The sequence below is a fragment of the Nematolebias whitei genome, chromosome 10, assembly GCF_014905685.2.
Source record: "Nematolebias whitei isolate Nwh7 chromosome 10, NemWhi1, whole genome shotgun sequence".
Taxonomy (NCBI): domain Eukaryota; kingdom Metazoa; phylum Chordata; class Actinopteri; order Cyprinodontiformes; family Rivulidae; genus Nematolebias; species Nematolebias whitei.
The window spans coordinates 12,502,867-12,553,811 of NC_056507.1; the positions used below are offsets into that span (position 1 = coordinate 12,502,867).

The following is a 50,945-nucleotide window of genomic DNA, read 5'->3' on the forward strand; positions in this document are numbered from 1 at the left end:
AGACTGGTGGCCTAATGATAACAGGAGACTGGTGGCCTAATGATAACTGGAGACAGGTGGCCTAATGATAACAGGAGACAGGTGGCCTAATGATAACAGGAGACTGGTGGCCTAATGATAACTGGAGACAAGTGGCCTAATGATAACTGGAGACTGGTGGCCTAATGATAACTGGAGACAAATGTAGATGGGTGTGGCTGAACTGAGGAACGAAAGGAAACACAAGAAGTCACTGGAAACAGACTGAGCACAAAAACATAACATAAACTTCAAAACAGAAAATAACACTGAAAAACAGTTTGTGACAGTTTTGCCTTTAAAAGGTGATAATTTAGGAAATGTACAGTATTGGTGAAATGTTTAAATCTTCTCACCTGCTGTTATAAAGGGGCCGGGCTACAGAAAAAGATAAATGTTCGTAAAACTGACAATTTAATCTTCTCGTAGAACAAGTTGTGATTCACCTATATGTTTAGAGGAACGTCTTTAAAACACAAAATGAAAAACCACTAGACTCATCTAAAGGGTATATACAACATTAAAGTGTCATCCCGCATACAAAAAACTACTTAAAATGTATTACCTGCAGAGGCAACACATTTACAGTAAACCAAAGCCGCAGCTGTGGTGCTGTTCCACAGCAACAGAGTGTGTGTTTTACATAACATGTTTGTGTTTCTCCACACAGCCGTGCACAAAAGATGAGGAGTGTTGCTCAGATCAGATGTGTGTTTGGGGCCAGTGTACCATGAACGCCACCAGAGGAGCCGAGGGGACGATCTGTCAGGGACAGAGCGACTGCAGGCCGGACCTCTGCTGCGCTTTCCAACGAGGTGAACATGGAAACATCATCGCAAACACATTTACTACATTAAAAAAATAAAAATAACGTTTGAATATAAATTCAGCTACTTTTTATTTTTAAAATAATCCAAAGATGTCTTGTTATAACACTGGAGTCACATCAGTCTTGACTTTTATTACCTTTTTTTCAATCTCGTAAACCTATATTTTATTCACAATAAAGCACAGTATACTATAAAATGTTGAAACAACGAACTTGTGCATTTTGGTGGAAATAACAAAGCATTTAAAAACCATGTTCCCTGAAGTATCTCCTTTTTATTTAACAGTCTGTAACATCCAGGACCTGAGGAGACCGGTTATTATAGTTTTTGGAGGAAATGTTGTCCCGTTCTGGTCTGATGGAGGATTCTAGCTGTTTAACAGTCCTGGGTCGTCTTTACTGGAACTTTTGTTTCATTATGTTTTCAACTGGTGAGAGCCCTGAACAGAAAGGAGACGAGTTCAGCTTCTGGACTCATCTATATGTAGCCATGTTGTTGTAAAGAACACATTATATCTTGCTGAAATATGCAAAACAGTCCCTGAAAAAGACGTCATCTGAAGGAGAGCAAATGTTCTAAAACATGTATATATTTTAAGCACTGAAGGTGCCCTTCCAAATGTGTAAACTCCCCATTTCAGAGTTACTAATGCACCCCCATACCATCAGTAAGGCAATGTTTTGAACTGTGTGCTGAAAACAGGCTGAATGGCCCTTCTCATTTTTAGTAGAAGATCTAGTGTCTGTGGTTTCCAAATATAATTCCAAGTTTCAATGAATCGGAGCACAGAACCATTTCCCCCATTGTCTCAGTCCATTTTAAATGAGTTTTGGTCAGGAGAAGATGGCAGAGTTTCAAGATGGCGTTCACTTACTGATATTTATTGCATGATAAAGTTTTCAGCAGCATATGTGGATGGTACGGTGAACTGCATTTACAGACAATGATCTGTGGAGGAAGGATTGTTAGCTCAATCATCCAGGTAGATAACAACAAAAATGGTTAAATTGTGTCACCTGGACCAGTTTATTTAAGTGAGAAACGTTTCATCCCCCATCCAGATGACTTCCTCAGTCTACGGCCTGCCAAACAGATCTGTCCCAAGCCTTCACTGCTGTTTCAAGCCAACCTCCAGTTGGAATGTCAGAAGAGCAAATGTTACCTTTGTTGTTGATCTGCGGAAGTGTTCCTGAGCCCATGCAGTGATGTCCAGAACAGAACAGTTTACAATGTAGAGGCCCCTGAGGGCCCGGAAATCACAACCATCCAAAATTCACTATCAGCCCTGTCCTTTGAGTTCAGAGACTTCTGCAGAGTTTTGAAAATCTAACAACTTAAAGTGACGAGACATTCAGTCTTCCCTATTTATTGTTAAAACGTTGTTTGTAAATTGTTTTACTGTTTATAGATTCTTTTTTTTTTTTGCAGACTGGTGAGCCTCTGCCCATTTTTACTTGAGAGAGATGCAGCCTTTATAAAACGCTGCTGTATCACTTACAGCTTTGTTTTGACCCTGTCCCAACTTTATTGAGTTTTGATTTTGACATAAAAATCAATATTAAGGATTTTTTTAACTAAAATTTCAACAATTTCTTAGTTTCTACATGTTTGTTTTATGTTTCAATATTAGTAAAAGTTCAGTTTATCAGTTTATCAAATTATTACATTCTGTTTTTATTGACATTTTACACAACGTCTCAACTTTTCTGTAATTTTTTCTATTTTACACTATCCAGTTGTTTTTAAATTATTATTATTTCTGTAAGTTATGTGTCTCCATCTCATCACAAAGCTGAATTTTGAAAGAAAAATACCAAATTTTAAAAGGCAACATACAATTTTGTGCAAAAGTCTTGAGTTCTTTTACATCCTATAAGCAAAATTTCCTTAAAGCCGTTTTAAGTTTTAATTGTTCTACAAGCTTTAAAGGATTTTACACGTTTATCTTTGAAATGTAGCTTTAACCACGATTGAAATCTGCTCCCAACAGAGTTTTTGTTTCCTGTCTGTAACCCCAAACCTGTGAAGGGGGAGCCCTGTCTGAACCACCCTAACTTACTGATGGACATGCTGGCCTGGGATCAGGAGGGTCCTCGGGATCACTGTCCGTGTGCCGACAACCTTCAGTGTCAACCTCATGGGTGGGAAAAACATCCAGCTTCACGTTCAAAACTTGAAAATAAGAAGCTGTGTTGTCTTTCTGATGTAAATCCTTTTCTCTCTCTTACAGTCGTGGATCTGTGTGTGGAGATTAGAACAGCAGAAGATGCACTGAACTGGTCCGGTGACTCGGCAAAGACTTTTAACATCAAGATCAGCTGGTTTTAAAGGTCCGATGTCACTTCAACTCAACGCTTGCACTCGTTGTATAATTTATGCCTTACTGAGAGAGTGTATTATGTAACGAAAATAAAATAAAACACTTGATTTTAGTTTTGGGAGAGAATGTTGTGACTTTATTTGTGGCTGAGACAGTGTCAATGCAGATGGCTTCCATTTTTACAACCCCTGACAAAAACTTTATAAATTAAATTATATAAGACAAAATGCTTTCTTTTAACAGCCAGCTGTTAAATGTACAAAATATTAAGCCCTTTTTTTAATTTCAGGAATATATATATATATATATATGATCTGTAAAGTAGCTGGCATGGGGCTTTTTTTCTGTCCTAATGTTTTATATATTTTTGGGTTTGCCTGAGGGCAGCACGGTGGCTCAGTTTGTAGCTGTTGCCTCTCAGCGAGAAGGTTGTCCATTCAAATCCCAGCCCGGGACCTTTCTGGGTGGAGTTTGCATGTTCTCCCCGTGCATGCATGGGTTTTCTCTGTACTCCGGTTTCCTTCCACAGACCAAAAACATGCATGTTAGGCTGATTGGTAACTCTAAATTGTTCCTAGGTGTGAGTGAGAGAGTGAATGGTTGTTTGTCTCGTTTGTCTCTATGTGTCCCTGTGATGGACTTGCGACCCATCCAGGATTTACCCCGTCCCTCACACAGTGATTGCTGGACATGGACACCAGTGACCCCCGTGACCCAAAATGGAAGAAGCGGGTAAAGATAATGGATGGATGGAATTCAAGTTCATTCATTGTCATTCGCATCACATGTGGTACATGAGGTGTAATGAAGAAACAGTGTATAAAGATCTAAGATAAACGCTACATGAATGCAAAACATTAAACGATTTAAGTTATAAGTAGATATAAAGATATAAAGATAAAGATAGATTTATAAAGATTTAAATAGGATGCGACCAGAGAGCAGGGAGCAGGTGAAGATGGGCGTGGCAGGCTGATTTGTGAAAACACTAAGAATCAGACATTTAATTGAGGAAAACATGAATCAGGGCATAGAAAAACACAGGGTAGATACAAGTAAATGCAATTAAACCACAACGCATTAAATTACCTCAATCAAAAAACATAAAGCGCTAGAAAATAAAAAAAACAACTCAAAAAAACACAAATCCTGACAGTTTAACCTGACTGCTATTATTGGAATCATGTTTCCTGTCATGATGTCAGATGAAAATGTTTTGTTTAAGGTCTGAAAAGCATTCCCTTAAATGTGCACCTGTGCAGGTAAAAATACACATGTAAATATCATTGTTTGTTTTTATCTTATCTGGAATTTAGCTTCATGTCCTACTAAATAAAACAAACAGGTGTTCTCCAAAAGAGCTAATTTATTTATTAATTTAAAAAAACAAAATAAAAATCAGGTAATTTAGCCAGTTGTTTTACTGCACATGAACATGAAAGCATTGAACACTAGAGGGCAACACACACACAGTACTCATGATCATAGCTGTAACTGTGGGAAACAAAAGATTGATTTGTATGTTGGGCCTTGCTGTGTTATATATAAATTACAAAATATAAATTCCAGATATACGATACAAAATCTAAAGTTAAATTTATGATTTCATGGTTGAACACAGCAAGACAGAGGTAGAGAAGGAGTCCACGAATGATGGACTGCACTCCAAATACAAACCCAGATAACATTTTATCTGGTCCCAGATCAGCTGTGAAATTTCTGTAGAGTTAAAGTATTATACCATACATTTAAACATACATTAATATTATTTATTTATTTATTTTTGTATTTTGTTTTATCTTTACTTGAGTGTGTTTTTTAAATTTTTATTGTAATTCAGTGTAGGTAGTGCAGCTTTCCCTCAAATTACTGTAATTCTGTTTAGGCAGGAAAATCTTTTCTACAATTCAGTAATTTATTTTTAATTAGTGCATCTTTTTTTAGGTGGCACGGTGGCTCATTCATTCCTTCAACCTTTATTTATACACGCTAGTCTCATTGAGCCATGAGGACTCATTTACAAAAGGGGCCTGTTCCAGACAAAACATATAAAGTACAGACAACAATAATAGTAGACAATGACAACAATAAACTTGGGTAAAAATGCAGTTAAAATAAGAGTAGTGCATAAAGCAATAAATCAGGGTGCTGTAAAACAGGGTGAAATACTAAAAACAAGAACATATTTGCTTTGATTTGTCTATTGACATTATCAAATGTTTGAAACCCCAAAAAGAAATCAAGGAGGACAACTTCAGATCCTGTTGCAAGGTGTTCCAGGTTGCAGGAGCTGAGTAGGAAAAGGCTTTTTTGCCAAGTTCAGTCCACATGAGGGAACGCTGCAGGTAATGATGGCCTGAGAGCGCATGTTGTAACTGCACTGACGTTGTGACATGTAGGAGGAAATAAAAGAAGGTAGCAGACCAAGGAGGGGATTTATAGATGAAAATGAACCAGTGTTCAGTTGGTAGAGCTGTTGCCTTTCAGTGAGAAGGTCGCTGGATCTAATCCCGGACTGGAACCGTTCTAAGTGGAGTTTTCATGTTCTCTCTGTGCATATGTGGGTTTTCTCCGGGTACTCCGGTTTCCTTCTAGACCAAAAACATGCGTTAGGCTGATTGGTAATTCTAAATTCTTCCTAGGTGTGAGTGAGAGAGTGAATGGTTGTTTGTCTCGTTTGTCTCTATGTGTCATGGGATGGACTGGAGACCTGTCCAGGGTGTCCCCCGCCTCTCGCACAGTGACTGCTGCTGGGTACCAGTGACACCCGCGACCCAAAAGGGAAGAAGCAGGTAAAGATAATGGATGGATAATGCAACTTTTCTCACATTTTTTTGGTAATTAATTTATGGCAGTGAGGTTCCTCCTCCATTTATAACAATCCTTTTATCATGGCACAGCTTTTCTACAATTTACAGTGATTCATTTTGGGAAGCATAACCTTTCCCAATAATTAATTGGAGGTGTTTTAGTTTAAATAATTTTATGTGGTGTAACTTTTCAAGCATTTATGGTAATTCCCTGCAATTTTTTTCCCTGTTTCTAGGTGCAAAAAAAAAAAAAAATCTTAAAAAATAGAGAAAAGTCTAATAAAGCTGTCATCAAGAGAATCTAAATATAAATTATCTGCACTTTTGCTAGATTTTTTTGAGGTAGACCTCACTGAATTTTATTTGAAGACCACTTTCATAGGACACTCCCAGATGCTAAAAATAATTTGTACAGTCAGATATCTGGTTTAGAAATTTTTACATTAAATGCCATTTTATTTTGCAGATTATAAAAGCTGTATGAGCTATTTTATATTTAACATATTTGAAATAATTATAATTAGTTTAATTCCCTTAGAATTACTTTTAATTGTAATATATTGTAACAAAATATATATTTTGTTAATATTTGAAGTAATTTTGTTTGTATTAGTTTGCTTGATTACGAAAGATTGGTCAAGAGTGTGGGAACCTACAGGATCAGCAGTGCTGTTTTTTTAATTAGAGCAGAGAAGGAGCCGGAAGCACAAATATTTGTTTTGTCGCTTAACGAAAATGATTAAAACAACAAACAAAGGCTGGATTTAAAGTGGTCTTTGATTATTGTAAATACTTTGAATTTGAAATAAATTACAAAAGAATTCCAGTAAAATGTTGCATTTAAATAAATGTAGGAAATGTCAACGCTGTGATTATAGAAAAAAAAAAAAATCAATAGTCGCTTGTTTGCGAAGATGCTTACCTTTCTGTACCGTTTGTTCAACCGGAGACCAACAATAATAAAGTGTGGTGGTAGTGAGTTCTCTTTCTATTACACATATCTTTGGAAGGGCCCGCTGTTTGATGACGTCACGGCGGTTTATTTATTCTGCTAGCTTCCGGCTGAGTCTCTCGACTCTTCGGATCGTATCGGTGAGTGCCTTTCCGCCCATCAGCCGACACTCCCAACTTCACCAGCCGAGTGCGCGGGGAAGAAGTCGATTTATTGTACTTTTCCGGTAAGTACACGCTTTCTATATAGCCTCCATAAACCTCATGTGCCTTCTGTTGTAACGGTATTTTCAGAGCTGGAAGCCCGCTGTAGACTGGGAGGAAAGGGTAGCTAAAACTCGGCGCCTATCGGGGAAATGACGCGGATATGAGGACGAAGTTGGACTTTTTTTTTTTTTGCCAGTTAAGGGACACTTTTTATTGAATATATCAATCACCGCTTCTTTTACAGTCACCACGAAGCAACAGGTTTAAGCTAAAAATCGTTGTTTTTAGTGATATCCCTCCACTTCTGGTGTAGCGGGTAAAATTAGGCGCACGAGGCTCTTTAATTGGTGGACGGCTCGGTTTAATGGTGGACCACCTTTAATTTACTTCATGTCCATTCGTAGTCACAGGCTGTCAGAACCGATTAGTAGTCGGTGAGGGGTTAAGGATCTCCCACTATGATTGCATAATGACGTTTTGGTTTCCTTCTGTTTGCATGTTGGAGTCGTTTTCGTTTATTATCGCCCGCCGCGGTGGGCGATAATGTTTTTGCCCGTGTCTCTATCTGTATTAGATTCTCTCTCTCTCGTGAACCAGTGGACGAGTTTGAATGAAACGCTCAGAAATTAACCACTGGATGTTTCTCTACAACTGCCCAACATCTGGAGTCACCTTTCAAGATGGCAGCCACAGCTAAGCAACCTTAGCAAACACAAAAATGGCTGCAGTTCAAACAATTTGACAGGCACGGAGCTACAGTTAGTAGCTTTGAGTTTTCCCCCATCATTTACTGAAAGCACTACACATCCGGCTGCATTTTTACATAATGCTTTGGCATTAACTATTAGCATCAGTCATATGTATCTGTTAGCAAAATATCCCATGAACCAATGGTCAGATTTTAATGAAACGTTCACAAAGTCATCACCGGGTAGACTAATACTGCTCATGGCCACCACAGCTAATCTACCTTATCCGACACTAAAAAAAAAGGCTATGACTCGGTTATTTTTCCAGATATTGAGCTAAAACACAGTTTGGTAGTAGCTGAGAGTTCTCCTCAACGTGTCGAGGGTAGATATGTAGCTGTTCCTTCTTGCTATTTCGCATGAGGTGCCATTCAATGTCATTTTCAAGGTTCGACCAAAACGGCTACAACTTTTCTCAACATCAGGTGGTTTTAGTTTAAAGGTCTTGTATGAAAGGCGGCGGGTGATAAGCGTTTGTCTTCAATCTACACTTTTCATGAATATTTTGGTGAGTTTCTGTTTGTTTAGGAGGTGAAAGTGGAGCTTTTCTCAGGATTTTGCTCTTGACCTTCACTTTTTTATTTATTTTTTTATTTACTAAGCTGCAGTATTTCTGGTATAAAGCACAGGTTTAGAGAAAGAATTGCTAAACTGCCAGCATCTATAAATATTCGTGATTGTGTAAACGTTCTGCTCTTGATACTTATCTTCTGGTGTTCCTCATCAGGGTGATTTGACCTGTTCAAGTCTCCTTCAGCCACCTGGAAAGATGTACTGTTGTCACATCAACCATGAACAGAAAGTTGACTTTGCTGTCTGAAATAACAAGAAAGCTGTTGCTCAGTGTTGCTGAAACACTGGGCTGTTTCTGTAGCCGGGCATTTTTATTTTTGAGTGATCATGAATCGTTTGCAATGATTGGGTGTGTATTTCACACAGATTGAGTCATTTCTACCTTTTTGTTTTGCAAAGCCAAGTACTTGTATTTGATTTCAAAGTGACAGTGGTGACACTGGCTGGGTCCTGGTCTAAGATTACAGATTGCGGGTGTTTTGTTTGTTATTAGACAGACAAGACGGGAGTTTGGAGATCACCTTTCAAGGACAGCCAGCCAAGCAGAAGCTGGTTGTTTAGGGAATACTTTAAGTTGACATTTGTTTAAAGTGTGCATTAAATGTGATGTGCACACATATGTCAGTTTTTTAAGGATGCATACAAAGAAATATAATGTAAAAATATAATCTATCTGTACTAAAGACATCACAGTCTCTTACAGCTTTTGTTAGAGGACGTTGTTCATTGGAGAGAACCTGCAGAATCTTCCCTGATACTACATATTGACACACACCAAATTAAACTAGGACTCATACGGTTTTAAGTTTTTAATACCTAACATAATTAGCATTATGAACTGGTTCAGATGGTTAGAAGACATTGTTGCAGATATTATTACTGGTGTAACTTCACAGCCAAGGAAGCAGGAAATGCTCGCGTGTAAGAAACTCTTTTGTTGCAAATCAGTTTCACAAACCCTGGTCTTCAGTTTTAAGTTGTAAGAATATGGACGATGAATGTTTTTTTTTTACCCTGAGAAAAATACATAATTTAGACTTTCACAGCCAGTATTTATTCATTCATTCATTCATTCATTCATTTCATCCATCCATTTATCCATCATCTTGAGCAGGGAGGCCCAGGCATCTATCCACAGCCACCTCTTCCAGCTCTTCTGAGAGGATTCCAAGGCGTTCCCAGGCCAAGTGAGAGACATAGTCTCTCCAGCGTGACCTGGGTCTTGAAAAATGAGGAAACTCGTTTCATCCGCCTGTATTCGCGATCTCGTTCTTTCGATCACTTCCCAAAGTTAGCCACCATAGGTGAGGGTAGGAACGTGGACTGACCAGTAAACCGAGAGCTTTGCCTTACAGCTCAGCTCCCTCTTCACCAGAATGGACCAGTACAGAGTCCGCAATACTGCAGATTCTGCACCAACCCATCTGTCAACCTCATGCTCCATTCTTCCTTCACTCGTAACAATCCCCCAAGATACTTGAACTTCTTCACTTGAGGCAGAACCTCACCCTCAACCCGAAGAGATCAATCCACCTTTTTCCGACTGAGGACCATGGCCTCGGATTTGGAGGTGCTGATTCTCATCTAGAGTTTCATTCGGGCCCAAAAAATCTGATCCAGCCCGCAGTCATAATTTCCTAACTCGACCCGACAAATTAACCGTAATTACAGGTCCGAACCCGGAAAAACTCCCGACATTTTTAATTGGTTATTAACGTCCGGGGTTGCACAGCTGAATAAAGTGCACAAGATTCAGTGCTGAGAGGTGTTTGTCTTGTCATGGCCATAAAAAAAGCATTTAAACCCCATTTCTGCCTGCATTCATCTGAATTCCACACAGACAACTGTGACACATGCGTCTGCTTTGGGATCTCACCTGTTTGGGATCTGCTCTGTTAGCGTCGTCGGCCGCGTGTGTCCGCTGAGTGCAGCGGCAGAATGAACGTCCATTTGGGCGATGGATCGCTGCCTGGCAGTATAGTCCCATCTGAAGCTTAACTTGACTTTTTACCTCTTTCAAGGCCATTCAGTTCGTGGTGAAATACTGCCTGTGGCTGGTGGATGTATGGCAGGCCATGTTGTCATATAATTGGATCGCGGCTGATTCTGACCTAATTAAAAGCCCGAGACTGGCCCGCCCCGCCCATTAATCACATTATAACGACCGAGCCTGGCCCTAATCTGGGTCGGTCCAGGCCGGGGTTCGGGTTAGAAATGACAGCTCTCCCAGCCGCTTCACACTCTGTTGTGAACCGCTCCAGTGAGAGCTGGAGATCACGGCACGATGACGCCAACAGGACCACATCATCTCAAAAAGCACATTCACGGCCAATATTGTTTTACTAAATGAAATCTTTTCAAACCTGTCGGGGCTCAAAACCAAATAAAATGGCTATATTTTAAAGGATTGTTGGTATGTAGTAACTTCAGATGTGGCCTCAAGCACTTCACAAAAGGACATGAGTTAAGACTTACACAGGAAATGTATGTGTAGCTGAACAATTGGCTCAAAATGTGTTCCCTGAAGTTACGGGCAAGTGTTACTGTCAGGCGTTTGAACAGTTGTTTCTGTGGCTTTTGCAGGACATGTTGATGCCTCTGAGCTCCTGATTTGCAGGAGAAGCAGCAGAAGGAAATGCTAATTTTGTTTTCCTCCTGCTATTGAATGCAGCATTTCCCAGCTGCTTTACAGAAATTCCTTTTTCGGTGCCAAAGATCTCATCACCTCCGTTGTAAAGAAGCCCAGATTCTTTTACACCCTTTCTGTTGCTTGTGTGATTTCTGGCATTGCAGAACTTATTTTTTTTACAAACTTTAATGCAACATTTTAAGTTCTCTTTAATGACCTAAACATAAAATAATACATGCAGGACAAAAGCCTTATTTGTTTCACTTTCATCTGTTGAGTTGATGAGGATTCTGCCCGAACATAATCCTGCAGCTTAAAGGAAGCTGAAAAGCATGTCCTTTCTGAAACAGTTGTTGTGACTAGACCTTTAGACCAATGCAAACACTCATTGTGGCAGTGTAAAAGTCTGCACACCCAGGAATTTTCTCTGAATTATTTGCATGAATGCACAAGTTGAGGCCTAATATGAATGGTGAAATACCGGAAAACTTGTTGAAAGCTTGCTTTTCTGGAACATTAGATCTGCTTTAGCTTCTAACCTGCAGATTTTATTTATTTATTTATTTATTTATTTATTTATTTGTTTGTTTGTTTGTTTGTTTGTTTGTTTGTATATTGTCAAACTGTTTCATCAATAGCAAAGGGCTAATTCATGCTACCACATGATGTTTGATGAGGGAATGTGTTTAAGTGGAAAAGGATGACGAATAGTTGGTGTTTCAAAGAGGCTGCTTAAAGGAAACAGTTTTATTTAAAGAAGGTTTATAAGTAAATGTTTGCTGATCAGTAAAGCATAGCCTGTCGTTTTCTTTTTACTTTCAGCTACTGCCTAAGCTGGTGACAAATTTCCAGTGTTTGTTTGTTTTTTAGATTAATAATTTGCAAGCAACTAAGATAATATAACTGAGTTGGATTTTTATGTGTACAAATACCTCTGTGCAGTAATCTGGAACTCTTATATTTTTAGTGATAATAAAAATGTGTGAAATTTGAGTTGTAATGTTTTACTAGAGGGATAACGAGACACTTGCAGTGTCTGTCAGACGAGATCCTGGGTTTATTAGAACGAGAAGAGCTTTTTAACAATACTTTGTTAAAAACTTAACTGACTGGAATATTATCTGTCTAATTTAAAAATTATCATATTTTCATAATTCCTATACCAAAAGTATTTATATAAATGTTAACTTTTCTTTTTCAATCAGAACAAAGTTTACTAGAAGACCTTTTTAAATAAGGCTTTTGTTAATTTGTGTTCCTTTTTAATCTTTTTTTTTTTTTCTGGTTTAATTCTAATTAAAAAACATTTTATCAGAGCCAATTAAATAGGTTAAAATCTTGATGAGCATTCAATTGGATACAAATATTTCACCCTAAATGTCCTATTGCATGCTCAATGGTGGTCCTCCTTTTACATGTGAACAGCTAGTTCTGGCTGTCAGCAGCAAAACTGGTTGATTCACTTTGAGGAGGTGCTGTTTATAAGACTGAGCTTGTTGGAGCACCTCAGACTGAAGAAGTCTTTTTGAGAAAAGCCGAAACATTTCAACAAGGAAAAAATCCATCCAGAGGACCTGACTCAACCTCGTTAGATTCATCTATCTGGATTATTGAGCTGATACGATACTATGTAGACTCCAAAGCATCACAAAAATCTCACTTTGAGCATGCACATTAGTAACTAATAAAAAGGTCAATAAAGAAGCCTCTTCCACAACACAACTCGTGCATCTGCATGTCTTAAGTCTGGCACATTTAAACTTCCACCACACAAACAATTTAAAGTGGTTAAGACTTCTTCTGTGTTTAATATCGATGAAACTGCAGCCCCCTGTACACTTCTGTCCATCTTTAGGACGGCTGTATGGAAAGTAATTTCATTGTACTCCACTAAGGATTGTAAAAGCATTCTGATTCTGATATGAAACTGTGTCCAGCTCTGTAAGGAATCTCATGTTTTAGTCTCGCAAGATCTCGTTACGTCCCCAGTTTCTACAAACACCCGATGAACCATTTTGCTCCATATGCTCTCGGGGCCTGGGTCTGACAGCTGCAAAATAAATCTCTGTCACTGCTTTGATCTTTGGCTTGTTCAACTGAAACATGAATGAAACGTATGGAAAAACTAACCTGTTGTAGCTGAGGCTGAACTCAGACCTTCCTCCTGGTCTGGAGCTACTGTAAACTGGACGCTGACCTAATCTAATTCATTATGAGGGTCTGCTGCAGAGCGCTGTTGGGCTTTACATTTTTGTCTGACAACCTAGCACGACTGTTTTAATTTTGCCCTGAAGGCTACGCTTTACTCTGATGCCACACTGAAATTACCAGCATCATCTCACCACTTCTGCATTTATTTTTATGTTTTACTTCCTTCATGCGTGTTCTTTTCTGAAAGGCAGTCTTGCAGCTCGTGTTCCTGCTGAACTCGGGGTACACAACAGCTTTCTGTATGCTTTTGTTGACGCATGTCAAGGCATCAAGTTGGAGTCTCTTCACTCAGACAGCAAGATGCCTAATCTGAGACAGACCAGGGAGAATCATAAATATTAGGGCATTAGCACGAATTAAGTTTAAAAAAAAAAAAAAAAAAAGAACCATTTTAAGTTATTTGCCTTTTGATTTAACTGTATGAAAATTACTTTTTTCAGGAAGTGAACGGGGTGTACTGATGTTGATTGCACCCTGTTATGTTTTGGAGTTAGTGTTGTCATTCAATTTGATTTGGGTGCCGTCAGCTTCAGATGTGGATACATTTGTTGGTGCCATTCTACAAGAATACAAAAAAAAATAAATGCACAACTAATGTGAACAACGTCAAGAAGCTCCAGTTTTTCTATTTAGTCCCAGAAACAAATTTGGGAGCTTTACAAAAGGCAGTTTGGTCAGTTTATTTTAACAATGGAGCCTTTTGGATCTTCCACAGAACCCATTCTATTCAAAATTCAACTTGTTGTGTGATCAAGCTGGAGTTCAAGTTATGCCTGTGGTTTTAGATTTTTTTTTATTTTCTTGTTCTCCATCTTCTACCACTTGTCGGGTCACAGAAATAAGTCCTGGAGAGAAACCCAGACATCCCTCTCTCCGGTGACCATTTCCAGCTTGTCCTGGTGGATCCCGAGGCGTTCCCAGGCCAGAGAAGACACACAATCCTTCCAGCATCTTCTGGGTCATCTCCAGGGCCTCCTACAGCTGGGACGTGCCTGGAAACCCTTTCATTGTCTTGGTCTTTTCTCTCTTTTATAGTATCCGTCTCATCAGCCTAGGGTTGCATTCATCTTGCAGCCACGCCCTGGGAGGTTGGCTACACTCCCATGAATCTTGTACTTTTTAATAATCTTGTCAGCTGTAATCAGAGGAACTTTTTTACCATGTGCATCTATAATCGGAGCTCTTTAGACAGCTCTTTACTTTCTCTGCTCCTTGTTCAGTGTGGCGCTCACAACACCAAACTACTCAGAGGCTGTTAGGCTGAATGTCTGATGAAAAGCTTGAAGCCACTCATGATACTAAGGTCAAAACCTTAGTTTGAAACACAACCATAATGCAATGATTATTAGTCTCTTTAAGGGTACCAATAAACATTTATGTACTATTTTAGCTTCTAGTACTAAATATATAATGCAGATGAGATGGCTGCTTTGAACAGAATCACGTTCCACTAGAAATTGCTTCAATGAACTGTGAGTGTACTTACCCAGCAACTAAATATTTTCTTGCTGCAACGTAGGTCATCTTCTTTTTCTGTTTCGTGTGCAGTCCTGTAAACAAATGTGAATGCATTAGCAAACCTATTGTCCATTTATCCAAACTATATTAAAGTGATCATGCAGACCCTGAAAAAGGTTATGCTTTTAGGGTTAAAATCAGGATTTTTTTTTTTGACTATTAAAAAAAATAATTCCTAAGTTGTACTTCTTGTGCCTGCAGGCATTTTAGTTTGTCACAGCAGAGCTCCGACAGGCGCTCAGCTGGACTTGGCCACTTGGCAAACGATTCATCTGCAGCTTTCCACTGAGCTGAGATCCACGATGCTTTCCTCGCTCCATTCCACAAGAGTCACAAAGCCCACGCAGTCGTAGTGGAGCTGTTGTCATGGCAACATAAAAGACCGTATTAATGCCCCATGATCTCTCTGTGATGTTTAATGATTTGGTTTTTTTTTTTTTTTTTTTTTTTTCTCTGCTTTGCAGGAACTGGAGTAATGATGGCAGAATTCACTGTCAGCATATTTTTTTGGTTAAGTTATTTATTTATTTTTAGTTTATTTTTTTTGCTTTAAACTGCTAATCCAGATTTGATCTTGGAAGTTGTTTACAAAATACATATTTGGTTTCACTGATATTTTGCAATAATAAGAATAATAAAGTCTAACTGTAATAAAAAATACAATAATTTTATTTTATCAGTTTTAAAACTGAAAATGTATTAACTCTTGATTGCATGAATGTTTGTAGAGTCTTACAGGACCTTTTGGGGATTTATTTCAAAGTGGTCCAAACAAAAGTTTAAGGTTTAAAAACTGTAAAATTCAAATAAAATACTACTTTAAAAAAAACAAAAAAACGTTTGTTAAATTATACTCTGTTAATTAAAATTACAATATTTCTAAAGGGCTCACGAGGCCACAGTCAGAGGAGACGGGTTTTCTGTTCAGCTGAATGAAGTCCTGGCTGTTTCGAGGTTTTACTTTGTGATTTGAAATTTTGAATTAATGATTAAAGAGGTTATCTCCTGAACAACCCATTATCACTCGGACAGTGTCATTCTTCTTTAAAACAAATATAATTTGACTGATAAGGTCCTGTGTGAACGTGTGGGTTTAATGTCACATTGTGCTTTAACCAGACTATCAGCGATTCATTATCCTTAAGGGCAATAAAATCTAGTCAAAATGTCCACATTCCCATGTTGTTTTAGGTTTTGGTTTATTTACTGAAAGCAATCTAGCTAGCAATCTAGATGGATAGACGGATGGATAGTAGGGCTGGACACTAATTCGATATATATCACGATATACTTTTATTCAATAATGATGATATAAATTTTAAGCACATTTTCAATATTTTGATAGGATTATAGCGTTTCACTGACATGTTTCTGTTTCTGTTCGGGTTGAAGTGGCCACTTCAGTTTCAACCCGATACAACTACGTAAGTGCGTGGTGACGCAGATGTTACGCAGAGCTCGAGTCCAGAAAGCATTGGCGGTAGCAGGCTAGGCTAATCTCAGACGCGCATTAAGTTTTCACTTCAAAATGAGTGCCCAATCTTCGCTTTCACAAGCGAAGAGAAAGCAGATGACATAATTGATAAGAAAGGAAAGATTAATTTGGCGGTGTGGAAGTGGTTCGGCTATCTAAGGTCTGATAAACGGCAGGTTTCAGTATGCTGCAAAATGTGCCGGAGAGTCTCTTCCTCTCAGCATGAGGGGACCTTCGTTAAAGTCTCCAACGTAAAAGGCAGAGGGTGTATATGCATTCTTTCGAGAAATGCTACACATTTTATTTTAGAAAATAAAGTGCATGCACTCATTGTGTCAACTACCAGTACATATGGGGGCCGAGATGGTGTAGAGGCAGGGCAGCCGGCTTGGGAGCCGAAAGTCCCAGGTTCGATCCCCAGTCACTGCACATCACGTGGCACCTCTGGGCAGCACGTCTCATCCCCAAAATGCCCCCTGGGCGCTTTCAATAGCTGCCCACTGCACCACTTGGTGGTGGATGGGTTAAATGCAGAGACTAATTTTGCCATTGTATGGAAACATACAGTGCTGACATTGTGATGATATTATTATTATTATATAATCTGTTTTTTTTTTTTTTTTTGGTTAACCTTTTTGTTTTCTTTAATTTCCAAACAAAAATGGAAAATCAAAGCTAAATTGGCCTCTTTGAGGAAAAATTTCCAACTTGAAGTATAAAAAACAATGAAAAAAATTACTTTAATCCCACTAAATGGTAATTGGTCTGTACTTATGTAGCGTCTTTTTATCTAATCAACATACTCAAAGTACTTTACAACACAATCTGTTCAATCACACAATTACCTCCACACACATTCATTCATGCAGCACTCTACTATATCTACAAAGCTAATTTGAATCTGTAGAGACTCATCAGTGATTTAGATCACATTCATACACTGATGGGACACGAATCAGAGGCATTCAGGGGTTCAGTGTCTTGCCCAGAGGCACTTCAACATGTGACTGCTGGTGGAATCGAACCCCCAACTCTCTCATTGGAGGCCGACCACTCTTAACCACTCAACCACAGCCGCCCCCAAAATGATTTCCAAATGGCACAACGTTCCACATTTTAAAACAAAGACTTTCTAAACACCCTCTCTTGTTTAAATTACACCAAGTAAACACAAAAGTCTGTCACATTTGAATAGATTTGATTATAACTGCCTGCTTCAGCTAATGCATGTGAACTAAACGGACACATTTTAGTGAAACTACTACACCACTGAGACACTCTTTAGATTTTGTTCCCTGTTCCCCATGTGGTGTGACTGGTAGATTTGGCCCTTTGCCCGTTACGTGTTCCTGATAGAGTACAGCAGGTTCATTGCAAAAATAACTTCACTCCACGCAAGACAGGTTTGACGAGCTTGAGTACCGTACTCTCTTGAAGCCTGAAGCAGCAGAGCTATTCTTTGTTTTAATATGGGCGGAGTGCTGTGATTGATTAAAAATAAAAAAATAACCAACGTGTTCTTTCTGTTTTTGTCTCTGCAGGTGGGAGTATTGTTGAACTTGCTGAGACAGATCTGCAGCCATCATGGTTAGCATCCCAGAATACTACGCAGGGAAAAAGGTGCTTCTGTCTGGAGCAACTGGCTTCATGGGAAAGGTACAGAAGTGGTTTAACTGGAAAGTTGCTCGCGCACATCATAACCCAGCTCGGGGATGCTGTTTAGGAATGTTTCAGGCGGATTCTAGCTGTTTCAACAGGAGGAATAAATAAAAAATGTGGCACGCTGCTGACATGGAGGCCTTTTTGGTAACCAAGTAGAAAGTCTGACACCTAAAATCATTTTAGTGTCCATTATCATTTTATGGTGGCATATTTTAAACTCGAAGCCTCAGTTCGCAGTTTAACAGCACACTCAATGTCTGAAATTTTTCACATGACCGCACCCTTGTGGTTCATAAAACAGGGCAGCTATTGTTCTGATTGACTTGGACTGAGTCGGTTCAGATGCTTCAGTTTCTAAAGAACGCATGGATTAAAAGTGAAAGTGACTTTTTATGCTCGTTTCTTATTAAAGGTGCTCCTGGAGAAGCTGCTGAGGTCCTGCCCGGAGGTCGGAGCCATCTATGTGATGGTCAGGTCGAAAGCGGGGCAGAGCCCTCAGGCCCGGGTCGCTGACATGACCAACTGCAAGGTGAGAGCTGGGCTCTGAGATGGCACTGAATGGGTTTTGGCAGGGAGCTGTGGAAGGCGAGGAGTTGCTGAAAAGCCTGTTGCACCTGCCGTGTGAACACAGTCTGGGATTTGTAGTGAATCATGACGTTTTGGCAGACGCACAAAACTTGAAACTGCCGAGTGCAGCATGAGTCTGCTGAAATTTGCTGAAGAAGCTGCAACTAAGTTGTTAAAACAATAAAAAGGCTAAACACCAGCTTAGGTGGAACAGAGCAAATTGACTAAAATAGAGCAAGTGTGCAGAATTTTAAAGAGTGGTTTTTGAAGGAATTGAAGAGCTTAATGTATTTCTATGCAGTTTTTTTTTTGTAAATGAAGTAAACTATTTTGAAAATTAAACTAAGAAACGTTTAATGAGTTGACTGTATAAATGAATGGCTAATGGCAGTAAGTATGTAGAAGTGGTTAGATTCCAATGGTTTAAAACAGGGTAATTATAATGTGAATGGAAAATCAGCATTTATAGAACTTATCAATTGGCAGCACAATGGATTAGTGGTTTGTACTATCGCCTCACTTCAAGAAGAGCCAGGGTTCAAGCCCTGGGTTGGACCTTGGGTCTTTCTGTGTGGAGTTTGCATGTTTTCTATGGGTACTCCGGTTTCCTCCCACAGTTCAAAAACATGCATGTTGGACTGCCTTCAGGCTGCAAAAGAGATCTGTGAGCTCAATGGGATTCCTCTGGTTCAATAAAGGTTAATTAATCATCACGTCAGTGTCATTTTCAAATTCTGCAATTCAAGAACTTTTTTTATCAACATAAATTTAATGAATTTATTTCAGTAACAGAAATGCTCTCAGTAACCAAAAAGGAACAATTTGAACCACAGAGATGAGAAGCACAAATATGAAGTAGAAATGTGAGGACGTGTGTCAAAAAGCGCTGGAGGGGTGTGATGGTGTGAGCATGTATGGCAGCTCGTAAAACTGGGCCACTGACATTTATTGATGGTTGGTGTGTAATGTAAAGAGCTTTACTTTCTATTTAGTCTAATGCTGCAAATTTTACTGGAAGCTACCTAAGAGTTAAAGTATTATGTCATTTATTAAGAACAAATAAAGTACTGAAACTTGTTAACATTTTAAGAGCCCGTGTTTAAGTTTGATCGGGTTTTCTTCAGCTGGTGCAAAAGTCTTCTGATGTGAACGAGCCGTAAAGTAAAACTCAGGAAGTCTCAACCTTTGCTTTTTTTGCTGTGAACATCAACTCATGCACCATTTGGATGCGATACATTTTTCTTTCAGCTGTTTGAAAAATTGCAAGCAGAGCAGCCAGACTTTGCAGAGAAGATCATAGCAGTGAACAGTGACCTCACTCTGCAAGAGCTGGACCTGAGCAAAGAGGATCAGAGCGTCCTGGTGGAAAACGTCAACATCGTCTTCCACTGCGCCGCCACCGTCCGCTTTAATGAGCCTCTCAAGTAAGTCTTTTTTTTTTTTATTCTTTATTCCTTTTTTACATTCCGCAGTGTTGCACAAGTAACGTTTCTACCTGTGATTCAAGTGATGATCAAGCAGGAAACTGATTTTCTGTGCTTTTTTTTTTTTTTTTTTTTTTTTTGTCTCCGTACTGGAAGCACCAGTGTTGACAGATTGTTCCCACTGTTTGCAGTATGCAGAAAAACACAACACCTGGCACGTTTTGCTTTTTCTGCTCAGCTGGAGCTTTTTTTTTTTTTTTTTTTTTTTTTTGTTACAACCTTTAAAAAGCGCTGTGTTCTGACACCCTGGTGTTGCAAGGTCTTCAGTCCATCACAGGGACACATAGAGACAAACGAAACAAACAACCATTCACTCTCTCACTCACACCTAGGGACACCTAGGGTATCAGCGCTGTTACTGTGCTAATAGTTCAGCAAGTATTCGGGTCTTTGGTAGCAAAACATAATGAAGCTTTGTATATATCAGGTATTTACAGGATATGTACCGGGTACGTACCCGAGTGCTGGTTGGGTGGTGCTACCCATTTCTTATAGAATAGAAATTCAATGGATCGCTGCAGTTCAAAAAGACAGATGGAATTCACCATCAGAAATGAGGTTTTACAGGAAAACCTCTTTCTTTTGTTATTTAACATAATTTTGGTGGAGTAAAAAGCATATCGGTACCTCTCGTGTAACTGCAGTGAAAAGAAAGAAAACTCCTGGGGAGGTGGGGGTTCCATCCATCCATTATCTTTTACCCGCTTCTTCCTTTTCGGGTTGCTGGGGTCACTGGTGCCCATGTCCAGCCATCACGGTGCGAGAGGCGGTGGCCACTCTGGACAGGTCAAAAGTCCATCAAAGGGATTATTTTAACATATCTTAACACAACTAGCAGTGGGCTTCATGTTGAATGTTTTATCTCTTGTGGGAACCTGTCTGAGTGGTGCCATGTAGAACAGTTTTATTTTACATGTTCGTTTCGCCTACTGACCACTTCTTTTTCTCTCTGCTGCCCCCCCCTTTTTCAGAGATTCAATGCAGCTGAATGTCCTGGCCACGCAAAAGATGTTGGCTCTGGCCCACAGGATGAAGCACCTGGAGGTTTTTCTTCACGTCTCCACAGCTTACGCCCACTGTGACAGAGACGTCATCGAGGAAGTCATCTACCCTCCCCCTGTAGACTACCGCAAACTCATTGATACTCTAGGGTAAGTTTCCAGCCGGCAGATTCACCACTGCTGTGGGGTTATTTAGGCACACAAAAATCCCCTGCATTATTATTCCTGCATGGGATTATGGACAAGGTGAATTAGGTTAAAAGCGATGAGGAAGAGATCAAGATTGTCTGATTCAGTTTTACTCTGGTTGTACAGTAAACTGCAGCTTAGTTGCACTGTTGCTGTTCTCTGCTCAGAGTAGAGATTCGTGTGACCGCTCGCTTTTCAGGAACCTTGAGTGAACAAAGACGCTGCATAGTAGATATTTAGACATGTTCAGTCTAGTTTTAGTTTTAAGTTTGTGTGTGTGCGTCTGCATGTTTTGCACAAACTTGAATAGGATTGAGCATACTCTGTTGATTGAACTAATTGTATTTTATTTTTTAATTAATTATTTTCCACTAAAAATTCAGTTTGTCAGCATTAGTCAACCAAGTTTTGTGCTGTACTATACCTGTGTATATATATTTTCATCTACCAGTAATCCCTAAACTCCAGTGTGTCAGGATGTGGTTACCCATGCAGGTTACAATGAAATCTCAAGACTATCGAGGCATTTTGCAGGAAAATGTGCTGCTTTGGGTCAGTTGGAAGTCATTCATTCAACCTTTATTTAAACGGGTTAGTCCCATTGAGCCACGAGGACTCATTTACAAGAGACACCTGGGTCATCCTGGGTTGTCCAACAGGTTAATGACGCAAAACACAGCTAAAAACACAAGATTGGCCAAACTAAACATTGGATTTATATGACGAGACCTTCTGAGCCCTGATCTAAATCTTATCAAACATCTGTAGGAGAAGAAAGAGCATCTATCTTTGAGATTCTCCCAGTGCTTAAAATTTAAAGAGCCTCAGAATCCATCATTGTTCAGTTTAAGAAAGTTGGATTTTTTTTTAAGTTCCTTGCAGAAAATTATAAGTTCTGAATGTGGATATGTAAAATCTAATTAAAGATGTGCATATTTGTTTTCTTTGTGGGTCTAGCTGGATGGATGATGATCTGGTGTCAACACTGACTCCTAAACTGATTGGAGAGCGTCCCAACACCTACACGTTCACCAAAGCTCTGGCTGAGTATCTGGTGCTGCAGGAGGCGGGAGACCTCAACATCGCCATCGTCAGACCCTCCATTGTTGGAGCTAGCTGGCAAGAGCCCTTCCCTGTGAGGAATTCACCTTTGCTCTTTTGTTTTTCATCGATTACTTGAAGTTATCCAGCTTTAAACAGAATGATTAGACACTGCTTTTTCAAAGACAATTTATTGATGATTTGCCTCCTATTCTTTGTGTCAGGGTTTTAAATTTGTCTGATTGGTTCATTCTTCCGAAGACAAAGGTCGGACTAAAAAAAGTTATGAGCTAAAACGAGTAGTTGGCAAAAATCATGCTTGTATTTGGGAAGCTCATGTGTTAATACCCTTGTACCTTGACTCTGACCTCTGCATAAAGGAAGCACGAGTGACTGTTTTGTCATGGTCACTTCTCAAGACTTTCCTGTCTCGAGCTTTAAAGCCTTTTTGGTGTTTTACGCACAGACTGTGCAGCTGCTGGCTGCAGCTGGAATGTCAGGAATGAGGAATGGAGAAGCACTGCTGAACTTTGCTTCATGTCAGTGAATGAAAAGCAGAACGTTTAAGATTTTCTGTGACTGTTTGTCTGACAAGATATTTTTCAGCATATAGACCAGATTTATCAATAGCTGTTACATCTCTAATTGTTTCATTTGATAAATATTTATTGTTTTTAGGGTTTTAATGCGATGGGAATGCATATTGTCTTATTTCTACTTGTACACCCTTTCACTTCTTAATTTTGTTGTTTCAGGGTTGGATTGACAACTTCAATGGGCCCAGTGGAATATTTATTGCAGTAAGTAATTAGAAGGGGGCGGGGGGAATTTACAACATATGTGTCCAATTTTAAAGTGCATTAATGTAATGCAGCCTTTTGTATCAGGAATTATGTTTAGTTGTAGGCATTGTTTGAGGGGAACTTGAATGCTTCATCTCTAGCAATTTGAAAATCTTGAAATATCAAGTTCTGTGTACTATGATGCATTTATAGATGACGTTACAAACGAGGTTATTGCACTAGACCGTCATTAAGGTCAACAATATTTGTAAATGGAGTAGCAAACGGTGCTTGTTAATTCAGATGAAATGGATCTCATGTTTTCTCTTTGCTCCAGGCTGGAAAGGGGATCCTGCGTACGATGAGAGCATCTAATGATGCCGTGGCAGACCTGGTACCAGTAGATGTGGTTATAAACACCACTCTGTCTGCAGCTTGGTTCTCTGGATCACAGAGGGTGAACAGGTGGGAAAACACTCATGTTTATATTCAAGTTCAAATAAACTTTGTCATTACCATCTCGTGATACATGAGGTGGAATGAAATTATGTACACAAGGTCCCAGTTACACTCAAAAATGGCAAAATATAAAGTATAAAAAGAAACCGTGGATAAGGATCTAAGATGTACACTAAGATATACGCTTAAACAAACGCCCAACGGTAGGCTAAAAGATCTAAAATATACACTAAACACTAATAATGTAAAACAATATGGTGTAACAACAGCAACCTGAACATGAGTCTGTGGTGAGCAGATGGGTATGAATGAATACAGCAGCATGAGATCAGCAGCAGTTAAGTTGTAATAAATTGATGGTTTACTTTGTAATCTCTCCATCTTGTTGCAGATCTAAAAACATCCTGGTGTACAACTGCACAACGGGTGGGATCAACCCGTTTCACTGGGGGGAAGTCGGTAGGATCCGTTTGCTTTTTTCTTTATTTCACACATATTGCAAAAAGTCCCAGATAAGGAAAGTGTAAAGCTGTACCCCCATTGCCAAACCCAGATTGTAATGTGATCCACTGCTGCTCCACCTAAACTAGAAGATTTAAGTCTAATTCCAGTCTATTAACCTATTTTTATAAAACCTGGCTTGAACTGAGTAAAGTGTAATTGTCTGTTAGTGTAAAAGAACAAAACAAGACAAAAATTGTTCATTTAAAACTTCTGTAAAGGACAACTTCGCTAAGAAACAGTGTGAAATTTGTTTCAGTCAAAACTGACAAAGATAGGGTCTCAAAAACACTGGAGAAATGTTAGTTTACTTTTTATGTAGTATGTTCACAATCTTCTGTCTTTTTTTTGTCCACTTTGTGTTTTAAATTTTTTTTTTTTTTTTTTACAGGTGCAAAAAGTCATTTTTTAAGCAGATTTATTCACATTGGGTCAAATCTTGATTCTCAACTTCAAAATCTAAAGTATTTTAAAGTTTATTTACTCATAATTATAGTAACTTTAATTTGAACTCGTCGAAATGACTCCACTGATCACACCTGTCTGTTTTTATGCTTTCTTAAATCTCCATAAGCTTTTTTTATATATATAACAAAAGCAGTTGGCAGCAATGATTTTCCAGTTTTTCCAGTGTAACAAAACAGGTGGCTTGGCAAGTGTAAGATCCTCCTCACAGAACTCTTCCTTGTATTTTGATCAGATATTTTTGTCTTGTTCATACGGTGTTTAGTTGAGGAAAATATAATTAAATAAACAAAACAAGCAAAGCTCGGTTATTTAAAATACTAAAATTGCTATTTATTTTATCCTTTGGCATCTGTAGTTATAAAGCAACTGTAAACTGAGTACCGATGCATTAAAATGTCATTTAAGCAGCTGAAATGAACAAATTGGTTTATAAATTAAACAACTTCAGTATTGTTGCATGTGTGGCCATATTTGAAGCACTTCTTTTGGATTGGATGAGCTCGTATGTTGCTCGTTATTATATTTATATTTTGTTTGTTTTTCCTCCAGAAAAAGCCAATTTCCCAAGTAATCAAGTAAAATTTTAAATAGTCTTTACTTTTTCCCTCCAGCTGTTTCTGTTCAGTGAGTTATAAAGCAGATTGATGACCTTTGACCCCCATGTGTTAAACAACCTTTTCTTCTTAGAGTACCATGTAATATCCACATTCAAGAGGAACCCCCTTGAACAGGCTTTCCGCAGGCCAAATGTTAATCTAACATCCAATCACCTAATCAATCAGTACTGGATTACCGTGAGCCACAAGGCTCCAGCCTTCCTCTATGATCTGTACCTCAGGCTGATTGGACGAGAGCCCAGGTAACATCCTCCGCCTCGTCATCCTCATCGCCGGCTCGGACCTGTGCCTTTCTAATGACCACAGCCCCTTCACACAATCACATCTTTGCCGCTTTATCCTGTCACTTCTCTTGTAGTGTAGTCGCTAACATTGTTGATGTGATGTAAATGTGTTTTAAATGGCTTGTTTGAAAGTTAGTTAAAGAGTGTATAACCCATGTCTCTCCTGAACCACATGGAGGTTTAAATGGGTTCTACACCCTTTTTGTTCAAGTTTTTATTTTCAGTTTCAAAACTTTGGCGTTGAGTTTAACTCGGCGTCTCTTGAAATGGACAGAGGATTTTATTGTTGCAGCTTTCCTTGGAAACTCCAAACGCATCTCTTAGTTGGCGTGGTGAGAACTGGTCTGAATGTCGTGTGATGGAGCTAATGAGAAGCTAGCAGAAACCGACCTAACGGTTTACTTTGCACCTTTTTTTAAGAACAGGAATTAACGTTCTTCATCTCCCCCCTCTGTGTCCTCCTTGTCCCGTCATGTATTTCTCTCCTGCAGAAAACTGTATAAACATGACCTTCAAGACCAATCCCTTAGAGCAGGCCTTCAGAAGGCCTAATGTCAATCTGCGCTCCAACCCTTTTACTAATCAGTACTGGACTACAGTCAGCCAAACGCTGCCCGCTCTGCTCTATGACGGCTATCTCAGGCTGATAGGCCACAAGCCCCGGTAAGGTTACCCCACCATTGTCCAGCACTTTCCCTGCTACCAGTAAGACCCCAACTTCACTACACATTTCCTCAACCTTCATCCCTTTTTTTTTTTTCCTTACTGGGGTTGTGGAAATGAGGACGGGTCCAGGGCAGCAGAGACGATTGTTGCTGTGACTTCCTTTGACCCCCCCCCATGGCACAGCAGGACAGAATTTTCTATGGAAGCGTGGCTTTTTGTTTTGTGTTTAACTCCAGTGGCTCCACTTGCCTTGCTCCATGCTGTGAACATGACAGCCTACATCATCTCCTCTCACCCAATCAGAAACCTCAGGACTTTTTGGCATGCGCATCGATTGTTTTCATTACTTCATGCAGGAGTCGGTGTCGTCTCAGACAGTAGACATTCAGGAGCTCAAGGATGCGTCTTTTAATTCGGAACGGTTATTCAAAATTCATGTTTCTGTCTGAAATGAGCTTGGCTTACAGCTTACTCACAATGCTGGAGTGTAACTAATTACTAATTGTAGCTTCTTCCACTTTGTGTTGATCATCCATGTTCAACACATTCTTTGAATCGGGGACTTTCATGGAAAGAATACGAGTTGTAGCACTCAGACTTTTTTATTTTTAGTAGAAATCTTTTAAGATGACAGTGTCGACCTAAATGAGAACAAACGACTCTGATTCTTCAGATTTCAACCTTCATCCATTTTCTGTTTTCTACATTCTTACTCTAAGCTTGGTAAATCTGTCTCACTGGGCTGCGAGTTGTTGGTGAGTGGCGCACAGGAGGGAGTCTCCTAAATGTCTCCAGAAAGTGCAACAACTTTACTTTTGAATTGTCACAAAATGGTTGCGGGCATCTTAAACACGTCTCGAACCTGCTTGATGGTCACTTTGTTGCAAGCATTCCTGAGTTCAATGAGACTGCAAAGGAAAATCTGTGCATCCTTGCAATTTATCAACAATTTTGAGTTCTTATCTCCTCTCCCAACAGCCGCAGCTCCGTGAAATCTCGCCTTAGCTCTCATTTTTCCACAATCTGTGATTGTAATTAACAAACTAACACAAATAAAAGATGACTTCTGGATTTATTTGACAAACCAGGATGACAATGGTGCCTAATATTTACTGACAATAGTCGGTACATTAAGTTTGAACTGATTTTGAATTATTTGGGTGTAAAATGATGTCCAAAATTTGGTTAACTATTTGAAACGTCCTCCTGTTCTGTTTAAGTTAAATCCAGTAAGTTGTGTCTAATTTGTATTTGTTCCTGTGAAGAAGTGCCACAGTGCTATGAACGTCTGAAACAATTCTTTATTATTTTTGCAAGTTTTTAGTAACTTAATAAATGCAGACTCAGCAGAAAATATCATGTTCAGACACATGCCAGAGGACTTTTAGTCTTTCTTTGGAAATCAGTTGTGTTGGCTAAAATGAATGCAAGACCAAGTCACCGTTACACAGGTCTGTGCTTGAAACTTTTCTTGTTCACGTTTGGAAATTAACTTCATTTAAGGCGTCCATCTGTCTGGAGTGGTTGAAAAGAAGTCAACAGGACTTTTTGTTTTTAATGTTTCACCTCATCCAGAAAACAGCCGTTTAGGAATGTCATGTTTTTGATAACAGAGACTCTCAGCCAACATAAAACTTTAGTCTGTCTTCACAATCGCACTGTTGATCGTAAACAATTGTTCGTGTTTCTTAATGACTTCAGGACATCTCTGAGTTGCCATCTTTTTTTTTAGCACTTTAGAATTACAGCTTTTATTATTAAATTTGTGCTGCATTATATTCATAATTGTGATTATGTCACTTTATGTAAACTTCACTTGTTTATTTATCAGCTAGACAGCCCAAGCTGACTTGGCTGACTAGTTGATCTTAATTGTTTGGATTAGTTAAGTCCAGTGACATAAAGAAACACCACATCTCTGGTCTGTAAATCTGGCAGTGAACTAGTAAACAGGGTTGAAGGCTTGTTCTGTCTTTACATTGTAAAGTTTTAGAACTATAAGGTATTCTACACAGGTATGACTGCGTTGTCACAGAAATTTGTTGCTGTCCAATAGAATGATTTAGCTTTTCAGGAGAGATTTGGTTGAGAGAACTGGCGCCTGAATTTTTGTGGTAAATGTGAAGGTGTAACCTGCAGCCTGTTGGGTTCAACGTTACCAACGGCAGGTCTGAATTACACCAGCCTCCAGCTTCTGTTGGTGTCTTTATGTTTTAATATTTATGGAAACCGAATAAACTTGATGTTTAAAGTAGGGATGCACGATATTATCGACATGGTATCTGTATCGGCTGATATTAGCGATAAAGTTAAATATCGGACATCTGCCATTCCTTCAAAATAACTCACTGATATAAAAAAAACGCTGTTTTTATATGACTGTCCGAGTGTTGTCATTGTGTTGGAGAGGGCAAATGTGACATTAAACAATCCAAGTTGAAGTGTTAACATCATTTTCAGCCCCCTTTTTGACATCTTCATTTAGTAGCAGGCCAAACTGACATAGACCATGAAGAATAATGTATTTTAATTCCACAGCAGAGAAAGCTTTGCAAGTAGAGCTAGGGGGAACGATATCGGTATTGGTATCGTTATCAGCCAAATAAGTTTTAACATATTGGCATATTGGATATCGGCCAAAAATCTAATATCGTGCATTCCTAGTTTAAAGGAACGATTAAGCTTTTAATTTTAATTGGCGCGGCTGAGGATGGTTTTAATCTTTTTATTAGTTTAGAAGATTTTCTTCAGACTGCAACAACAGTCCATTCAAGAAGACAAACTCATAGCACTGTGTCATTTGGGAACTGGTGCTTGTGGCACATTCTGAAACAAAACGTCCAATTTTTTTTCATTTAGAAATGTCAAATAGAGTAAATTGGAATCTATTCTCTGGTGTTTCATAGTTAAATGTTTCCTGGAACTGTCTTATCATTCTTCGTTTCTTACCCTTTTCTATTTTTCCTCACCGTTCTACTTTTATTTCCACATTTTGTCTTTTACCACCCTGCTTTTTTGCCATCTTCACTTGGTTTATCACAGAATGATGAAGACGATCACTCGCCTCCACAAAGCCATGATGGTGCTGGAGTATTTCACCAGCCATTCATGGGTCTGGAACACAAACAACGTGACCATGCTGATGTCCCACATGAGCCCCGAGGATAAAAAGGTACAAAAAAGAAGAGCGAACACGAGTCTGTTGGAGACAGCAGGGAAATCTACAGCAAAGAAAGATTAAATACAACATCCGATCCTGAGAAAGAAGTCCCATTTGTTTAATTTGACTGTTGAAGGGAACTGATGGCGCTCGTTTTCATCCCTCTAGGTGTTTAACTTTGACGTACGTCAGCTGCACTGGGCAGAGTACATGGAAAGTTACTGTATGGGAACCAAGAAATACGTCCTGAATGAGGAGCTCTCGGGGCTGCCGGCTGCACGCAAACACCTCAACAAGTAAGGCTTCAGTGTTTCTGGCTTGATGGTCCTGAGCAGAGATGTAATGACTCCTAGAGTTTCCTCAGTCTTTCTGATTGTTTAACCATCATAAATCATAGGTGGAACAGTGAGAATCTAGTCTCTGGTGTAATAATGATCCAAGTGATTTCAAAGCCACAAAAGCTTCTTGGGGAAGTAGAGAGCTGCTTGACCTGAATCCAGTGGGTCGTTTGAGATTAATCTACAGCAGCAGAACTTTCTTTAGCAAGAAATTAGCTCAGTAAAACCGATAGTTGGTTTTTTGGCATGTAACCTTTTTTTTGTGTGTGTGTGTGTGTGTGTGTGTGTGTGTGTGTGTGTGTGTGTGTGCAATTTGAACAATTCACAAATCAAAACATTCAGCTCATTCAGGACATTCCATTGGTGTCTTTGGTATCTGAACAATTGTTACATTTTTAAATATTTAGCTTTTTCTGCCACATTTTTCCCATTGAAGATGAATGGAGCTCTCTTCACGTCCTTCAAATGTCCTTGAGCTGTTTGCAACCTTATACTGTTATTATTTCAATGTTTTTTCTGGTTCAGCTCCTTTCTGCTCCTTTCAGCTGATCTCTACAAAACAAAAATTTGCCATTTTTCCAGCTTTGTGTTAATTTCAGCTTTTATGCACCTTTCAGCTTCCTTCTGCTAAATTCAGCATTTTGCTGCTTTTCAGCTACTTTCTAGGTATCTGCTGCCTCTTTCTAATATGTTGCTGTCTATCTGCTAAATTCAGAAATTTATTTTTGCTTCAGTTTTGATTTTTTTCTGCTCATTTCAGTTTCTTTTTTGCTAGTTTCAGATTTACTGAAATATTTTCAGTCTGTTTGCTCTATTCAGCTTTTTTCAGCACATTTCTATTTTTCTGCTGCTTTCAGTTTTTATCTTCTGCTTTCAGCAAATGTCAGCTGTTCAAATTCAACCCGCAGTAACCGTTCAGCAATGAAACCTTTTCAGCTGGTTTCAACTTCTTCAGCAGCTCTGAGCAATAATCATTTATCATTCACGCTGCTTTTTCACAGGAAATTCTGTTTCTCTAGTTGTGCTTTAAGTTCAAAACGAGCACCAACCTCATGGTTTGTTCTTCCCGTTTTATTCCTCCTAATTCCTTCAAAGACGCCTGCAGTTTTCATGTAGCAACAACTTGAATAAAAATTAATTCTGTACCTTTGGGTTTGTAAATCAAAGACCAGTTGTGGTCTTGAAGCTGTTTTAAGATCTTTGAATCCCTTTTTGATTTATAGGATTCTGCTTTAAATTGCCCAACTTAATCTTCTTTGTCTGATCTGACCAACTAATGAGCATCTGCTGAAGGAGAAGCCGGAACGATCATGTTTTTCCCTTTTTCTTGTTTGTTTGTACTGTTGGCAAAATATATCATCAATTACTGATATTTATTTATTTTTTTAATGAAACTTTCAAAACTTATTGAGTGAGTGGACATCTATACCTGATTTAACTTGAGTTAAGCCAATTCAAGATGGCTGCCACAGCAAAGCATTCTTATCAAACACAAAAAATGGCTGTAAGTTTACAGAAACTGAGCTAAAATCTGCTGGTGCGCCATTTTTAATTTGATACAGTGAGTACAGGTGGTTAAAGAATTTAAACGTAAAGATGAAGAATCCATTCTGAGAACATGAGTTTACATAAAGTCCATAAATCTTCTCACATTTTTGTTCCTCCAGGCTGAGAAACATCCGTTACACCTTCAACACCGTCCTGGTGGTGTTCATATGGCGCATCTTTATAGCCCGGTCCCAGATGGCCCGAAACATCTGGTACTTTGTGGTGAGCCTCTGTTTCAAATTCCTCTCGTACTTCCGAGCGTCCTCCACCATGAGATAATGAGCAGAGTTTGGGGCGGAGAGATGGAGGAACGCAGAAAACGACGCCGGCTGCGGACGATGAGAGGTGTCTGCACCCAAAGCTCCGGTTTCCCTGATGAGCAAATAAAGAAAACAAAACGCCATGGACACACACAAAGAAGAGCTCTGGGGCGAGACCGGAGTCTGCAGCGGCCTAAGACGGTGAATATCTCTCTGTCACTTGATCAAACCCAGGATTTGTCTCTCAGGCTCATCATAGAAAAGACTTCTGAACGTTTGAGCTCCTCTGGTGCCACATTTTCTTCTGCTCACTTCTTGAAAAGCTATGCATCAGATGACGCTCCGCTCCAAAGCTACAGGCTGTTGTTGTTTGTTCTTGTTGGGGCTCCTTCTGTTTTTTTTTGGGTTTTTTTTTTTTTTTTTTTTTTTGCTCGAATCAATATTTGCCGAGCAGAGATTTCATCTAACAGCGCAAAATGATTTTAGATTTGTTCCAACACAAACCATTTGAACAACAATTAAGACTGTTGTAAAGGGTTCAGGGGGGTGTTTGTGCCGAGTCATGCATGAAACTATGACGACACACTCCTGTATGTCCTCAGACTGCAGTGAACTCTTTCCTTCGTTAAAACCGAGCACAATGCAGACTTTACTGAGTGCCTACACACTGATCCTTCCAATATCAGCAAATCATGCAGAAGCTTTCTCCTTCGTCAGGTCTCGTCTGTCTAGAAGCGTTTTATGATTGTAAAGAGGTGAGAAATGGAGTCACTTCTAGGATATATTTTTCCCTGGGCACGTTGAAATGAAACACATTCTGTATCATTTCATACGTAGAGTCGTGCTACAAGTGATTCTTAAATCAAACTCGTGGCTTATTTTCCCAGAATGCATTTTGTCAAACGGCACTTAACTGTCTGGATGTTCTGTTACTGTAGTTAGTCTGTTACATTATCCAATCCATTTGTTTGTGCAGCTTCTGAAACAAGAAATGCTCCATAACCATTTATTTTATTTATTTAGTTCCCTCAAGAGTTTCCTCATATTTTTAAAACTTGTCCCAGATCTTGTCAAAAAATAATCATAATGGACGAAAGATCTGTGTTGTATAGGAAGTCTCCTGTTGCATTTTTTTCTATCTTTTCTGTGACCTTTAACCCACTGTGAGCTCTAGAAACTGTTTGTGCTTATTGATATTTGGTTTTGTTTGCATCTTTTCAAAGTGTCTTAACTTTAAATGGACATGTCGGAGTACCATCGTCTTTTAAAGGATGTGATGCTTTATTCCTTAAATCACAACAAAAGCAGCTGTAAACCGTGAACTGTGCCTGAACTCTTAATATAATGTGAACTCGAGCGATCCGGTCTGTTTTCTAGTTATTTTTGTGTACAGCTCTGTTCAAGTAGACAAAAAATGAAAATGAAAATGAAAACGTGTATTTTTCTGCTCGTCACGAGTTTACTGCACCAGCATCAATCATTGTTGATAATGAAAAATGTAATACACTTCTTTAAACTTGGATTATTCATTAAAAAAGAGGTTTTGTTTTACTTGGATATGTGTGAATGTGCTTTTTACTCTGAATGTAAAAGAATAACCTCTTTGGGGGCGGCTGTGGCTGAGTGGTTAGAGCAGTCGTCCTCCAATGCAAGAGTTGGAGGTTCAAATCCACCAGCAGTCACATGCTGAAGTGTCCCTGGGCAAGACCCTGAACCCCTCATTGCCTCCGATGTGTGTCCCATTGGTGTATGAGTGTGATAAAGCACTGATTAGTCTCTTTAGAATGATTTGTTCAATTAGCTTTGTAGAGATCTAGTAGAGTGATGTATGAATGGGTAAATGAGGCACAGATTGTGTTAAGAGCTTTGAGTGTCTTCATAAGATAGAAAAGCGCTATACAAGTACACTCCATTTAAGGTGAATTCTTCCCCCCACTTTGAAACAAGAAAAATATGGTTTTCATGAAGATTTAAGTTTTTAATTGAATGAGAAAATGTCTGTCCTACAAGTGACTGGTTCACCTGTACGACTTATGCTCTGTGATGGTGGATGGCAACGTCGGTTTTGTCGAAGAAAAAAAAAAAATTTGTGGTTTTTAAACCCCTTGTTTAGCCAGGGAAAGGAAGCTGAAGCAGGTGTGATGTGAGCTCATTTAAGTTCTGTACAACCTGAAAGTCCAGCTCCTCATTTACACGTGAGCAAGCTGTTAAAATGGTCTGAACGAGAGGAAATAAAATCATGAAAGATCATTTCATGTTCAGTTTTTGACGAGAAAACTTTTCTATTTTTTTTATTTTTTTTAAACTAACAAAAAAAACCTTTTCTATTTTGAAATGTTCCTGAAACGGAAGAGAGTGTCGCTAGTCTGTAGTTGTGCATGTTTTAAAAATGGCACCCAGGTTTCTGAGACTGGCCTGAACAGAAGGCCCTAAATCACCAGAGCTGTTTAAATGGAGAAACTTCATTTTCAGGAGCAGTAATCAGAGTTTCTGTCTGGTCTGAGTTCAGTTCGAGCAGTTTTAAGGACTTTAATGCATGATGCTCCCTTTGAATGCTGCCTTGATATATCTACATGTCATGTCAGTGCAACTACAGCATGTGCTCTCAGACATCATTACCTGCAGCGTCCCCTCAGTGTGGACTGAATTTGGCAAAAGGGCCTCATCTTAATCCACTCCCGTGTCCTGGAACAGCTGACAAAAAGATCTGACGCTGTTGACTTTGACCTCTACAGGATTTTAAACAAGTTCATGGCAAAAACCAACACAGACATGTTCCTGTTTTTAGATTTTTACACCGTTTTATAATGTAGCATGTTTCCTGATTTTGTTTTCCATCACTTTTATTTACTTCTCATTTTATATGAATGTATATTGCTGTGTGTACCTTATCTGTGGTTTTTGTTTTAAACAGGTCTCTCTTGTAAATGAGTCCTCGTGACTCAAATGAGACTAACCTGTATAAATAAAGGTTGAATGAACAGCAGAGCTGGATATCATCAGCAGAAAGCTGAAATTACACATTTCTAAACTGTGGAATTGCCTGCCCCAGGAGGAGAATATATAAAAAAATAAAATGGGTAGATCAAATTGAACGCAAATAACAAAATCAATTTTGGGGCCTTTTGAACAGTGGAGTCCAATTCTGGTCCTCGAGGGCCACCATCCTGCGTGTTTTCGATAATTCTCTCCTGATTTAAATGAAAGGGATTAATGGGCTTCTGCAGAACTTTACTAAAGAGCATGAAAACAACTAAAACATGCAGGATAGTGGACCTGGAGGACCAGGTTTGGACACCTTTGTTTTCAAAGGTTTAGTAGCAGAATTTGCAAACAAACCAAAGAACTAGAATCGTATAGGCAGAAACATGGGTGTGCTATGGGGTCTCCAGTTTCTCCTATTGTTGTCAACCTGTATATGGAGGAGGTAGAAAAGAGAGCCTTGACGTCCTTTTCAGGGACACCACCAAGTCATTGGTTCAGGTATGTTGACGACACCTGGGTTAAAATCAAATCTCGGGAAGTCCCAACATTGTATTGACCACATCAACTCTGGATAAATGCATCAAGTTCACACGAGAAGATGAAAAAAAATGGCAGGTTGGCTTTCTTGGACTGTGAGGCCTCAGTCTCTGATAGAGGACATTTGCAAACTGAGGTGTACCGCAAACCCACCCACACAGACCAGTATTTGCAGTTTGACTCCCATCACCCTTTGGAGCACAATTTGAGTCATCAGGACTCTGTACCACAGAGCAGACGGCGTCTCCACTAACTCAGGAGCCAGGCAGGAGGAGAAATGCCACACAAGACGACAGGCTGTATGTGGATATCCTAACTGGGCCTTATTGAAAGCAGAGAAGAAACTCAAACAGGACTCCAGTCAGCCATCGGGTGAAAAGGAGGAACCCAGACCAGTGAGAAACTGAGACGTTTATTTTCTAAACATAACATCCCAGTGGCTTTTAAACCCCAAAATACATTACGGCAAAGACTGGTTCATCCCAAAGAGCCAGTCCCCCGGCACAAACAGAGTAATATTGTGTATGCTGTTCAGTGTCAGGAGGGCTGTGATCAGTCTTACATCGGGGAAACTAAACAACCACTGGCCAAAAGGATGGACCAGCACAGAAGATCAACATCATCAGGCCAGGACTCTGTGGTCTACACTCGTCTCCAGGCCAGCGGTCACTCTTTCAAGGATGAAGATGTTCACATCCTGGACAGAGAGGAACGATGGTTTGAGAGAGGGGTAAAGGAGGCCATCTTTGTGAAAGAAATTGTCCATCATTAAACGGGTGGAGGCCTCTGGGTTCATCTGTCACCCTCTTGCAATGCTGTTGCTAGTATCACTCAACCCCCCTGTGAATAGTAAACAGCCATCAGTGTGCTAATGATCCATTGTTAGGCTGATGGTCCTTCTTGACCATGTGAGCAGCTGGTTTTGGTTGTCAGCAGCAAACTGGTTGATCCACTCTGAGAAGGTGCTATTTAAGAGACTGAGCTGAATACAGCACCTCAGACTGAGGAAGTCTCTCGGATGAGAGACGAAACGTTTCTACTTTTTTTGTTATTTTAATTTTGCTTTTTGTATTTTGAATGTCCAGAGGACTAGATTTAACTTTTTTAGATTTTTCTACCTGGATTATTGAGCATGCATCAGGAAACCAAAGAACTGTTTGGTTGAATATGAAGCTGAAGTAGCATAGCTTCGCCTAAAGACCAAAGGCTGCAGCTGGTGAGGCTCTGAAGCCGAGCTAAATGTTAAAAGCTGAAAACCTTCTGGGAACGTTATTACATGTTGGGAACTAAACTGAAATGATGTGACTGTTACACCTGAATGTACAAATTTACATTCTGGGTGGTTCCTCATTTTGCTACAGTCGCCTTGTTTTGCTTTTAAATATTGTTTCCCAAAGATGACCTTTGTGCAACTTTAAAGTTCTTCAACTGCTCTGAGACGCGTTAAAGCAAGAAGTTGTCGACTCCCCAGCTTTTTGTTGCTCCTCGTCTTCAAGTTGCTGCTTCGCCCACTCTCCACGGCCTTAACCCCAAGGAGGGATGGTAAATGTGTGCCGCAGTAGAATGTGCATGATGTCGCCGTGTGTGTGTGCACAAGGAGGAAAACCTCAAAGTTCATGCTCAGTAATCCAGGTAAAAAAAATCCAACAAAGTTCAATCAGGTCATCTGGACAGGTTTTTTTTTTGGTTTTTGTTTTGTTGAGATGTTTCATCCTTCATCCAAAGAACTTCATCAGTACAAGGAACCCCAACAAACTCAGGTCATCTGGACGGTTTTTGTTTTTTTGTTTTGTTGAGATGTTTCATCCTTCATCCAAAGAACTTCATCAGTACAAGGAACCCCAACAAACTCGGTACCACAAGCAACACACCCACATAGTGGACCAACCAGTTGCCCACTCTCTCCCCTGTCGACTTCTCTGAGGCAGCCATAGCCAAAGTGGTTCAAAACATAAAAGTTCATGCTCAATAATACAGGTAAAAAAAATCCAAAAAAGTCAGGTAATCTGGAAAGTTTTTTTTTTTTTTTTTTTGCGACGTTTCGTCCTTTATCCAATTGACTTCTTCTGGGGGAGTCGATGGGGGAGAGGGCAGGCCCCAGTAACCATCTTATCACCTGAAAACTGATTGGTCCACTGAGTGTACTGCTTGTGGGACTGTTTGTTGGGGCTACTCAGACTGATGAAGTCCTTTTGGATGAAGAACGAAACATCTCAACAAAAAAGAAAAGAAACTGTCTAATGACCTGACTGAACTTTGTTGCATAAATTAGGAGGACATCCTGGCAAATTTACTTTGATTGCTTATTTGTTGCAACTGAAACACAATTTGTGACGTTTCAGACTTACGTCCAGGAATGAGCTGTTCTGGAAGAGAAACGATCAAACGTGGAATGAATGAATGAACTTTATTTATCCCTGAGGGAATTATTGCATGAGGTCAAGCAGTTTTTTTTCTGATTTAATGAAGAGAAATTATTTTCTGAAAAGCTGAGCTTTTATCATTGAAAATTATTAAAAGCTTTGTTTAAAAATCCTAGCTGTTTTTTTTTTTTAAATATTATTCTCAATGGTGTTAAAAAAACAAACCAAAAAAAAAAACCATTTAAATGTCATTAAATCTATGTCCTGCTCCAGAATCAGAACCCAAACTCTCCGTGACAAAAAAAAGCTGACGGGAACGTTTCAAGGCCTTCAGCTCATTATTGTTACAAACTGATGTTATAAATCTGTATTTCTTTGTTTCACAGAACATCTTGTACATTTCTGGAAACTGTTGATGCACTGGTGTGATTAAAAAAAGTTTTGTTTTTCAGATTAAATCTCTGTCATTAATCAAGACTATTCAAATTTTATTACTCGAAATAAAACAAGTTTAATTATTTACACAATTTATGTGGTGAAATGCACAAAGTAAAAGTTAATTGAACCATTCTATATGTTAACTGAGGTAAGTGTTGTTGAATGTGGTGCCAGAAGGATCAACAGAGACGAGATGAGACATTTTAATGTGAAACCACAATGAGGGAATAAACTGGTTCACAGGTTTGATTCCTTCATTTTAGTCAAAGTTGGAGCTTGGCTGCCATTTGAGACCCGACCGGAGGGACAGCGTGATTGACCAGAAAACAAATGAAGCGTTGGTCTCAGTCTGTCCAGTTGACCTGGTTCCTGTGGAGCAGAACAGATCTGCTCGTAGCTGCAGTCAGATTAAAGAGCCGAACTGAACCGCTCCATTAAGATTTAATGGATTAGACCTGCCGCCGTGAGTGAAAGGATTGACCTCTTCTCACTTTGAACAGCTCGGTTTTCATTTTCGAGGGGATTTCTAGTGATGAAAGCGGGGTTATCACCATGCTGCCGTTGTCACCTTTGACCCGGGCATGGGTTAAAGTCTTAAACTTGGGTTTCATTGTATAAATGTCATCCCTTTAGTAATGTGTGATGAGTAAAATAATAGGTCACATAAACTGCCACAGGGGCTGATTCTCAAACGATGACTGCTATCATGTTACATTTTAGAGACTAAAGTTCGTGCCAAGCGATCATTTAACATGGTCTTATAGGTAGATGTTGCTGTGTGGCCCTCATGGAGATTTTTGTCCCCCATCATGTGGGAGTTCTAGGTTTCCCAGCGACATTCACTTTCCCCACAGCTGCCGTCCATATCAATCAGCCACCACTCTACACCTGCGCCTCATTTGGAGGGCTACTCTGCTGAGCGTAAAAGCTTCTGCCAGACATTCCTCCAGCGCTGGGACATTATCATATTTTATGGTAAAGGTACTGGACAGACACCTGTCTCCAGAAACTCTTTGTCTAAACCTTGTTTGACCTCAAGCCGTGAAGGTTGGCTTGATTGACTGATTTCAGTGTGAATGCGAACCACACCAGCTGAAATGTAAACCGATGTTCCAAATTTTGGTCCCCAATCGAACAGAGTATACCGGATGGACTATCAGGTGTGAAAACAACCGTACGCCTCGTCCCGATCGTGTCCCACAAACATCCAAAAGCTACAGTCTGAACCTACAACCTTCAACCAACTACAATCATTACAATCAATTTACTTACTGGCTTTTCTGTGTATGTGAATGTTCCTGTAAAGTGCCCTGAGACAACTTTGTTGTGATTTGGTGCTACATAAATAAACTGAATTGAATTGAATTGATACGACCTGCTCCTCTCTCCACCGATACTCACCACCTCTGCATCAAGGCTCAGACCTCACCCCTCTCCCCTCTCTGGCTCCATCTGTAAAGACCATCTCTGTAAGAACAGACTCCCTTTGCAAACTAATATTATTCAGTCAAAGCCTAAAGACATTCAAGATTACTTACCTTGTCCCTCTTCCCTTACATCCCTGAGATCCTCACCTGTGAAGACAATTTTTATACTCCTGACTCTGTCTCGCTCTCTTTGTCTGCCACTTCAGGTCAAACATTATCTAAAATCGTGTTACGTCGCAGAGCAGTGAGGGACAACTGGAAATACCCTCCAACTGTCCGTGCATGTTGTGAGCATGATAAATTATTGACTTCCATTTTGGTGTGTGACTGCAGCTATGTGTAAGAATGGTCACCATCAGAAATGGGGTTGCCACATCAAAGTCCAAGATGGCCACATATATATGGTGGCCATCCGGGATTTTGATGTGGCAACCCCATTTTTGATGGAGACTTTCCTTTAACGGCCTACTCCTTTTATTTGAGGTAACTATGCTTTATAGTTTTTATACTGTTTTAGTTTCCTCAAATGATAGGGGTGGCCGAAGATTAATCTATGGTGGCCAAGGCCACCAATGGTCACCCCCTGGCTCCACCATTGCACCTGGTCGTGGACAAACAATTCAGTTTATTTATATAGCGCCAAGTCACAACAGAAGTTCTCAGGGCACTGAACAAATACATTCATATACATAAAAATTCAATTAACATTATTTATCTAAGGTAGGGTGGGGTAACCAGCGAACAAACCTGCTCCCTTCTCTCACCAGGATCTGTCACTCTGCACCACCTTGAACAAACAAAAAATAAATAAAAAGATAAATCCTACCTCTTCTTCTACAGTATAACTTCTACCCAATTGAATATCTTGCACCAAAACATTAAGGTTTACTTGCCTTCTGTGTTGAAGTCCAGAAAAAACACTTATCTTGAAAACTTCAAACATTCACAATTCAATCTCTCAGCAACAGGAATCAGTGACAGGCTCAGTGTACCACTTGTTTTTAGATTCAACTTTAATCTATTTAAGTCACATCTGAGCTGTTTGTCTGTACATATCATAAACACAAAAAGTGGGATATAACTTGCATAACAAAAAAACAACAAGAAAATAGTCCAACAATTGAACATGGTATAGGAAGTGCAAAGTAAATATTTAGAGATCTTTTTAATTTAGGACTCTAACCGCTGTTTTTCATCACACTTGTTTAACTCATCATATGCAATATTCTCCACAGTGAAGATCAAACCATTAACTTTCAGCCAAATATAATTTATAAATGAGAAAAAATTAAAGTTTGACCTATTAGGATTCCACAATAAATTATCTTGCAGCAAACTTCATGTTCTGAGGCAATGTGTTCGACATAACGGTACTTCATCTAGCTACCTAACGGTCACCAATGGCATGCAACAAGGCTCCGTTTTAGGTCTCACTGTTTTTACAATATATGTAAATAATGTAGGTCAAAACATTCCTGACGCATTTTTGCATCTCCATGCCGACGACAATGTTGTTTATTGCAGAGCTAACACAGTTGCCAAGGTTTTCCAGCTTCTACAGTCTGCATTTGACATCATTCAGTCAGACGTATTCCATCTCAAACTGGTGCTAAATGCAGACAAAACCAAAGGGATGTTGTTTTCCAACAGAAAGTCAGTGCCAGCAACTACTCCTCATATCTCATCCATGCATCCATCCTTGCACATCTCTCTTTTCAACCACATATCGAAAACTTGATAAGGAAACTGAAATTAAAAGAGTTTATTTTACAGAAATACATATTGCTTAACTCTGAATGCCAGAAAATGCCTTGTAACTGCTACCTTCTTACTGGCCATTGTCCATCGTGACATTATTTACATGAATGCCCCGCCAGCTCCTTGCAGATGTTGGATGCTGTCTACCATGGCGCACTGATTCATAACTGGCTGTAACTACCGTACCCATCACTGCACCCTGTACTCCTTGGTCATTTGGTCATCATTATCTACACATAGGCTCTCACACTGGTTCATTTTCATCTATAAATCCCTCCTTGGTCTGCTACCTTCTTATATCTCCTCCCACATGTCACGCCATCAGTGCAGTTACAACATGCGCTCTCAGGTCATCATTACCTGCAGCGTTCCTTCACTGCAGACTGAACTTTGCAAAAAGGCCTTTTCCTACTCAGCTCCTGCAACTTGGAACACCTTGCAACAGGAACCGAAGTTGTCCACGTTGATTTATTTACGAGGTTTCAAACATTTGATAATGTTAATTGAAAAATCAAAGCAAATATGTTCTTGTTTTTAGTATTTCACCCTGTTTTACAGCACCTTGATTTATTGTTTTGTATACTACTCTTATTTTAACTGCATTTTTACTGTAGTTTATTGTTGTCATTGTCTATGGTTTTGTTGTCAGTATTGTATATGTTTTGTCTGGAACAAGTCCTTCTTGTAAATGAGTCTCCGAGGCTCAATGAGGCTAGCCTGTATAAATAAATGTTGAATGAATGAATAATGCAGTTTAACGTCAAAGTTTTGTGTCTAAAACTGTTTCATATTGAAATCAAGAAATTGTTTATTTAAAAAAAAAAACTTGGATTAGACAAAATGGAACATAGTTTACAGACTGTGGTACAAATACTGCATGTAAAGAAGTGTTTGTATCAATTATCCTGATGCATGCTCAATAATCCAGGTAGAAAAATCTAAAAAAGTTAAATCTGGTCCTCTGGACATTCACGTTATTTATTTATTTATTTATTTATTTATTTTTGAATGTCCAGAGGACCAGATTTAAGTTTTTTTAGGTTGGTATAAATTATTTACTGGTTTAAAAGGACTTAATTACCGGTACATGTCATAAGCTAAACTGTGTTGTGAAGCTAAAAAGGATGAGATGGGTTTATGTTTTAAAAAAATAAAGATTTTTGCTCCAAATGAAAACTACTTAAAACTAAGACTATATACAGAAACTCTAAAGGATGATGATCTACTGACATGGCTTACACATCGATAGGATCTGCTAGTGACAAAAAGTGGGAAACAAGAAATTTAAATCAAATGGTCTCCAACTTGTTTGAATTCGTTGTGGGGCAGAGTCTGCAGAGGATGTCATGCTGTTTTCAGCAAAGACGGCCTCTAACCATCACATTTAAACCCCACCGTTCAGCCAAACAGTATATGGATTAAAGCTTGTCCCACTGGTTTTATCTATACTAAAACTATTTGAAATGTTAATTTTTAGATGTTATGAAGTAAAAAAACACAAAAAGGCCCAGCCGATGATCTGTATTTATGTGAGAGGTGGGTAACTTTTAGTATTTATCACAAACAAAATAAATGCAGTAATGGATCTGACTGCAGATCGTTTTATCTCCCTGTATTCCTCAAAGACTCTCCGTTGTGGAAAACATTCAGCTGTTGTTGCTTCATCTGAGCTTGGCAACACCTCCCTGACAACTGTGGCGCAGCAACCGGGCCAAGAGCTGCGACTCCCTTCCAGCCACCACAACCAGCAAGCTCTGGGCCGCCAGGCTGCGTAAACAGGAACCGGGGGGGGGGGGGGGGCTTAAAGGGCTTAAGAAGCACCGAGGCCCTATAATATAAAACACTGAAGGATGGGTTTGGCCTTACAGCTGATAATGAGGCACTATTTAGTGTCAAAAAAGAGATTTTTTATTTTTTTTAACTGGTTTATAACAAGGCTTAGATTTGCTCGTATGAATTTTACTGCTCTAATGGAGACAGACAGTGAAGCTGAATAAGCAAAGATGAGTGAGAAATCTAATTGAAAATCTGAGCATAAGATTTATTCAAGAGTTTCTGGAACCATTACAAGAATAAGTTCAGAGTCTTGAGGTATGAGACTTTCATGCTCTTTTAAAAACCTTATTTAAATGATTTTTACAGCACAGCGGCTAGATTAAGTGATTTAGTTGCAGAAAAAGTTAAATACACACATTTTCACGTGCTCAGTAATCCAGGTGAAAAAAATCCAACAGTTAAATCAGGTCATCTGGATGGCTTCTTTTTTTGTTGAAACATTTCATCCTTCATCCAAAGGACTTCATTAGAGGATGGACTCAGATGGACTGAGTTTGTTGTGGTTCCTCAGACTGATGAAGTCCTTTGGATGAAGGACAAAACGTTTCAACAAAGAAAGAAACCGTGCAGATGACCTGACTTAACTTTGTTGGATTATTTGAACATCTGCTGCGGTGAAACATGAATCTACAGAGAAATCTGACCAGATGATCTGTGTTTTGAACCTGCACGCTCCACACTGGTTAGTCGTCATTATCTGCATCGTTTTTGTGTCTATATTCTGATTTACTTCATTTTGTATTTTGCTTTGTGTGTTGTCTGTTGTTCTGTCTGTACAGCACTTTGGCCTTGTTGCTGTTTAAAGTGCTCTATAAATAAAATGGTATGGTATGGTTATCTGGCAAAATTGTTTAAAACTCATCATCATCACCTTTAATTAACCGGATAAAAACCCACTGAGTTCAAGATTTCTGTTCCTAACTTAAGACCTGAATTTTCATTTTGCAAAAGTATTTATTGTTGTGTGTTCTAGACAAATGAAAACATCCTAAAATGTTACTGAACAGATATAAAATGTAGAATTATACAGAAAATCAAATGTTAAGTATCTGCACTGTCAATGTTTTGGGCCGGTGAAAGTTCAATCCAGCAACTTGGACACTTGAAAAGAAAATAAGTTTGACAATAAAAATGTTTTCTGTAAATCCTCGTCCTGAGATCAGAACCCTGACGTGTGTTTTGTATCAGGAGAGGACGAGCCGAACAGAAACAGAGTTGCGGGTTCTTATCTCAGACACTTTTTGTTCTTCATGAGGAGCAGCAGGTCAGTGACTCGGTTCTGAAACGACCCGTCAAGCCATCATCAGGTGAGTGATCCGTCCTTTACTTGATCCACTCCAGTCGGGTTCATGTAATTCTTCACAACGTGAGCTTTGCTCTCAGTTTCCTGTCCTGTCTTTTAAAACTTTGCCTCAAAGGTTTTTAATATTATTTTTTATATATTTAAAAGAAAACAACCATGATGTTCAGTCTGGCTTTAAGTTAGTTTAATTATTCACATTTTATCTCTCAGGGTCAGTGTGCTTTTAATCTGGCTCTTAACTGACATATTTACAGGACATGCAATTTGTTTATGTTCTTTACTACTTTTTTAGGAAAAAAAAATGTAACTTTTAATTCATTTTAACTCACATTTCTTATCTTCCCTCATCTTTAATTAGTGCATAACAAGGTTTTAGATTTTAAAGTTAATATTTTTGCTAATTTTACATTTTTAAAACCAACATCTGGTGTTTTCTTGTCCTTTTAGAGTTACTATGATTTAATCTTTTCACGTTTTACGACTGTTTTAACTGAACTTTATGCATTATTTTATTATTGTTTGCTCATTTGTTGTTTTTATGTCGAGTTAGTTTTTATCTGGTGTAACGTTTGATTTGGTTTGTTGTGTATTTTATAATCTGACATGTGGGAATAATCTGCATTTGAAGAAATGAGCATTTATGGAATAATTGACTAATTTGAACATTTCTCTGTTGTTCTGTCAGCAACTTTGTCTTCTTTTCATGATGGTTTGTATCTTCTGACAGTTGTATCATCTGCTTTATTTGTGCGTCTGCAGCAGGAATCAGACTGTTGACCTTGAACTCACATTATTTATCATTTATTTAACCAGATCAGTCAGCTGAGCACAAACTCTCATTTTCAATATCGACCAATTTCTGCTGAGTTTAAGCTCACCGATCAGAATCTGCTGGCCCGTTGTTGAGGTTCTGGTCACTCCAAACGGTTTGGTTTCAGCTCTGAGGCCTGATCCTGATGTTCAGTGATGAGGGCCGCGGCCGCTCTGCTCTCCCTGTGCTTCTGGGTCGACGCTACAGCTCAGACAGGTGAGGTGAAAGGTCACGTCGGGCGTGGTGCCTCAGAACGATGCTGAGCTCTTCAGGATGGTTTTGATGTTTTTCTCAGATCAGAAATGTGGCGCTCCTCTTGCGTGGACCCCCACGGTCCAGTCTTTGAGGGTGGTTGGAGGAAGCCAAGCCTCATATGGATCACACCCGTGGCTGGTCAGTTATTTTTTCCGTTTGTTTTCTTCAGGAAACCAATGAATTGTGATGTTTTGGTTTGTCATAGTCAAATATGTACTTTTAGTGTTTTATGTTTATTTGCCAGAGAAAATCACAAACTGTTCAGGAACTAATGGACATCTCCTTCGGCTAACCAAGCTTTGAACTTATCACCACTGTTCAGTTCTTGAGTTATTCTAAACTTGTTTTGGGTGCTTAATGACCCTGGGGCTCCTATGTAACTAGTTTGGGCCGATTGCGTGGTTTATCCACAATGCCTTCAGCGGTGGAACCCACCCCATTTTTGGGACCTACTTCTCTGAGGTCCCAGGTCTGGTTCTTGTTGGGTCTAGATGTGACATCAGCGCACTGTTGGTCACTGATTGGTCTGGGGGCGTATTCATTGGTGGAGGGCGGAGATCAAGGAGGTCATCCATTTTGGTTGTGTGTTGTTTTCCGGCTCTTCTTCTTCTAATACATGTTAGTGGTGCTTAGAAAAGAGCTTAATGTAGCATTAGCGCCACCAGCTGGTAAGGTGCGTTGATATTAATAATCCGCCCACTAGAGGTGAACAATCCGCCCACTAAACGGGAACTATGGGCACTGTGGAGACAGAAAAAAAGAGGTCCCACCAGAACCGGACCAACAGGGTCCAACAAGAACCGGCCCTGTGGATAAGGGGCTTAATTTAAAAGCAAATCCCTTAAATCTCCCAGCTGCTACCCTTCAGGGTTTGTAGATTGAGTTCCGTATTTTCCGCCATACAAGTTGCATCAGTCTTAAAATGTCTAATAAAGTGGAAAAAAAACATAAATAAGTTGCTTCGTCGTATAAGTCACATCTATTATGCGTCACCGCTGACTACCCGGAAATGTGGGCCGTTGTTGTGCCAAAAATTGACTGGCTGCCAAAATGGTGGCCGCGGTACTGCGTACAGGAGGACTTGAACAAGATTAACTCTTAAAACAACTATTTGTTTGCTCAACATTATAGCAAAGGTGTGTCTCAGTTAAACTTTTCCTTAATAATTGCACTTTAATGGTCAAATCAGCTGCATTTCAAAAATTGATTTGTGGCTGCTGGAGCGTGCAGAGGGAGGGCTCGCTATGCATTTCTTTGAAATTTAACAAGATGACCACCTAAAAACAATTATATGTTTGCTCGACATTATAGCAAAGTTGTATCTCAGTTTAACTTTTCCTTAATAAATGCACTTTAATGGTCAAATCAGCTGCATTTCTCCTGGGCGGCGCGACGAAATGCAGCTGATTTGACGTTTACTCCAGGAGTTCCAGAGCGAAACGAAGGTGGCTCTCTATGGCAAACCAAGTGTCTCATTAATAGCCACTTTTACCTATTAATGAGACACTTGTCTTGCCATAAGGCTTGAGGGACCTCTTGCATGGTAATGTTTAATATTTTTCATGTCAAAATGAATGAAATCATCAGATCTCAGCCAAAAATTGGGTTATAAATATGGGGGGAAATGTTTATTAGTCGCTTCGATGTATAAGTCGCAGGACTTGCAAATTTATGCAAAAAGGTGCGACTTATACGCCGGAAAATACGGTACCTGAATACAAAACCACAGGAGCTCAGATTAATGATTTAAGGCTCACATCCAGAGAAAAGCAAGCTAAAATCTGACTTGGTCAAATTTTGTCTTCATTTGAGGCTGAACACAGACTCATGTCCAACCCTTCTATTTTATGATAGATTACAGTTATAATCCTTCGTCTTCCAGAAATATTCCAGTTTGATCTGTCGGGGGACGTTTGAAACATATTTTAAAGAACATGAAAAATCATCATTTAAAACTTGTTCTTGTTTTTAGATTTTGTTAAACTCTGCTCTCTTTTAAATACCAAGAGAATGTTTTCATGATGGTTGTATTATTTAATCTCAATGAGACTATACTTGCCTAGATAAAAGTAAATAAATAAAATAATTAGTTTGCATATCCCTTTAAAAGGCCTGCATGCTCTGAGTCTAAAACTCGTCACTGGATCTTGTATTTTCATCCTTGTTTCTTTGTTGGACTAACCCAATAATCTCACTTTTTAAACTAGTTTTACTTTTTTTTCTTCTTATCTACAAATCTTGGTCCTCCCAAAAAATATGGGCACTAATTATTTATGTTCCCAAGATTATTATTTTCCTCCTAAACCAAGATAATTTACTGAAATGAACTTGTGAGTAGCTTTTGTCTGTCTTGATCTGGAAACTTTTATTCCAGAGATCTTTCGTGAGTTGTTTGTGCTCAGAGTATGTGTTATAAATGATCCTCAGCTACTAACACTTTCAGCTCAACTGTGAAACTAAATTATTGTCATGGTTTGTAGAGTAGAAACTGGGCTTACTCGAGGGTTTTAAAATGTTAAACTTACCTTTATTTTTAAAAGCAAGCAAAAGGCTGACATGGCAACACAACTTATAACAAACTGAAGATACAAGGAGGACTAAAGAGACACAGGGAGGTAAAGAGGAGAACCTGGACATGGCATATGTAATGCATAATGCTCCACTGAGGAATGAATAAAGATAGAGCAACAATATGGACTGTCTAATGAAGGAAGTGGCTGCAGCTGTGACAGGTGAGACAGAGAACAGGTGTAGACGGGTGTGGCAGGTTGACTGAACAAAAACATTGAGGGGTAAAAAAAAAAAACGAGGGACAGAAACTGACTGATATAACAAAGCACAGAATAAACAAACATAATGATTAAAATAAAATAAAACACAGTTCCTGACAATTATAGCCATTCATGTGTGTTCAAACTTCATTGGCTGTGGCAGCCATCTTGAATTTATTGTGTTCCAAAAATGAATCTGTTGTAGATGTGCATCCAGTGACAATTTCCTAAATGTTCCATTAAAATCATCGCTGTGATTCTGTGAGCTATTTTACTAATATAGCAACAGGGTTAACACAAATTAATTGGAAAATTTTAGACAAAGGAATTGTGCTGTTAGTGCTCAGAATGTGTGCTGAGGATCCGTCTCTGCTACAACCAAACCAAATTTTCACCAACGTCTTTCAAACAAACTGAGTTAGAGACATTTTTGTTTGTTGATTTTTGCATGGTGGCCATCTTGCATGGAGTTGGCTCCAAAGTGAATCAGTTTGTAGTATCTAGTGGTTACTCGCTGCAGATTTCATTAAAATTCATCCAATGATTCTAGAGATATTTTGCTAACAGACAGGAACACTAACACACCTGCACACGCACAAATATGGCAAAAACTTTATAGTTTATGTTACTAATTTTAATCCTGAATCATGAAAGTTGTCAGGGGTGTTGTTGTTTTCAGGCGTCGCTGCAGAACAAAGGTTCTCACTTCTGTGGAGGAGCCATTCTGACCGGTTCCTGGATCCTGACCGCAGCTCACTGCTTCCCCTCCGTATCTAAGTACAGAAACTGCTCTCTGACGTCACTTGTTATTTCAGCGTGGAACATCTGGACAGAACTGTGTCTGTTTTCCAGAGATTTTCTTAGCAATGTGAGAGTTCTGGTGGGAGAGTTTGACCTACAGGTAGCTGATGAAGAGGAGCAGGTTCTTCACATCAAGTCTGTTTTAGTCCATGAAAAATACAGCCCGGCTTTCCCGATGAATTATGACGTAGCTCTGGTGGAGCTGGATCAGCACATTCAGATGGGTTGGTTTCCATTCCAACGATTAAACTAGTTTTTTAAATTCCTGTTCATGTTGCTGATTTGAATCTATTTCTGAACAGGAGCTCGTGTGAGACCAATATGTCTCCCTTTGCCAGATGTGGATGTTCCTCCTCAGACCAGTTGCATTGTGGGAGGATGGGGGAGGACAAAAGAAAGTTTGTACCCTTTAACATTTTCCCCACCTGGACCAAATGAATCTGTTTAACTGCCTAAATGAGTGCTTCTGTTTTCTAGAAGGTCGTCTCACTGCGGTCCTGAGGGAAGTCCACTTGGGTTTAGTGGATCCAGCCAAATGTCAACTTGTCCTGCAGACTGTCAAAGGTCCATTCCTGAGCCGAAGACCAGGTCTCCACACAGTTCTGTGTGCCGGGTCAGAGGATGGAGGAAGAGATGCCTGCCAGGTAGATGAAAATGTTTACTTCCTGTTTTGTCTGCATTATTCAGTCTGAGGTGCATCAGCAACAACAGCTTTCATCAGTTTATCATTTCTCTGTCTCTTCCCTCTTCATTTTCTTCCCAGGGAGATTCTGGAGGTCCTCTGGTATGTCCGGCAGGGTCAGGAAGCGGTCACTGGGTGGCCTTGGGGATAACCTCCTGGGGTAAGGGCTGTGGTCGGGGCTGGGGGAGCAACAGCAGCCAAACTCCTTCGAGGAGAGGAACTCCAGGGATTTTCACTGACGTGAGGATGCTGCTGCCCTGGATCAAACAAAAACTGGGGCAGGCCCTGATATGAGTCTCAGAAAACAAACCAGAATGATTATTAGATAAAGGAGAGGGGAAACAATACAAATAAGAACATCAACCAAGCTGGAACAAACCAGTACTGCTGAGATTGACAGTGTGATCTACTGAGCCACATAAAAAGAGGAATGTTTGTCCAGTGCTTAATTTTCTCCTTAAAACTGTCTTATTAAACACAAAGAAGAAGCAGAAAACAACTGTAACAAATGGCAGATTTTCTTTTAAGGTTAAGAAACTCTAAAAAAAAAAAAACTGCTGTTTACAACAAACAAATAACTTGTATTTTGAAAAACTGAATTGTTTATTTTTAATTTAACACATTTCATTTTATATTCATATTCACATAGAAACAATTAATAACAAATAATCTCTGTACACAAAATAAATAATATATATATATAATTCTAATTTGGGTTCAGATTCAAATACAATTAGTCAATTCATTCCTATTAAAACACAATATATTCTCATACAGTACAAAAATGCTGTAATCAGTCTACGACAGCAAGCAGATTGTTTATATTGGAGTGATTCCCATCCTGAATAGCAAAATGACAGCAGAGGAAAGAAACCTCCAACTGAAACAGAACCAGACTTAGGGTGAGTTGCTGAAAAGAGGTTATAAAGGGGAAGGAACTGCAATGGAATGGGCACTAACATAAGTTTTGTTTACATGTGGCCCCACATTGGGCGCCATATGTAAACAAACAAAATGCAGGTGAGTGCTCGCTACAAGATGTTCCTGTTTACTCTTTCACTATATACTGCTGTAACAGTTACTACCAAACTGTTTATCAAAGGGCAGTTTAGTTTATCTTTTTTTTTCCCCTTAAAATACTTACTTTTAAATTTTAGCTTTTAGCATCATTTTGATAATTTTGGTCAAATGTCCATAGGGTTTACAATTTTAGCTTTCATTACTGTTTTACATATTTCAACTTTTAGCTACAGTTTCACATATTTTAGCTTGTAGATGCTGTATTGCTAATGTTGGCCTTTATTTTTTACCACTTTTAATTTTTAGCTACAGTTCTGCAAATTTTAGCTTTTAGCTACAGCTTTGCTTAATTTAGTTTAAAGATAAAATATTTAACTTTTAAAACTTTAGCTTTTAGCAGAATTATTGCCAATTTGAGCTTTTTGATGCAGTTTTGCTACATTTAGCTACAGCTGTGGTCTTTTCTTTGCCAGGTTTAGCTTTTTGTTAATGTCTTTATCTAAAAAATGTTTGTTTTTTTTTACCATTTTAGCATTTAAATACTGCTAAATTTAGATATTGTTTTGTATGTTTTAACCTTTAACAGTAACACACACACACACACACACACACACACACATATATATATATATATATATATA

The 50,945-nt window shown here is 39.1% G+C and overlaps 2 protein-coding genes across 2 annotated transcripts in view; both read left to right on the forward strand.

Moving 5' to 3' along the window:
* The window catches only part of dkk3b (dickkopf WNT signaling pathway inhibitor 3b), a 23,286-nt gene extending 20,001 nt beyond the window's left edge, over nt 1–3,285 (forward strand). Inside the window, exons 6-8 of the mRNA XM_037683152.1 lie at nt 689–833; nt 2,839–2,989; nt 3,079–3,285. Coding sequence (XP_037539080.1) covers nt 689–833; nt 2,839–2,989; nt 3,079–3,103 — 321 coding nt within the window. The 3' untranslated portion in view covers nt 3,104–3,285. The remainder of the gene's footprint in view (nt 1–688; nt 834–2,838; nt 2,990–3,078) is intronic.
* Nucleotides 3,286–7,052: 3,767 nt separating this feature from the next.
* On the forward strand, nt 7,053–31,675 carry far1 (fatty acyl CoA reductase 1). Its single transcript, XM_037682643.1, has 13 exons — nt 7,053–7,156; nt 17,832–17,946; nt 18,365–18,481; nt 19,768–19,943; nt 20,975–21,154; nt 22,151–22,328; nt 22,990–23,034; nt 23,354–23,481; nt 23,867–23,934; nt 25,132–25,303; nt 29,054–29,183; nt 29,340–29,467; nt 31,177–31,675. The coding sequence occupies exons 2-13, from the start codon at nt 17,875–17,877 to the stop codon at nt 31,334–31,336; spliced, it is 1,554 nt and encodes a 517-aa protein (XP_037538571.1). The 5' UTR covers nt 7,053–7,156; nt 17,832–17,874; the 3' UTR covers nt 31,337–31,675.
* The last annotated feature ends 19,270 nt before the right edge of the window (nt 31,676–50,945 follow it).

What these genes read in the sequence shown, in the direction of transcription:
- far1 (XM_037682643.1), top strand. Translation starts at nt 17,875, where the DNA reads ATGGTTAGCATCCCAGAATACTACGCAGGGAAAAAGGTGCTTCTGTCT. An exon ending in CAACTGGCTTCATGGGAAAG is followed by an intron (nt 17,947 to 18,364) that starts GTACAGAAGTGG and finishes TTCTTATTAAAG; the next exon opens with GTGCTCCTGGAGAAGCTGCT. An exon ending in CTGACATGACCAACTGCAAG is followed by an intron (nt 18,482 to 19,767) that starts GTGAGAGCTGGG and finishes TTTTTCTTTCAG; the next exon opens with CTGTTTGAAAAATTGCAAGC.